Source organism: Orbicella faveolata, unplaced genomic scaffold (assembly GCF_042242905.1).
Source record: "Orbicella faveolata isolate gen_17 unplaced genomic scaffold, um_ofav_v1 contig_25, whole genome shotgun sequence".
NCBI lineage: Eukaryota > Metazoa > Cnidaria > Anthozoa > Scleractinia > Merulinidae > Orbicella > Orbicella faveolata.
Window position 1 is genome coordinate 29079282 of NW_028301553.1, and position 69963 is coordinate 29149244.

At 38.8% G+C, this 69963-nt stretch overlaps 8 protein-coding genes and 1 long non-coding RNA gene across 18 annotated transcripts in view; 4 read left to right on the forward strand and 5 right to left on the reverse strand.

Annotated features, from left to right (window-relative positions):
- LOC110041509 (carbohydrate sulfotransferase 3-like) overlaps positions 1 to 194 on the reverse strand; it is a 5759-nt gene extending 5565 nt beyond the window's left edge. The window contains exon 1 of one of the 2 annotated variants that reach the window (XM_020746798.2): positions 1 to 194. This exon is cut by the window's left edge and continues 4 nt beyond it. The gene's annotated coding sequence lies outside the window, so the exon portion shown is untranslated. The other variant, XM_020746797.2, reaches the window with a different exon arrangement.
- A 4770-nt stretch (positions 195 to 4964) lies between these two features.
- LOC110041456 (uncharacterized) lies at positions 4965 to 11504 on the forward strand. 2 transcript variants are annotated; one of them, XM_020746739.2, is made up of 7 exons: positions 4965 to 5267; positions 7368 to 7459; positions 7974 to 8087; positions 8314 to 8424; positions 8529 to 8630; positions 10073 to 10186; positions 10696 to 11504. In XM_020746739.2, exons 1-7 carry the CDS (start codon positions 5142 to 5144, stop codon positions 11264 to 11266), a joined length of 1230 nt encoding a protein of 409 aa, XP_020602398.2. In that variant the 5' UTR covers positions 4965 to 5141; the 3' UTR covers positions 11267 to 11504. The 2 variants fall into 2 exon arrangements, with proteins under 2 accessions (XP_020602398.2, XP_020602399.2); XM_020746740.2 differs by lacking the exon at positions 8529 to 8630.
- On the reverse strand, positions 11276 to 38808 carry LOC110041455 (uncharacterized). 7 transcript variants are annotated; one of them, XM_089293404.1, is made up of 20 exons: positions 37882 to 38808; positions 36199 to 36294; positions 34702 to 34821; positions 33963 to 34061; positions 29266 to 29382; positions 25331 to 25412; positions 24393 to 24431; positions 23696 to 23804; positions 23476 to 23540; positions 22477 to 22521; positions 21134 to 21261; positions 20405 to 20486; positions 19512 to 19870; positions 18412 to 19054; positions 17738 to 17828; positions 16995 to 17105; positions 16393 to 16463; positions 16043 to 16124; positions 14781 to 14828; positions 11276 to 13071 (listed from the first exon to the last, which is right to left on the reverse strand). In XM_089293404.1, the coding sequence occupies exons 1-19, from the start codon at positions 38197 to 38199 to the stop codon at positions 14795 to 14797; spliced, it is 2691 nt and encodes an 896-aa protein (XP_089149530.1). In that variant the 5' UTR covers positions 38200 to 38808; the 3' UTR covers positions 11276 to 13071; positions 14781 to 14794. The 7 variants fall into 7 exon arrangements, with proteins under 7 accessions (XP_089149530.1, XP_089149529.1, XP_089149528.1 ...); XM_089293403.1 differs by having other exon boundaries at positions 14773 to 14828; XM_089293402.1 differs by lacking the exon at positions 14781 to 14828 and adding an exon at positions 14946 to 15005.
- Positions 38809 to 44472: 5664 nt separating this feature from the next.
- On the reverse strand, positions 44473 to 46375 carry LOC149109786 (uncharacterized). The gene has a single exon (XM_089294890.1). It carries the CDS (start codon positions 46308 to 46310, stop codon positions 44799 to 44801), a length of 1512 nt encoding a protein of 503 aa, XP_089151016.1. The 5' UTR covers positions 46311 to 46375; the 3' UTR covers positions 44473 to 44798.
- Positions 46376 to 50372: 3997 nt separating this feature from the next.
- On the forward strand, positions 50373 to 53845 carry LOC149109787 (uncharacterized). Its single transcript, XM_089294672.1, has one exon. It carries the CDS (start codon positions 50373 to 50375, stop codon positions 52527 to 52529), a length of 2157 nt encoding a protein of 718 aa, XP_089150798.1. The 3' UTR covers positions 52530 to 53845.
- A 6032-nt stretch (positions 53846 to 59877) lies between these two features.
- Positions 59878 to 64046, forward strand: LOC149109788 (uncharacterized). Its single transcript, XM_089293632.1, has 3 exons — positions 59878 to 60196; positions 61923 to 62138; positions 63104 to 64046. The coding sequence occupies exons 1-3, from the start codon at positions 59878 to 59880 to the stop codon at positions 63376 to 63378; spliced, it is 810 nt and encodes a 269-aa protein (XP_089149758.1). The 3' UTR covers positions 63379 to 64046.
- A 92-nt stretch (positions 64047 to 64138) lies between these two features.
- LOC110041437 (uncharacterized) lies at positions 64139 to 66333 on the reverse strand. The gene is made up of 2 exons (XM_020746722.2): positions 65496 to 66333; positions 64139 to 64877 (listed from the first exon to the last, which is right to left on the reverse strand). Exons 1-2 carry the CDS (start codon positions 66116 to 66118, stop codon positions 64544 to 64546), a joined length of 957 nt encoding a protein of 318 aa, XP_020602381.2. The 5' UTR covers positions 66119 to 66333; the 3' UTR covers positions 64139 to 64543.
- Positions 65992 to 69963, forward strand: part of LOC149109789 (uncharacterized) — a 5904-nt gene continuing 1932 nt past the window's right edge. The window contains exon 1 of the long non-coding RNA XR_016208436.1: positions 65992 to 66109. This is a non-coding gene — a long non-coding RNA (uncharacterized LOC149109789). The remainder of the gene's footprint in view (positions 66110 to 69963) is intronic.
- The window catches only part of LOC110041478 (pseudouridylate synthase PUS7L-like), a 10549-nt gene continuing 8074 nt past the window's right edge, over positions 67489 to 69963 (reverse strand). For both annotated transcript variants that reach the window (XM_089293629.1, XM_089293628.1), the window contains 5 exons: positions 69705 to 69775; positions 69159 to 69267; positions 68480 to 68841; positions 68022 to 68069; positions 67489 to 67893 (listed from right to left, as the gene is read on the reverse strand). In XM_089293629.1, coding sequence (XP_089149755.1) covers positions 67563 to 67893; positions 68022 to 68069; positions 68480 to 68841; positions 69159 to 69267; positions 69705 to 69775 — 921 coding nt within the window. In that variant the 3' untranslated portion in view covers positions 67489 to 67562. The remainder of the gene's footprint in view (positions 67894 to 68021; positions 68070 to 68479; positions 68842 to 69158; positions 69268 to 69704; positions 69776 to 69963) is intronic.

Below are 69963 nucleotides of genomic sequence, written 5' to 3' on the forward strand. Positions count from 1 at the left end.
TACGCTGGGGAGTATGAGTTTAGTTGACAGAAAAATTCGAGTGTGTACTCATTGAAACTAAATATGCAAGGACAGCTTGAGCCGGGGGAGCGTATGTATAGGCAAATGACGTCATATCAGAGAATGGTATATCGTGTAATGTCTTGTCTCCCTGGTAACTAGGGGTGTTAGGAAACGTTACATTTCCCTATGGTTTCAAAGTGAACCTCAAATAATCAGTTTTCTTTTCTCTCGACGTGGGTGTTGGGAAGTTGTATCTCGAGTACTGAGTAAAAAAACTTGCTGACGATTGCGGTGAGGGGTAAAGTCGTTTATGATATGATTAAGCAATTGCCGGTTTTCATGTGACGTCATCAATTTCCAAAATAAGAAATTACCAATCCTTGTGAAGTTTTAGTTTCATCAGATGTAAGACCCTCTAATAACTTGACGTTTTGCAACGTTTAATCCCGACAGGGTTCCTCATTATGTAATGGAGCGCTTCGGAATTTCCAAGTTTATGCGTTGCGTGACATTAAAATGGCGGCTCGATAAGGCTGTCGAGTACGTCAAAAGATGAGTTATTGCTCAAGTTTTTACTAACTAAACAGTTCTTGTTCTAGACAAAGTATTAATTTCAATGTATCGGAGCTCTAGAGTAATAACGTTTCGTTTCAATGGCAAAACTCAATGACAGATGTTTCTGTTACTTTATGGCCGCCATGTTTGTGTCCCTCCAAGGGGCACAAACATGGCGACACCATACAAAGCTCTATAAATTTGAGTGAAACACTTTTCCGAATAACGCGCGGATGGAAAACCGTACAGACTTAAAACTTGGCGAGGTTATTTATATATCAATCATCTTTCATATCTCAGCTTCTCGACTTAATTTATTGAATGGTTACAATTTTTATTTTTGATGGCGTGACACTGCAAACCAGCCATAGAGCACTTTTTCCGTGTTTACATAGCCTCATCTAAACACGAGGAGGGTTCGGAGAATTCGAGATAGTTATGCAAACCCGAGACGTAGTCGAGGGTTTGCATAACTTTCGTAAATAGGCCCTTTGCACGATACGGTCACATGGTACAAAATCACACATGCTGGTGAGCAAGTTGCACAGTGGGACTTCCAAAACAATGCAACTCGTACCAGTCCACCTGGACCCGCCTTTGTTTTGGAAGTCCCACTGCGGAACTTGCTCACCAGCATGTGTGATTTTATACCATGTGACCGCATCGTGCAAAGGGCCTATTCACCCAGCCCCCAAGTGTTCAGATGAGGCTATGTAAACACGGAAAAGTGCTCTATTGCTTTTATAAAATATTTCTCAAAAATACGCGCGAATCTGAAACGTCACAATCGTGTTTACATACTCTCATCTAAACACACCTATCGACCAATGAGAGCGCGCGCAGTAGCTTAGTTATTTTATAATCACATTTTATGCATTCCTCAGTGGTGCAAAACGTTATAGCTTAACGGTCTGTATACTTTTAGTCTAGTGCAACACATGAGCTGAGCAACTCCGTTGATAGCATATGAGCATAAAACAGACACTACGAAGTTTTTCAGAGTTAGCCAAAGTGAAGTTGAACACAGGAGATTTTGCGAAATAACACAATGCCAAGATGACAATAAACGTGTCGTTAATGCAGCGTAACTTATCTAATTAAATCTACATTGATGGCGGTTGAAATGATAAGAAACACTGGTAGTGTTAATGATGTTCAAACGCAAGATTGTAACAATGATGTAATGGTTTCTGGCCATGCAAATGAAAGTTGTGGTCGTGTTGTCAATGCTTGCTTGCTGAATAGAACACAATTCTCAGGAGCACCCAACGGTGTAGTGTATGTAAAAAGCATTGGACTATATTGTTGTAAGCCAACACCTGAACTACACTCGGGACGTGATGTTAAATTGTTTGTTTTGTAATTGTTAGATAAATAGATAGATGCTGTTAGTGGACAATTAACGTGTTAGAAATATTTAGGTAACGGAATCTTATACTTGAATTTTTGAGCAAGTGTTGCCTTGAAGACGTTGCGTGATGTTGCCCGTATAAAGAAATCTTTTGTTAGGGAAAAATCACCCCAAGGCACGAACCATTACGTTTATGAGAGGGAGTCAATGGTTGGGGGGGGGGGGGGGGGGGGTTGGGCAATTTTGGGGGGCATGAAAAACCAATCTTTCCCTCTTTCAGCAGCTCCTCTGTAACGGCGCCCACTGTAGAATGTGACACCCTTGAGAACATAACTGGGAGAAATAACACAGGTTGTTTCAATGTAGACGGCGAGAAAACTGGTTGACTTGAAATCTGTCAACTGACATAGGTATTATACATTTACGTCTAATGAAAACACTACTACAATAAAATACATATTTAATAACTTAAGATATAATAAAATGATAATGTTAAAATAATCTCTGCATTAAATAACAAAATATCTCTGTGTTTTAATGCTCTATAAACCCCGTGAAGTACGGTTTATTGTCCACTTTATAGAGTAAATACCTGTTTTAAGAACCTGTTAGGCTAAGTCTACCATCTACACCCACTTTAAAAAAAATTGTTTGAACTTAAAATTTCAAACAGGTTGTTAATTTACAGAATTCTTATTCATTGAAAACATAGAATTTAGAAATCAAACAAAGCAAGCTCTAATGGGCAATGAAAGTGAACCAAGTCCCTTGGAATTTTATTTCACATACATGTACATACTGCAAGGGCGTAACTAGGGGGGTCCTAGGGTGCCCTTGACCCCCCCTTTGTAAGCCTTATTTAAGCAAACAGCCTACAACAGTTGGCGAAAACGCCACGACAATCTGGTGAGTACCCTCACTTTGACACAGTGTGACCCCCCCCCTTTGAAAAATCCTGGCTACGCCCCAGATACTACATATGCAACTGTAACTGCACAAATACGATAGTAGTTGCCTCTTTCAGCGAGCGAGGCAATGATATGCACTACGGTGTAAAGAATATCAACTAAGTCTCGTGTTTCATTACTTTCCATACTGCATGTACAGTCCAGTTTCACTGTATATTAGGTAAAGGTAAAGAATCCGATTCCACTGACTCGTCGGGCAACGTGTGGGCTGACACACTACCGACACACTACCGACACACTACCGACACGCTTCCGACACCGGCTACCGACACACCATACCGACACACTACCGACACACTACCGACACACTACCGACACACTAACGACACACTACCGACACACTACCGACACACTACTGAGCGCGGCGTAGGTTCGGTTATCGATCGGAGGTACCATGAGCCCTTTCTTTGCTTTTTGCCGCAAAACTTTTATTGCAGAAGGCGAGAAGCCGTGTTAACCTAAGATTCATCGGAACACCAAATTGGATGGCTTGTTCCTTTCCAAAATGTGTACGTGTAGTAAGATAGTTCCAGAACCAATCCACGCTGCTTCCTCTCTCTCCGGATTGTTCTAGCTTATAGAGTATACATTCGTGGTCGACTAAGTCAAAAGTTTTTTTCAAGACAATAAACACAGCGCCAGTAATCATTTGCCTATGGATCCATGTGATCCAAAATGTTCTGCTGATGTCTTTCTCTCTTTTATTAAGATGCGGCCAGTCCATTTCTATTTCCTTCGTTTTGTCATTGCTGCTTCATCTTTTTGTCCTGTTTTTGCTCATAGTTCCATGCTCGTGATGACTTTCGGTTAAAGGATGCCAAGTATATCTGGCAGAGTCTTTTCATCAAAATTTTACGTCTGCTTTTTAGAGAGCTTTCAATTGATTAATCGCCAAGTTTTTGACCCGTGTAGAAGTGCTGATTTGACATTTTAGTTGACCATCCTCAACTTCGTCGTGAGACTGAGAGAGCTCTTGCTTTCCAGACCGCTCTGATACATGTAAACGTTTGGCTCCTTCTTGGTACTCTTCCTAGTACTCAGTACTGCTGCAGGATTTGTCAAATCACATCCCGATCCCCTGAGTCCAGTGTTCCATTCCAATAACAATCTAAACTTATAACTACCGGCCCGAGAGAACAGGCTGTCATCGGTCTGAAAATAAGCTCAGAAGCCTGTGTAAACAACATGGCAGAGAGTGTGACCTAACTTCGGAACACCGTCATCATCAAATTTTAATTTACCGAGTTTTTATGGCCAGATAAGGAGATGGGAACTCTTTTTCAAGGCAACGGAGGGGAGGACATTGTGATAAATTTGAGTTGCTGTTTTGTTTGTTTGTTTGTTTTTATTAGGAAAAAGTTAACGATAATCTCAAAGTATTTCGAAGTGACGGTTCCTCTATATCACTATGACGTTTGGGGTTCCGAGCCGTTTTCGCATACAAAACCGACTTTTGACTTGCTGAATACATTTGGTTGTCCTGCGTGAACTCATCCCAAAAGAAAATATGCGTTTAGAAGCCGTGTGATAGACCCTCAAGACGTCAAGCAGGTATTAAGCGGTCATCGGATCAGGATTTGAGAGATAAAAGTATACGGCAAAACTGAGAAATTAAATCTACTTGTGTACAGATGTTTTTCCTGGAATCGCTAAAATTAATTAATACAGTGGTCTGTTTTGACGTAGATATTTTGTAATTTTTATTTTGCTCACCACCAGTTCAGATAAGAACGCGAGGCGCCTCTCCCCCAGACTCAACCCTGCCGGATCGCTTCGCTTTTCGCCGCTCGCGCGTGTGACTCAAACAGGAGCCTGCTCGCAAGCAAAGCAAGAACGAGGACATCGAACAACGTAAATGACATACCAAATAAGAAAAAAAAAAAAAAAAATACCACAAATCTAATATTTTTCGTCTGTTTACTTTTACTTTTCCGCGCGTTACATCCTTGAATCACGCAATTTTTTGTTATTACCATAAACCTATGACACCACTTTGTCTTTTTGCCGAAGAGGTAGCATTACAATGTAATTTATTTGGCTTAGTTTACACTTAGCTTACACTAGCCGTGTTAAACGCGAGAACAATCTGGCCCGGTGATTTGAGTCCTTTGAACACTGTTGAAATATGGATACATTTTGGTATATTACGTAATATTTCACATGACAAATGAGAGATCTCCGACTGATCTTTAGACAGTGTGAAAGTCGAAAGATTGTGCAGTACTTGTAACCTGAGTGTCACACAACACTTCATTTGAACCACAATGGCGTTGAAGAAACTCACCTCCCTTCTTATGGTTTTTGCCTGTCGTTTTATGCTGTTTTTAGTCATTTCACTTTTGTCCAGTATTCTTCAAGGAATACCAAACATCAACAGCTGTTTTCTAACGGTGAGTATTTTTAATTTAAGACGTTCAAGAATCGCTTTTCGATTTTTTGATGGGGATATATGAAACTCTCGTACGACGGTACGATTGCCAAATCTTATTCGGCTATCAGCTGCAAAATCTTTTGGAACTGATCTTTCCAGCTCTATCTGAATGAACCATGAACTGGCCGGAAGGGTTGAAGGGTTGTAGAAATAGTGTAAGATGAATCGTTATTGTGTTACACTGCCGATCTTGAGAGTTTGTTTGGGAAAAAGTAATTTGAGTGCACCTTTCAATTCATAGGACATGACAATCGAAACCATTATAATGCTCCGCTGCAAGACTGTACCGGCCAGTATCTACTCGTTATAAGAATGTTATTTCGTCATTGACGCGAAGACGGTAGTGCTAGTCTGCTGTTCATAATCCAAGAAGACCGTTGCCCAAAGGTCGCGGTTTAAATGATGAATCATTGGTACATGCCTCTCATGATGTCCGCCTGTTTCATGTTTGTCGCCTGTGGGGGGTTACAACTCAGTGTTTTCGGATTTGCTCGCGGCGTAAAATGATATTCGTGTGGACTGAGTACATGCTCGTGCGCTGTGCATGTGAATGCAGGCAGATTGCTATAATGTGATAACAGAATTGGTTTCCATTCATGTAGCTTCTGATCCCATACCAAGCCGTTAGTCTGTTCGTCACGCAAGGTTTTAGGAGCGTTGCGTGACGAACCAGATCACTACATATAGAGGGGGACATGCGGATTTGCGGTGTTGCGGTGTTGATGTTTTTTAATGCGGTGATGCGGTGAATAAAATCTCAACTTGCGGTGTTGTGATGATCTCAAACCCTACGGTGTGCGATGTTTGTGTTTTTCACGCTGCGGTGTTCGGTGAAATGAAATTGTTTGCGGTGCTGGGGTTTTTGATTTACCTTTCTTAACCTAAATTTGACCTAAATTTAGCATGTAAACTTCGTTAATTCATGCTAATTTATGACAAACACGTACCATTGATGTTAATAATTTGTAACAAAACACAGACCATCACTGTCTAGTCAATCTTCAATATGCTTCGGCTGCCAATCCGAAGCTGTTTTTATTTATACGTAACTTGACAAGTAACTCGACCTCTGCCACCCGGAGCTCAGTGTTCGGTAGACACGTGGAGGAGCGAGGACAGAAACAATCCTGGAAATTCTGGAAACGCCGAGGCCGAAATGAAATGTATTATTAACTGCGCAGTTTTTTTCTACGAAAAAAGGAAAAGGTGGCGAAAACTACTGGCCACAAAGTATACTCAGATGTCGCGTCGGCAGGGAAGAAAGAAGGCTTTCTAAGCTAAGGAACTGTATAAAATTACACATGTTTACTATTTTTTTCGTTTTGCCATTCGGCTTCGTCTAGAGGTCATTCTGATACCAGTCTATTCTCGCTCCAAGTTCCTGCAACTTTCTTGACCTTCTACTTCAGTTTTCAAACGATTATCGATATCGAACGCAAACTCAGCTGGCTCCGGAAAGCAATACTTTCAGTCAAGATAGGGCTTCGGTCGGTGGGTAAGTGAGAAAAGTAAAAGAAGAGAGGGATCTGAGGTAAAGGCCATCTCTCGAGGCTCCTCTCTTTTTTCTTCGTCAGCTTCCTAGCTTCGCGCAAGGTTTCTTCACAAGAGCAAGAAAACTGATTTACAGATATCAGCAGTATCGACGTATGCGCAATGAAAAGCGTTGTGATGTGTTTATTTTGTGGAAAATTGTTGAGGTGCAAAAGTATTATTTTAAGTGTAGATGAACGAATCATGGCGCTAAAAATACGTGTTGTGGTGACGGTGTTTCGTTGACTTTTCTTGCGGTGATGCGGTGTTCGTTTTTTTTTTTTTTTTTGCGTTGTTGCGGTGTTCAGAACCCCCCATGTCCCCCTCCGTATACGCAGACGCATGTGTGATGGGCCCATAGAGTGTAGTCAGGGTATCGCCTTGGAAAAATGGTGTGAAAAGACTAGAACTCACGTCCGTACATAATAATCTGAGCCTATGGTGATTAAATTTAATAAAAGTTAAACAGGAAGAATGGACCGCGGGACAAAAACAGCTCTTTACTTTCCTATGCTTTTTTTCGCTTCAGGTGTTTTTGTCATGTATGATTCCTTTACCGCCAGCCTCGCTTTTACTACATCCATTCGACAAGTTCTTCTCCAAAGTGTTCCAGGTTGTGAGGTTAGTTTCCAATAACACAATAATCTGGATTTCCAGATTGTCACAGAACATTTGAAGTTAATGCTGTGTTTGGTCGTCACGTAACGTGTTTCGTGACTTCACAGGAAAATCGCTGAGATAAAATAGAGACCTAAGCACGGTCATGTGCTTTAATTGAACAGCGGGGTGTAAACTCCCTAGGGGGGGGGGGCTCATATGAAAAGAAAGGGGCGCTTGTCGTACCTTGTAGAGGTTAAAACGCCGTTCTGGTACCTAAAAAAGGTACACAGCAGGAACTTCTACGGTATTGAGCCAAAAAATATGATAATGTGTTGTTTTGGAATTAGAGGTGAAAGAAATTTCGGACGAGCACCCCTCCCCTCCTCCCCCCTTCCCCCTCCCCCTCAGGATAAAACCTTCCAATTTTGCACTAGAGTGAGCTAGTTCAGGGTGAAGAAGCTTAACTTAGGAATGCAGAAGTTTTACTCGATTTTGAGCTTGACAATTTTCTTAATATTGTTTCTTGATGTGACAGAGCTTACACCACGCTTGTTACGAAAGCAGTCACCTTTCCTTATCATGTAGTAATGCACGTTGTTTTGTTTGGCTTGCTGGAAAATATTCTACGCTACTTCATCAACCATGTAAGGTAAGATTCTTTACTTTGTTTGAGTAGTTCTTAGGCCGCATTTATTTTGCTGCGCCGCTCGATCCATCCTCCGTAAGGAAAAAAGATGGCGACTAGCATATTTACGCATAATTCTTAGCACGCCGTTTATATGAAATGGAAAACGTTATTAAGGTCCTCTGGTTGCAATCCCACTTTAGAAGGAGAAAGAGTCAAGGCTTACGGTGCTATTTGTTTCTCCCTTTAGATTTACCATTCCCAAGATAACAACCACAGTAAAATCGAAGGTGTATGTTCAACTTTTACCCTGGATGAAAGCATTACAATACATAATTAGGATGAGCTACTTGACAACAAGGTTTGTATTTCACCGTTTACTTGAAAACTCCCGGACTAGGACTTTAGAAAAACAACTTAGGGATTTTAGGGTGTTGACATTTATTTATAATGATTTCTTGCTAGGTTTGTTTCAAGGCTTACGTTGCGGCTTTGGAAGATTGCACTCACAGCGACTTTTGGTTTCTTTACCAAACTGATTCGCTTACCAATGTTCTTCTTTATTAGGTAATTATTATATTTAATTAAATTCCGAACCCAATTAATCTGCTTTTCTTTAAAACCTCTGTTTTCATTCGTTCTTGTTTTACACCTCTGTAGGGCTAAGGGCGTTGTCTGTGTCCTTTATCTATTCATTCCCGTGGCCGATTATAAATAACATTGAAAAATGGTTCAGGTCGCCCCTATTACCATGGATAATTCATTTCTAGCTTTCTGATTGGTTAACCGAATCTCGCACAAAATGTCACAGTTGCTTACGTAATACACAGAGTCTGTTTGATGCGAAAGATTCAATTAAGGCTTGTAAAATGCACAACAAAAGCGACTGAACGAAGAAGAAAAGTGGAAAAGAAGCTCACAGTGAGATCCAAAAACCGACGCAATAGACATTTTCTTCTTTCATGGTTTTTGAGCCATCTAATTTGGGGGGCAAACACGGCAATAATTACAGTAAATGTACGGGGAAAATGGAGAATCTAATGTATAACAACTCATGGAAAATTCGAGTTCTGAAGCATTTATGAATTAAACACTTACGATACTGGGTAAAAGAATTAACTGATCTGGTTTGAGGGAAATAGCCTCTCTAGAAAAGCCACAGTTAAGGTTTTCATTTTTCCATATACATTTGCCTGTAAAACCGAGTCGCAATTCGCGGGAAAATTTAGAGACGTTTGAATGAAAAATTAAAATCTTCAAATTTGACCAAAAACGCATTCTACTGGGTATCTTTTCCTTGTAACTCATAACATACTCAGAAGGTCGATCACTCTCAACTTATTGGGCATCCGCGAACTTTTACCTTTTCCATGGATACATTTACTGCAATTTTTGCTGTGTTTGCCCCCCAAGCAAGATGGCGTCGCTCAAAAATGATATAAAATATGGCTTAGCAGTTCAGTAAGGTTTGTTTGTTTGTTTTCTTGTCCTTTACTTAATTCAACGAGCCTTGTCTCTGAGTTTGAGCTTGACAAATGGTCACACATGATGCGGCATCATGGCAGCCACGGAACCGTAACGAGAAAATTAAATCCTTGCTTTGTTTGACTTGCCAAAGGAGCATTTTAAAAATTTCCAGCAACGCATTATTTTCAGGTCTCCCCGTAAACATTTACCATTTTTGGTCGCAATTTTTCAGGTTATAGACGACTTCAGAAGAGATTGTACAAAGAATATCGCGGAAGAAAATTCTGTCTTGCTCGCTTTTCCTCGCATGTTTCATGTTTCATTCAACTCAAAATGTTTCCCGCCTTTTCAGACGATCGTTTAGATCACACTGAAAAGTCCACATCATCAAGACGCGCCTCACCAGTTATGTATTGCCTCCTTGTATCCGACAAGGGCGAATGGAATATAACAATGAAATTGTTAGGTAGTTTCTTGTTGTTGTTGGTTTCTTCAGCGAGTGCTCTCTTCACTCAAGTTTTGTTTATATTTTTCTTTCCTAGGAAAGTTCTTGTTCTGCAATTTGTTATTGGTGTAGCTCTTGTGTGTGCTCCTGGCTTGGAGCCACTCTTTAATCTACTGGCTACTGGAAGCTTGTACCCTGGATCTCTTATAAGGTGCGTTTTAGGTCTAATGGCCCGCAAATATGGGTTATAAAGACACCCTCCTATTTGAACAAGAAAATGGGAGATGGGGTCGAGGTTCGTTTTTCAGATGGGATTAAGCAATGAATTTTCACAAGGCCAGTGCACAAACACAATGCTATCAATTTGTTGTCCCCTCTGACGTCACTTGTCTGTTTGCTCAGGAACAATAGGCCATGTGCCTCTGTTTCAGAACGAGTCTTCGTACTAAACCTTTCATGTGAAATTTAGGTTGATTTACATGAAAATGAACCTGTAGGCGGAAACATTTTCATATGAATGATTTCGCACGAAGACTCAGAGGCGCAAGGAAACTCGGAAATGGCCTATTGCGTGACAAGCTTAACAGGTAGTCAAGTCACGCAACGTCTTGGACAATCACCCAATGTTGTGACAGACAAAGATATGGGTGAATGATTACCTTTCGACAGACAACCGTCTGAAAAGTTTAATATCAAATGTCAACTGTTGTTTTTTTAAAGGTTTCAGCGTTGTGCAAAATATGATGACGGAACCGCCTGTCACGCAGTGTTCTTGGAGTTCTCATACAGTGTGTGGAATTTGACAAGAACGGGGATTTTCATTATGTTGTGCTGGACTGTTAACCGTCCATCGTGGAAACCCCCCAAGCAAGACTTCAGTATGATCATGGAAAGATGTCTGGCACTTAACAAGAAAGCTTATTCACAGCTGTTGCTATGCGCAGCAGGGCTGCCACTCCTAATGAACGGTCACTGCTTGTCTCAAACTGTTCACAACATAACGTGCACAGCAAACCTGCTGTTGTTTCTGGTCACGCTGAACGGCTACCATAGTCGTACAATTTTGATGTTGTATCACGCGTTATGCACCATTACCATGAATGCTCAGAGCGTGCTGGTGGCAGTTTATAACATGTACAGGAACTTACAGACGGAGCGGAATGACTACGTAGCGACTCTTCTCTACATCACAGAGCTTTATTTGATGCTTCTTGTGCTAGCAGACAGCAGCACTCGAGTGATAAACAAAGTTAAGAATCCAGAGCTGGATATCATGTCAAAAGACAGATGACCACACTGATTCCATTCTCTAGTTTATTTGCTGTTTCAGTTGTACAAACTTTCTACTGTAATCTGCCTTTCTATGGTCGTCACGCAACACCTAGTCACGCACTGTTAAGTCACTGATTGCCACTCAACTTTGTCACAAAGCAAGAGTTGCCTGACGACCCGAGAAACGAAGACGATGCCCGCCTTACATAATGGTCAATGCGATTTCAAGAAAAATAAATAAACTGTTTGATCGATCATTCTGTTTGTTCCTTAACGGATTTGCGCTCTATCAACACAAGACAATTTAAATTCAAAGTACCAGTGTTAAAGGCTAGTCACGAAATCTCTCCATGGTCACACAATCTTTCCATGGTCACGCACACACTCTTTCAATTCTTACGTACACACGTCAATAATCAAGAGAAACTACATTACGTACTGGTCTATGTAAGAGGCTAAACAAGCGCGGGAGAACATCACAACGTAAAAATATCACTAACATTTGCCTACACCAGGAGCACATCACTGTGATGAACTCCTGCCTATACTACAAGCAGTCTCTTTCATCCCTACAGCATCGTAGACAGATTACACAGCGCGCATGTCTTGCTTGCTCCTTACTCGACAATCCCAGGGAAAGAATTTTATTTAATTCGACGTTGCGACGCAGGCTTACAGTTAAAGACTCATCATCTATTCAACATTTTTTCAGATTTAATAATTTAACCCTCCTTCCCCCCCCGCCCCCCCCTCCTAGCATAAATGGTATTGATTTACTTTTTAGTTACATCCTTTCAATGAAGATTGTTAATGGCTCTTTTCTACTCTAAGTATACATTGATATTGGACTTTTTGTCCTCATGGAGTTGCGATTTTCGGCTACTTCGAGCAATAAATATGGGCACAATGATGATAACAGTTTGTAATGACAATAAACCCGAAACTCTAAGACATCCTCACCCCACCCACACAAAAAGACCTGAGTGCAAAAGAAGCGAACCCTGACGGCTTCAATACTTGGTTCTAACTCCTGAACTCTCTTTCCCCATCCCAAGAAGAGTCCGATTATCAACCTACATGAAGAGTTATCACTTTGGCACGAAAGCATATTTAGAGGTCAACTTAGTCAACTTAAGCATCTTTAGAGGTCACCTTTGGGTGATAAGATGCTTATGGTCACGTCCTCATTTTATCAAACACGCAATTATGACACAACAACTTTCTAAGGTGCCTTTTCTAACCGGTTTCCAATGGTGTAACCGTAACAAAGCGAAACAACATAATTAAGAAAACGCCGAGAACGCGCGGGCGCTTGAAAGACTGTTTTTGGGTTTGAAGCTGGATGGTTTCTACATTTACGTTGTGGCCAAACGAGGAGAACTGGGGCGAGTCAAAAAGTTGGCCCAACTGGTGATTGCTAACACTAAGGGAAGGGACAGCGGGTCGAGTGACAATTAGAGTTTTGTTTTTCAATTTTACTGTTTCTTTCATCATCCTCCACTCCCCACTAAAACAAAACTAGCCCCATAATACTCGTACACGCGCACTCACTCTCGTCTCAGGCCCTCTATTTTTCTGTAATGAGCTCTTCTGCACTATTTGGTACAACACTTTCAGTTCATAAAGTCAGTCATTATTAGCACAGAGCATCTACTCTTACCTTTGTTTACATATAGTTTCACTTTTAAGTTTAATTTGAAGGCATTAATTTCTATCTACGAACGATATGAAAGAAGGAATTGAGTGGTTAGGTCGTTTCCGTGAGAGAATCTGTAACAAGTCGTTGTTCTTCTTTGTCAGACCTCGGTGTCTCCAACATATTCTCTGTTAAGATAAACAAACAGCACATTAGGTCGTCTTCGCATGGGCCGGCCGAGCCCGGCCAGAGGCTATTGAGTGGGTAACCTGTGGTACAAGCTGCTATTATCTCACGAACGTTATGTCATTACTTTTGAAACTCAAATTAAAAAAAAATCTTTCAAACTGCCTCAACATGTTTTTTTATAGGTAAATGTCTTATGTGCTAATGAAAAGCTAAGCTTTATCTCACGCATATCAAATGATTAGTTTTAAAAGTCATATTTACAAAACAAAACAAAACAAAATTTCAAACTGCTTCGACATACTTATAGGCGCATGTGAACTGTGCCAGTGAAAAGGGATTGACGTATTTTTGTTACCCCTGCAAAGTCCCCACTAAAACGACGCGTACGACTTGAAAAAAGGGATTTCCTCGTAAAAGAAATCTCGCAAATGAGGGAATCAAATTTGTTTTACAAATTAAGTTTCTTTCAACATTGATGATCCTAGCAGTACGCAGGATGGATGACCTAGCTCGACATTAGTCTCCCTGTAGCTCGCACGGGAAGTCATAGGTTCCACTTCCATCGGACTCTCTAACTTTTTCTTTGTCCCACGCTCGTAGCAAACGAGTTTACATCTTTCTCATCTAATTTCTTGTAAATAAAATGCTGGTAACATGTAAAACGAGTATCCTTTGGTGGCATCATGCAAAATGAAAAAAAGCCCGGCACAGCTGACAAGAACCTACATGAATGTTTTTAAAGAAAATTTCGCATCTTATCTTAATTTAAGTTAGGTTAGAGTCGAGTTAATTTATCAGTTTTGTTTAAGTTTAATTTTATATCTTAATTTAGGCAACTTGCATATTTCAATAAAATACCATAGTTTACTTTTTAACAAAAAATCGTTGATTTATCTGACTATTGTGATAAAACACTTGGACATGAAACATGTGATTATTTAAAATAATATACTGGTATACAGTTGAACCCCGCGATAGCGAACTCAGGGAAACAACAACAAAAAAATACTTTGAGACAGCCGAGAATAAATGACTGAAAAAGCATATCCAAGGTTGGGGCGGACACGGTATTTTCAAAAAGGGGGTTCGAGACACGGACCGCCAAAGCCGGTCCCCTGAGAGGGGGTCCAGCAGCATCATACCACAGGAAATTTTTAAAATTGAGGTCCTTGGAAATGGGATTTCTGGCATTCTGAGGCCAAGTAAGCGTGTTATAATGTCTTATTTCTTTTTCTAGTTTAGGGGGTTCCACCGAACCCCCCCCCCCCCCCCCCAAACCCCCCTATATCCACCCCAGCAAGGGAAAATGATTTGGGTTCGAAATAGCGGGGAGTTCGAGATAGAGGTTCAACTATACATAGAAATGTTATCTTTTTTTTATTTAAACTCTAAGTTAAGTAATGTTAAAGGTGATCCCCTGGTTCAAAACTTTCTGCTTTCAATCATTACATAATTTAAGTTACTTCACAGCAGGAAACGTTTGCCCTGTGAAGGGTTTCCTTAAAAATTCATTGAAGCATTGACTAGCCTCGTCCAGGCGTTCAGTTAGTTGCCCCAACTAACTGAACTCCTGGAAGAGGCTTGACGTAAAGCAGAACATTTTGACCAGGAAATAGGCGGGTTAATTCATTGTTAGCTATGCAAAAGCTTAGAAAAGTGTTAAAAGTTGTTAGTTTACAAGGATATTAAGGCAAGCCTACCTCTGTACCTTATACCTTCACCTCATTTATGGCCAACAAATTGCGGCATTTTTTGACTGGATTATGGAAGAGCAGAAAAAGACATTAGTTCTAAGTTCAAAGCGTTTAGATCAGTTCTAGGACGCGCAGCAGTGCAAGGAGCCTGGTAATCAGTCAGTCCTATCACGTGATACCTTTGTCGTATGTCACCAGTTAGTCATGTGCTGGTCATGTGCTCACTGCGGACTCTGGAACTGAGTGGTATTGGTTTAGTATCGCTTTGAAGTTTTTACAACTTAGTTTACGTTTAGGTAGCCTGCAGAACAGGCGGATTAGCGGGGAAGAGAGCGAAACGCGATACACGAGCATGTATCACGTTTAGCTCTCTGCTCCGCTAATCCGCCTGTTCTGCAGGCTAACTTTTAGGTCATAAACAGTCTTTCGATTCATAAACTCTTAAGGACAAAGTGACGGGGGAGGGGAGGGGAGAGGGGAGGACAAGAGACGAAAATGTAGAGGTGGTGAGAAGGAAGGGGAGGAGAGGGTAGAGGAGAACAAGGGATGGGAGAGAAAGGAAGACATAGACGGCTGGATAAACGATCAAAAGACTGTTTTCAAGTTGCATGCTTTACTTAGAGCTGCATTTAGATATTTAACCTAGACGTCAACCGTTCACTTCAGTGATGGTAAAACTAAACTCACGTAAATTCAACTACTCAAAATAATTATTGGGACTTTTTGGTAAATTTAAAAATGTTTAGGAGAGGATAGCTATATAAAGCTTCCGTTAAATTATCCATTCATTTAATTGTTTATACACCTAACAAATTCGAAAGAAAATTTAGTGAAAGTTCTTGTTAGTGTCACTTTTCAACTTCCAAAAAGCCCTGGATATTAAGCAGGAATGTTTTTTTTTGTTTACAAAATAACACACAATAAATCAAATTCTGGGAAGTACTGTTTGCCACAGGAAGTATGAAAAGCATGTCTGGAATTTGGGGCATTAAGTACAATCAGTGTGATATTTAATGACCAATTTAACACAATTATATGACACTAGCTCAAGTTTACTCCTCGATACACTTAAATGTGACAAACTCGTAGTGAGAAAAAAACAAGCAAAAAGCAATACTGATGCTTAGTGCAATAAAATAGACTTAACTCAGCCGTGACACAGTTCATTCAAGTATGGGGAAGATAAACTCGAATTAAGAAGACGTCCTCGCAAAAAAAAATTGGCTTAATTTTCAAACTGCGTCATGTGACCTAGTAGCTTATACAATGTACTTACATGTCAAGGTGTTTAACTGCATCACTTGTGCACATGGCTGTGGTCTCGTAATGGCAATTCCTGTGTGTCACCAATTTACATTCTGAAAGAAAGATTAACACAAAAGGACTGAAGCGTGTTTTCGTGACGGATTAGTGTGGACGGTAGGCGTAACCGTAGAAATAAAGCTGCGTTTTCAAATTTCTCCGGCGTAGTGTGGACGTGGCCAGAAAGAATGAACTTACATTCTTTTTCGTTTTCTACCAATTTACTTTCCCTTCTTTTTTGAAAACGTATACGTGACTTAGGTATAGGTTAGGAAGTCTACCTGACGAATGGCTGTCCAGTGGATAGCGTTGACTATTTATTACCTCTACACTGATAGCCTTGTTTTCCGATTTTTCCTTTGATTGCTTTCCCGCATACACCGCATTCTGGAGGGCTATTCGAAGAAACAAAGAGGAATACAATTAAAACAAGCAGTAAAGGAAAGGATAAATACTTCAATCCCTGTTCAAGGTGGTTCTAGCTTTTCTGTCTGTGGATGAAACCCTAGTGTAAGACCATTCAAATGAAAGCAATTGAGCAGTACTTTCGTGTGGTACTGTTTATTATGCTGTGCAAGGTGGGTCTAACTTTTACGTCTGTGGATGAAACCCTAGTGTGTGACCATTCAAATGAAAGCACATATGGTAGTGCTTATTTTGCTATACAACGTTTCTCTAACTTTTAAGTCTCTGGACGAAATCCAAATTCAAATGAGAGTTACTCATACTTATTTTTGAAATATTCCTGTAAGAAAATTGGTAGTTTTCGACATTTCAAATTTTAGTAGTATCAATGAAACAAATGCCATCCTGTGTATCAATTTCACAGGTTCAAACACCCAACCTGTTAACACTGTTGATTTGGAGATGAAATGTTTTCCAGTACAGGATTGTACTCCAAAAAAAAAAGGAAAATTAATATTTACCTTCCAGAGAAGTGGACTGCTGTGAAAATGTGATCATTGTAGATGTGCAGCTTGTTGCCTCCTTTCTCGTAAGCTTGTCTTTTGGCCATGACAGGTGGAATGTGTGAATATCTACGAACAAAAGTGTTATATGTCTAGAAGAGTTTCACGGAATGAAGAAGAATTAGATCCACGTTAAGCCACTTGATGAGTGTGATAAAACGTGTCTGTATTTGACTTAAACAATTTGAAAACAGTCTGTTCTCAGCCCGTTTTTGGAGGACCAAGGAAGCACTTTCGTTCCTCAAGTTTCAATTTGAAACTTTCTGTCCTCCATTGTCCATAATCCTAAGAAATGAACGAACGAACAGACCAGCAAGTCATTAATTGACCGAGAGACAAGTACAAATGAACGAACAGAAGAGAAAACGAACGAACGAACGAACGAACGAATGAACGAGCGTGCGTGAGCGCGAACCAAAGAACCACCCACCGACCAACCAAATGAACGAACGAACAAGCGTGCGATTAAACTAACGACAAACGCACAAGCGAACGAACGAACGAACGAACTAACGAACGAACTAACAAACGAAAAAACGAAAGAACGAACAAGCCTACGAGTGACCTAACAACAAACGCACGAGCAAACGAACGAAAGCTCGGACACAGGAACAAAAGATTTCTGTCTAGATTTCCTAGGAAAGCCTTACAACTCATGGCAAACAAGGAGAAACTAAAAACGGATAAGGTTGTGTTCTTACTTCTTCTTGCCGTTGTGCACTGACTCAATAACCAATGTAGAGTACGGATTGGGTGAGTAGCTGAGAAGTGAAGACTGACTGGTTGATTTACCTGCACAAAAAAAAAAAGAAAAATGTTACATCCTTTCTCGTTATGGAAGAAAAAGTGAGTTAATACTGCCGATCAGGATGGTCAATTAGATCCCCGTTAACATGGTTGCCAGAGGCCTTGAGCACTATTTAAAATTCCCTACCTTTTTCCGGACTTTTCCCTGGTAAAAATCAAATTTTCCTGACTAAATAAATACAAAATGTCAGATCCAGTAGCAGCTTCTGGTCTCAACTTAAAGCCGTCCTTTTCGCCCATTCATGAAGACTCATAAGTTTTCGACACATTTTCCTTATTCATTAAGGAAAAATATCGCTGAGATCAACGTGAACCCAAATGTTTCGCTCAGCCCTAAATGGTATTAAATCAGCAGTGTTAAGCTATTTCAATTTTCCCTGACTCAAAATAAAATTCTCTGACTTTTCCCTGATCTTGAACAACTTTGTCCCTGACTATTTCCTGACCTGTGGCAACCATGTTTAACCCTGTTCCCCCCAAAATGCACTACTTCCTCCCCTCCCCCCCCCCCCTAAACTGATCAGCTATGAATACGACCACACCCAAAACATCGTATAAGGATACGTACGCAAGTTGGAGGGGTCTGGGACGGGCAGATCCCCTGCATGATAAGAGTGTCTGATTGGATCATCCCTAGACAGGACATTTTCTTCGTCCTTGTCTGTCCCGCTCCTATCTGCTGCGCTCATGCTTACTGGTCTTTTCCTAAAAAGATTAAACGATCTACGCAGCTTAGGTTTTGTGTTCAGTTCTGAAGCTTGCTCCAGCATCTCTTCCTGTTCTTGTGTTTTCTCAGTTTCTGGTTCGTTTGTGACTTCCTGTTCTTGTGTATCTTCTTTCTCATCCTCGTTTACTCTTTCTTTCTTGTCTTCTTCTTCTGCAATTTCCTCTTTCTCAACTTCTTCTTGCGTTTCTTTGTTTTCTCCTTCTGGTTCTTCACTTGCCACAACTTTCTCTTCATCCTTAATAGCTTTCTTATCAGTTTGTTTTCTTTTAAATAACCTAAAAGACCTTCGCGTCTTAGGCTTCGTTTCAGCGACTTCTTCTTGTTCTTTTGTTCTCTCACTTTCGTCTTCTTTTTCTTCTTGATTCTCTTCCTCTTTCTTATCTTCCTCTTGAGGTTCCTCTTGGGGTTCTTCTCGAGTTTCCTCTCGAGGTTCCTCTTCTGTTTCTTTCTTCTCAATCTCCACCTCAGTAACATCAGGTGTTTCCTGTCAAAACCATAAAACTAACAATGTACTGTATGTATGTACATATTTTATTACTCCCGCCTGCCCACATAAAGTTTTCTATCATTAAGTGCATAATTAAATAAACACATTAAACACAACAAATATATATTATCGCAGTACGCAATTGTTTGGCCACAAGTCATTTTTCAAATCTATGGGCTGGTTCCTCAGAGCGGGATTAATGATTAATTTTGTATAGTGATCCACTTGTGTTTCCAAAACTCCGTAGAAACACGTACATGTAACACGTTTTCCTTTTCTTGAATTCAGTAGAGTCGAGCCTCTCTTTACGGATATCTCAACAATACTGACACCCCTATATTACGAACAGTTCACTCTGCCTCAGAGAATCAAGTGTTCAAAGATTCTCTATCTCTATCACATGGACACCCAGCTCTGTCCCTCTGTTATCCTTATTTTAAGGGTTCGACTGTACCTCGATAGGCATTTTAACCGGTTCCTCAACAGGTTCTTCTATCTCCACCTTCTCGTGAGATGGCCCAGCTTCTGGTGTTGCTATGACAGCAATTGGTGCAGGCGGTTCCTTGGGTGATTCAGGCTCGGCATGTTGTTCATCAGTGCTATCTCCATTGTGATGATATTCAGCAGGCTTAGGTCTTTCTTCGTTTGCTTCGTAAGCTTCGATCTCCATGGCCAGTTCATCCAGACTTGACTCTATGTAGCGCTTACGAACTGGAATGTGTCCGTTTAACTCCACACCAGGTTCCTCACCGTTCATGAAAACCGAGGCTGCCTCTTCTGATGGGGTGCTCTGGGCACTAGGTCCCTCAGGATCTGATACACAAGTAATAAGACATATTTTGTTCATGTTCTTTGACAACTCCTTATCATCTTATTGACGTTTTTTTTTTTATAAATGGGTACAAGTGCGCCATTAGTGCAAGTTGACAAATTGATGGGGAGGACTGAGGATTGAGATGGGGGGAGGGGTGGGCGGGTGGACGATGTAACCTACGATGGGCTTGTATTTAAACCCAAAAAGAGCACAGATCCACGCAAGCAAGTAAAACTGATTGTACTGTATTAGAACTAATGAGATATTAGGTTTTGTTCGTAGAGTCAATACCTAAAAACCTTGTGCTGTAACTGAACTATGGAAAGTATACATTACCTCCAAAATATTTACAGTACAGTATAAAACTTTGAAGTAGCTCCAAAGCTCTTACTTTTTTTCATGCCAGGCTTTATGCGGCGAACTCTTATTGAGACCCTGCTTGAGATAAGTTAAGAAAGTCCAAAACTTCTAATTTACTTGAACATTTAAAAAGGTCCGAAAAGATTTCAAGTAAAGACGAGAAGGGCACCTACCACTCGACAGTCTTTTTCGCTCAAACCCGCTAACAAGAGGCAGTGTGGCATCAATAACTTTTCCATCCTTATCAAAAGTGAACTGCAAAAGAGAAGGATAACAATACATGCATTGTTTTAGCTGGATTCAACAAACTGGGCAGGAAAAAAAAAAGCAAGCCAGATCAAGATTAGTTCATAAACGCACACCAACCGTCGTACATAGTCTGGAAAATTTGCGTAAAAAAAAAACAAAAAAACATTTACCCTTTGTAAGCCATTTTTTTTTCTTTTTTTGCTTCGACGAAGGGTTAACGCTGGAAACACTAGTTAATTTAACTCTATGAAATTCACCTTTTTCTTAATTTTGTAATCTAGTTATTAATAAAAATGTTTAATTAGATCTTGACAGCCTGGCCCGCCTAGACTAGCACTAACTATCCGCTGGCCAGTCTAACTGTAAAAATGTAAAATGGACGAAAATAAAGATGTTGTTGTTGTTGTTGATAAAAATCAGCTTAGTGATTCATTTTCCCATCGATGCGCTGCCCGGTAAGCTGGTTAGAAATAGAGCAAAAATAGACGCTCTAAAATTCACAGCCACCTTCTGTGACCCTCTTTAGAGAATGATTTACAAGAAAACTACGAATGGTAAAACAAATAACGACTGCTTGATCCTCGAGGCAAATATTAGAAAACTCTACGTGTTGTAGACAAGAACATTATATAATTAACATGAATTGTCCTAACCTCTAAGGTGATGTCTCCTTTAGAATGTTCACTCTTTGATGACTTGGGCAGAACAGGGAGGATCAGACGGCAGGTCTGGTCTCTGTTTACAGTTGACAGAGGCACAATCACCTGACCAAGGTAGTCATCTATGAAGAGAATGTTTTAAACACTCAATTGAATATACAAAGCGTTTTCACAAGGTCATTCTATGTCAAGTACTGAGCTCATCACTAAAAAGATCATATTAAGGACATAGAATCATAGGTTTGCAATGCGTGCAGAGAGGGCCATGCATGCATGAAGGGAAGGTACAATGTACTGGAACGTAACTGTTTCCGGATTACACAGTTCAAACGGGGGGTAGAGGTTAAATCATTTTCAGATAGCTACGCGGTTTTATGCGGACATTTGAGAAAGTCTTTTAATCGTAAATCATTGTCAAACGAAGTAAATTTTCTTTATTACACGTCAAATATATTTGTCAAAGTGTGCTGACGTTTTCACACCGTTTCACCGGTCATACGTTGTGTGAAACCCAAATCCCTTGTACCCCACAGGGTTTCTTATTTCCCCTCTTTGGCGGTGCTTATGGAAAAGACCTTTTCACGGTTTTCGACGCCATCTTGATGGGTAGGCAAAGCGGTCAGAAATTACAGTGTTTGTATGGGAAATAAGCCAACTAACCTTTTCAAAAAATTGAATTTTACACAATTTGTGAATCCCAACGTTAAAATACTACGAAGAAGATTGAATTCACCACGTTTCAAGGATGTAGCTTGGCTAGAAGACGCTCAGTTAATTTTTCTAATTTTCCATACATTTGTCTGTATATTTGGCTGGGTAGACGCGGTTCGCGGGAAATGAAAAGAAATACAGACAAATGTATGGGAAATTAAAAATTAACTGAGCGTCTTCTGGCCAAGCTACATCTTTCAAACATGGTGAATACAACCTGCTACCTGGTCTGGCAAAGTTGCGATTCATAAGCTGTGCAAAATAAATATTTAAAAAAAGTTATTTGCCATCCGATTCCTTTACAAACACTGTAATTTCTGACTACTTTGCCTACCCGGCAAGATGGCGTCGAAAACCGTGATAAGGCCTTTTACGGCTACCAGATGTGTGAAAACATTATCCCTTTGTGTTTCAGGGACGCACCTTGACAGATATTTTTGGTAGTGTTTTCAAGGAAATTTAATGTTTGTACTCAGGCTTGATTAGTCTAGTGACATTTTCTAAAAGATTTTAATTATGCTACTCAGTAAGTTTACAGTCATTTCAAACAGTATTTTATCTGAATGTTTAGCCTTACTTATAAGTTTGTACAAGTTGTAGAAAAAGTTTAAGTGCTTTTTATTCACCTTGCTCTTCTGTAAGCTCATTGTCGCCCATATGACAGTTAGAATCTGTTTAAAGACATTTAATATCATAAAACACCCTAAAATATTTTAAAAAAAATATTTTAAAAGGTTTATTTTGAACAAAGGTTGTAACCAAATTTAAAAAAGAAAATTTTTAAAAAAAGGCCTACATGAAAAATTGTTTAGCAGGTGAGCTTTAGTGAAAGGTTTAATGCAAATGATGTTTATGAAAAATGTTCTTTAATGATTAAAAAAAAGACTTTAAATGTTTATAAATAAAAACAAAAGGAAATAATGCACTTAATGAATGCACTGGTTTTATGATTATGTCTAATTTTATGTTAAAGATTTTTTTTACTTACTGAAAAATGTGCATAACTGATGATTGAAATGTGACAGGCATGAAAATAATTGCGATGTTTACTTTACTCCAGACTTTTTAAATGGTAATTTAACATAGAATACAATGTTTTAATGTTAAAAATGTTGTCAGTTACATGCATCTTTAATGAAACAGGCAAGTTAAAACTATTTTCAAGGCGCAGTGCACAAGTTAAAACTATTTACAAGTGCACAAACCATGAGGTCACCACGCCTCCCATAAATTATTCTTAAACATACTGATAATCCAGCCTGTACACCTAACCATTACTACACTAGCTATACCAATCAACCACATAAATCAAGAAAAAATAAAATTCAGGTAATGGCCCGTTCCTTCCATGAGATGTGCCTGCAGAGGACCATGGTATACATCTAGTTGTAATCATCACCTTGGAATGGATATTTGCTTTGATGAATACAACTACCATGATTCCCTGCAGGCCCATCTCGTAGAGGGAGTTGGCCATTTATCAAGCTTAAAGTAATAAATTTATAAGTATAGAAGTTTTAAAATTACAAAGTTAACTAATTTATCCATCAAAAGCAACATACATTCATGACAAAATTGAAAGTTACATTTCACACAACTCACAGAACTCCAAAATGTTAACTCACCTTTCTCAGTTTTTTCATAGTTGTATATGTCAATTGTGATGTCTTTGGTTTTTGGATTGATATCACTGAAGAGAACACAAAAACATTATTGTCAGCAAAAGTTGATGATTTGTAAAAAATCACAAATTTGAATTATAATTACAGTGGTACATGTACACATTAATAAATTCTTCAGTCAGTAGTTAACACCAGTTTAATGATTCAAGAGCGACAGACTTACAAAGTGAAGTATTCATTCCAAAATGGACTGTCATTATCTCGCACCATGCTGGTTCTCTTGCGCTGTAATGGACTTCTGGTTGATACAATACAGTATGGACTGATGGGCCCTGGAAGATATCAAACATGGCATGTAAGCAGGGGTTTCATGAAGGGTTTGGCACCAGGCAAATTTACCACCTGTGAGGACAATTTTGCCCAGCTGGGTTGACCATCTGGGGGAAAGTTTTTCTTGCAAAGAAGTTCAGATCAAATAGTTTTGCCTGCCTGTGAAAACCAGCTGACAATGCTTAATGAAACCCCCTGTGTAAGAATTATTTTTAAAGAGGCAAGTAGAACAATAAATTACAAGTATCTTAAAAGTAGGATAAATTCTCTGAAGAATGCTAGCTAAGTCTAAAGAATGTGATGATACAATGGAGGCCAAATGGTTTAAGCATGTTGGACTAGTGATCACATGGTCCAAATTTGGAGGTGCTTAAGCCAAGACCATCACTGTGTTTTGTTCTTGGGCAACACAAATTTTTTCTCACATTGCCTCCCTCTATACTCATAGCTTTAACCTTGTTTCTCATTTACACTTTGCATCATGAAACATCTCAAGAGTTGCCAACACGACCAGGACTACATGTTGTTGGTTGCTGGCACTTACAGTGAACCTTAATTATAGAGAAAAAACTAAACATCAATTCTCATACCATTTTTTTCTTTTCCACAAAGACCAGTTGCTTTTATGACTGCAAAAGAGAGAGAGAGAGAAAAAAAGCTACAATAATTATGGTACCTTAGACAAATACTTTCTTCACTTATACAGTAGAACAGATGTACAGCACAGCACCCTGAAGGTAGAAAAAACCTCCATCTCATTTCTTCCCACTTCTACATTCCACCTCTAGGTTTGACTCCAGACCCTCTATTGCAATATTATTCATTTTCTTCACTTGCATCCTTTCCTCAGAGAGCCTTGACTGCATATAACTCTTTAAAGTCCAAGCTAGATGTCTTAATTCTTCTCATAGATTGTGGTACATTTGTTTTGATCTCAGTTACGAGAATTAAGGGATACATCAAGACAGTATAAACAGTGTAGTCAGCCAGCTGTGGATGATTTTCTTTAATATCATAACTGCTGCCTGATGATAAGAAAATTAATCACTAGATAATTATTATCTAAAAGTAAACTTTTGTCATATCAACAGTCATGCATCAAAGCTATCAACGTTCATGTAAATTATATGCACAACTCAGTACAACAAAGGGGTGCGAGGTGATCAAAATTTCATGGCTAATCTATCAGACTCTGCATGGAGTGGTCTGAGTTCTGGCCATTCCAAGGGTGATCATGTTCTGTTGCTGCTCAAGACACTTATTTGTCTCAACACTTGTACCTGAGTGTAACCTTGTGATTAGACTCAATTAGCAGCCATGGTTTTGGGAGAACAGCCCAGCCTGAGAGAGCAGCTAAAATGTCAAAAATAGTGCCTACATTGTGATGGGTTAGCACCTGGCTGGCCCAAAGCCATCTCTGAGTCTCCAACAGGAGCAAGACTTGACTTGGGAATAGTGATAGCAGAGCTCCGGCGGCCCAAAGGTCCGCCACGCAGAGCCCCAAACTGGCAGCTGTTTGATAACTCACCCTTGACAAGGAGTTTTCCCTCTTCTCCTACACATGACACTGATGACAAAGAATCTAGTCTTTCTTTGGAATTAGCAGAACTCTGAAAAATTAAATTGCAGGAAAATGACTTTCACTAATAAATGTTCACTACTGGGAAGTCAAATATAAGGTGGCACTTTACAAAGGCTGCCCATGTAGATGAAACAATTTAAATTCACAAAATGACCCTTTAGCTAAAAAATGTTGACTGATGTAGCACAGAACAATGGAAATTGTTGTCAGTAGCAAGAGAAACCCAACACAGCTTGTGAGGGTGAATCCACGACTCTAAAGAATCCATCTACATGACGTTGTATGGGCAGCCTGGTGGCCCCATGGCTTACCGAAGGTACCTCAAAACCCAACTTACATAAATTATGTAATTAAAAAAAAAAACTGTTAAATAAATCAAAATAACTTTTGATTACCAAATGTTTATGGCCTTTAAATGTAATATTCAATTTCAATTATGGCACGCTTTAACATTTTTATCGTTATTGCTGTAAATCCCATGACTTTGGAATGTTATCTTGATTAAGTATAGTGATAACATTTAACGCCCTATACTGGTGTGACAATTGTTATGCTTCCAGAATGAATTTACAGAGACAACTTCAGTTGACATTGATTCATTTAAAAGTTAGAAAGCCATCAGCTAAACGTTAAGGAAAGAAAAATAAATATTAAAAATAAATAAATTTTAAAAAGTTAAACTTTAAGGAATCTACATAGTGCCAAGACTTGAAACAACAGAGATTGAGGTATAATTTTTGTGAGAGACATTTAAGTAAATCACTTGTAGAAGTGGCATAGTGTGTATATGAAATTCAATTACTGGTAAATTCAATCCTTTTAAAGATATAATCAGCTCAATGCATGGGGCAGTAAACATCAAACAACAAATTAAGTTCAGTTTTATTGTCACATGTATCTCCATTCAATATACTGCGAAATTGAGCTTCTCATGACAGCATTCACAAAACTATTAACTCGCAGACTTTTCAGCTTATTCTAAATTTATGTAAGGTTAACATTGGGATGTAACCATAATTAATTTCTATCTGCTAAACATCACACTGCTAAACTTCTTCTTGTTGTATACAAAATGTCTCTATGGAGAGGTTAAGACTAAGAAACAATTTAATATTCAAGAAGGTAAATATGAAGTCAACACCTTTAAATAATAAATAAAAATAATTGGGAAAAACTGTGAAATTTGACAAACTTAATGGTTAAAATCTGAATTTCTCACTCAAAAAATATCTTTGTCCATTTTGAGATTGCATACATGTACCTACTAACTGATATTGAATTTTAAATTTTACTGTCAGTAATAGACAGGACTGAATAAAATATTTAACCTGAAGATGATTAGGTTTATATCAAGTCTAGCACTCATATACATTGTAGCTAGTCAATGCTTGAAGACTATTTCACTGTACATTTAAACAACATGAAGAGAACTTCATACAATAAGTAAGATAAAAGAACACAGTGTGAGCACAGAGAGAAACTTATCTTACCTTTGCACGCTGCCGTCCATTCATAAACACATAAACATAGACATTGACAAAGTAGTTGTTTTCAATCTGTACATGTGAACTCTTCATTTTGAAATGTTTTTCCTCTTAAACGTTACGGTCCAAAAGACAGTTCTTGAACGAGGAGGAATATTTTGAAGCGAAAAGGTTCTCTTAAACATTACAGAGCTCTCAGAGTGAAGCTCTACAGGAAACACAAGAGTCAAAGTTATTATTGTTGTGAGCCTGAATTCAGCTGGCTACAAGACATTATTATTCAAAATCATGATGAAACTCTAAGCTTGAATTAAATATTGCGAGTTTAAAAGTAAGTCGATGAATATTTATGACATTAAAAACAGAATGCCAGCTACTTGTGTCTTTTTCTCTGAGTAATGTACAAATCTCCCTCCATTTTAAGTACAATATACAAAGCCACACTCCAGCCTAGTCAACCATTGAAGAAGACAGTTCCTTAAATTAATTATTTATGTGAAAAGAATTTGCATGACAACACTTCAGCAGGTGTCAGTTTTATTGAATTCAAAGAAGAAATAAATTTCTCAAAGATTAAATTCAACATAAGTTCCAGTTTTGATTAATACTCCAAGTCAACCCAAGTCAACCTAAGTAAACCATAGTCAAGAAAACATTAAAGAAATTGTTACTTCTTTTTCAACAAAAAAAGAGTCCGCTGAATGCTATAATTTAAATATAAACTAAGACAGGAGTTTTCACCGTCAGAGAACATCTGCTTTTTATATACTTAATTTGAAAGCTTCAAGCCTAGGGTATCATAAATTATGCCTGAAAATCAACACAATACTTTCTTCAATGGATGTTTACAAATATGCATATTTTATTGTCTGTTTGATGATTTGAGTTAAAATATTAGGGTTGGCTGTTCATGAAGAAGGAAAAAACTTGTCTTTTTGACCAACCAGCTTATCAAGTGCATAGTTGGTTTTCTACAATGCAGTGTGAAGTGAGAGGAGTATAATACTACAAAGCTGTAAATTTCATTAACTGCAAAATTGCCAGTCCATTGCAGGTTAACCTGCAGCCTTTTGTCAGGTGGTCCTATACTACATGTAAGCCTTTGGCTTCACTTGAATGTTGTTTATGTCGGAAGGAGGCACTGCAGAAAACAAAATGTGTTGTGCCCAAGAATACCCGTTTAAACTTGGCCATAGTGGAATCATGCTTGTATTAAACAAAAGGCCATTGTGCCTCTCTCAAAAAAAAACTGAACTGTCCCATTGCATTAATATAAATGAAGAGAAAGACCATATTCTGCACAAGGTCTACACCTGCATACATGTAGATACTATTAAAAACTCTTTGAGTGACAATAAACAACTAAATTCTTCAGAGTTCCATTTAGGGCCGGGTACCGGACAAATTGACAGGCTGTGGGGACAATTATGCCTGCCTAGTTTGACCATCTAGAGGAACGCTTTTCTTGTAAAGATGTTCACCTCAAAAACTTTTGCACACCTGTGGAAGCCAGTTGTCCTCCTGCTGAAAACGTCAATGAAAACCGATTCTCATCCACTTTGTTTCTTACATTTTCCGTAATTTGGGTTTTCTAAAATGATCAAATTTTTGATTCTCTTTACTTGCATAATTGAAAATGTGATACACTGTACTTGTGGTAAGGAGAAATAAGGGAGTGAGTCACTTTTGGAGATTACCACAACAAAGTGCTTGACTAAATTAATTATGTTTAAACAAATTTCTAGTCAGAATTTTTAAAATAATAATTATTATAATAAACTTTTACTATAATTTATGATAAGATACCCTTTTACATCTAATAGTAATAATTAATTTATAGCATGTTCTCAGCCGATTTTGGCACCACCTATTGTACTTAGCTCAGTCCAGCTGTACTACATGTATGCTTGTGGCCCAAATACATTGTTAGTAATAACAACCCTTTCATTCATAAGCTCAAAAAATCAAAATCTCCGCGTCCTCTATCCTGGTTGAATTGGAATTTAGAGATGCTGGTTTTTGTGGAGGAACGAAAACCAGAGAACCCGGAGAAAAACCCTCAGAGCACCAACAACAAACTCAACCTACCTAATATGGCACCCTGCCAGCATAGAACCACTGCGCCATCCCTGTTCTTCCCAGGATAAGCAGAGGTTTGCCTAATTATCAAATTAACACAATAGTACGCTGGGGTTTCATTAGGGGCTGGGTACTGGGCAAATTGACCAGCTGTGAAGACAATTTTGTCCCCCTCTGGTTTGACCATCTAGAGGAAAGTTTTTCTTATAAAGAAGTTCAGTTCAAAAAGTTTTTGCCGCCTTCTGAAAACATTTATTTAATGAAACCCCTGCGAATTGAATTTTTTAATTGCTGACAGAAATAAAAATGTCAACTTACTGCATCTGAATTTAGCCGGTCCCTGGATGAGGCTTCTGACAGAGGTATATTAGTGATGGTTTTACAAATTACTTCCTTGACTTTCTCTTGAACCTCACCAGCATCTACTTGACTCTCCTTAAAGCAAAAATTTACAAAACTTTTCTCACTTATTCCTTACTAACCATAAATAACAACACGAATGAACATGTGAAAGAAAGACAGCTATTTTGTTCTACAGAAAAAAAAAATATGTCTGCTTATTGAAGCTAATATCTTTAAATCTTTTTGTAAAAAAAAGCTTAATTTAATACCAATTGTAACTGACCCCTCTGTAATAGTGATAAAATAATTATTGCAAGTTGCATGAAATCAGATTGGGGCTGGAGCCGGCTGGAGCAAGACAACCTACATGAGAGCTTTAGGTGGGACCATTCCCTTTTTCAAAGGGGGGGGGGGGGGGGGAAGGGGGTTTGGGCAATTTTCTGGTGCAGGAAATGTTTTCCTCACCTTTCAGTTGTGCATGATTTTTTTGGGTAGGTGATAACTAGTCAGAGCAAGATTTGTTTCAACATTAAAAATAGGACCTGGATAATAGACAGCACTTGCTTGAATTTTTTTTTTCCATGGCCCCCATTGCACGGTTTCACTGTGCAGGAAGTTTTTTTTTTTTTTTTTTTTTCAGAAATTGTCCAGCCCCCCCCCCCCCCCCCCTCCCTCAAGAAGTAATGGTCCATCCCTTTCATTTATCCTTATGTTCATATGTAAGACAACGCTCGCTCACTCACTCACTCACTCACTCATGCCCATTATGCCTTGGTAGCATGTAGGACAGCATCTAAGAAAACACTGGGGGAAATATAGGGCAGGTTTTTTTTATGAATTGAACACTACCTATAAAATTTAAAGCACACAAACAAACACCCCCTCCCCACCCCACCTCCCCCAAGCAGTCATCCAAGATCTTGGAGTTGACATGGGTTTTCAATGACTGCATGTAACTCAGACATCAGCTGTCAATGTTCCCTGGACAACCAGGTAAAGGAAGGTAAAGGAACAAAGCCCATATGGCTTGCACCACAATTAGGGGTTTCATTAAGGGCCGGACACTGGGCTAATTGACTGGCCGTGAGAATGATTTTGCCCAGCTGGTTTGACCATCTACATATAGGCACAGTCTTGCAGCGAGTTTGATCCTTTCTTACATCCACCTGGTCAATAACAACCACCTCATCCTTACAGTTATTATCCGCATCTTGTTTTTAAACTATTGTAATTAATTAGATTTAACTATAATTTTTAACTATAAGTAATTATTAGATTTTATTGTAATTTTTATCAAATTTAAGATTTTCTGTCACCATTCTTACTAGCTTCTAGGGTTGCGCCTTGCATGGGTAACTTTATTTTCCCCTTCGCGCAATTCCTATTGGTCCTTTTCTTCTTTTAATTGTATTGTAATTTTGTGACAGTTACTCGTTCACCACACAAGTGATATTTTCCCCACCAAAAAAATGAATTATCTTCAAAATAGATTTAAGCCAACATGCTCATAGTACTGATTAGTACAGATTTTATTAACACTCCCCAAGGGGGCTTTCCAGACCTGATACTTCTCAGTACTAATACTACTACTAGTACTAATACTACCCATGATAACTAGACAGTAATTTTTGCTGTTTGCTGGAGCTTACGGAGAACCCTGGCAGAGGAAAGTTTTTCTCATAAAGGAGTTCAGTTCAAAATGTTTTGCCCAACTGTTGAAACCAGTTGCTCTCCTGCTGAAAACAGTAATGAAACCCCAGCCTGCTAGCTATGCATGGTGTACTTGAAGATGAGAGGACTAATAACACATGATTTAAGGTGCGTCTGAAGGTAAGAGACAACCAGTGACTGTCACTAGGCAAACGACCCTGCCAACCAAAGCTGCTGGCTCTCAGCAGTGGTGATGTGGACAATCAAGACCCTCACGTTCTGCTTAAGTACACACCTACTGCTAACTCTCAGGCTAACCGCTTGGAGAAAAACACTCACCACAAACTCCCGATGTGTTATCCAATGCTTTCTCCTCAGTTAACTCATGATGCCAAATTGTACTTATAAAAAAACTTTGTTTTACCTCTAGCCCAAAGGACAAACTCTAAATTCCATTCCTTGTGAACCTAAGTAATGCCTGAGAGTATCAACTTGAGCACTTCCACCTAAGACTGTGCTTTGTCTTGTGTACTGTACATACACATAACTGTCATGTTGTGAATCCATTAGCATGGTTTACTTCATGGCCTCGCAGTTTAACAAGATAATTTTTGTTCACAGCCACTACCAGCACAGTCAACCATGTTTCAAAATATATACAGTCACGTAATTTTTACAATTTTTATCAGCAATGTGGTATACACTGTAGTTTGAGGTATAATTTGAGTGTACATAGCACAGACAAATTGATACCACACGATAATACATGTATGCTGACAAGAAAAGTAACGAAACGTAGAAAACGATGACCATTTAATAGTGCTACAGTATAATACCAAACTCAACAATGTTGTTAAGCTCACTTTCAAGCTTTGAATGTCAATGTACAACAATAACATGTACATGTAGATCACAAAATAGCAAAAATTTTAAAAGTGTGAATGTCTGATCAGTTAGCTTAGCATGGCAACAAAGCTAGCTTTATCTGTAATCAAGGTGTAAAGAAATTGCTACAAGTACCTGCTGCAGGCAAGAATGGGGTGTGTGTGAGTAGTGCTGGACACAACATATTAACTACTTACCCCATTCAAATCTGAAGGATCTGCCGATGTTTTAATGACACACTGAAGTTTTGATTCCTCACTTTGTTCTAAAACATCATTTGCAATCCCTGATTCAAACCACAACACAGTCATTTAACAACTGACCCCTTCATAACCAGCCACAGCAACCAGTAAATTGATGTACAACACAAACCCTTCATCTCAACCGCAGGATTTTTTTACCTTGCTTTGAAGAATCTTGTCCCATGTTGGGATAAGAAAAACTTGCTGTTAAGCCCACACTATTGCAAGGAATCCAGGATGATAAATATCTCTTGTGGTTCAAATGAAACTGGCAGTTTTTGTCAAAGTTGAATAATTAATTAACTACTACATGTAGCTTTCCAACTCTCTCAAGGATGACTAGTGTAATGTCAGAACAATGTTTACTGGAATGAAGACAAGAGGCAAGGGCCTGGGGAACAGTTGGCATTCCAAGATAATAACATCACCATGCATTTTATAACAAGGTCGATAAATTGAGAGTCTTGTCGAGGGCAACAGAAGTAGGTGAAGACAGTACACACTTGTGTCATCTGTCTATATCACTCCATTTTGTACCAATATGGACCTTGTAAAAGAACGTCACCAAAGGATAAAATACGACTGTTTTTTTCCTTGTTAATACGTCCTGACATCTAAAATTAATATTTGGTGAAAACCTCTTTCAGTTGGTCCCTCAAGAAAAATTATTGATAGCTTTAAAACATATCATTTCCAGAAGTGACTGAAACCTAATTTCTCCACACAAAGTTAATACAGTGTCATGCACACAGGTGAGGAGAAGAAAGAAATTTGTCAACTAAAGAATGTTGCTCTGATCTACCACCAAACTCCCTAAACTATCACTATAAAGAAATGTATGCCAAAACATTAGGGAGAATGGTTCTTTTAAACAGACACAGGTTTAAACTATGCCACGTTTTAAGACAATATTGATGGTGGAAAATAGACAGAGAAGAATAGATTCTACAGGTGGATGGCAGGTACTTGTAGCCCAGCCAAAAATAGACAAACAGCTGGTTAGCATGCAAGGGATATATTTTAGAGATATAAGTTCTTTTGGAAAAAAGTTTACCTGTATTTCAGTGATAATGACGTAAATAAAACAATAATTGTAATATATAATTGACTAATCTTGTCGTAAGTATAGTAACTGGCAAAGACACCATTTAACAATTTTGAAAAGAAATGGAATACATACAACTGTACGAAAACTCCATATTAAGTAGAGGTATTTAATATTAATAAAACAATGCATAATGAAAAGTTGACTTTGAAAATAACATGAGATTCTCAGATAGAAAGCAACTCCAGAATTTAATGATACATGTGCATGTAGTTTATTATGTAGGCCACACATATAACATGCAATTCAAAAAAATAATTTTTTACAGTTGGTGTTAGCCTTGAGATTTTCCACTAATTTCAAAATTTTACAAAGTTGTTTTCAGTACAGTTAATTAATATGCAATTACTGTAACACAAGTTATGTACAATCAAGTAAATAGAGAAATGAAGCATTGTATGGTAGTGCTTGTGGTTTTGAAAGCCAACAACATGTAAATTATATATTGATTCCCTAAAAATATTTTCTTTTAACTTAAAATCAGCACAAGGTCTACATAAACGTACATGTATGCTACATCTGGATATGCATAATGTAGTATTGGTGCACATGAACATGCAAATGTTCTGGTTTAATTTTGTATTTTTGTATTTTTGTATTTATAATAAGTTTTTTTAAGTCTCCTTCCAGATTATGATAATGAATATAATTATTGCATGAGTCAAAGAAATCAACCTTTCCATCCAGTATAATTCAAAATTGCCAGCGTGATAATTGAATAAGATGTAAACCACAACATTTACAGGTACAGGTACAGGTTCACATCTAATGTGTTCAAATATTGTTGTTACCTCTGCAAGACATTTAGTCGACAAGGCAATCTCTGGAACACCAATGAACTGAACGCTTACTTCCAGTCTTGAAGGAGAAGTGCTTAACTTGAGAGCTACCTTGAATAAGAACCAGAACACAACTTGATTAGCAACCGATGAAAACCACTGCATTAGCCTCTTCTAGGGGTCCAGTTGTAAGTTGAAGTGTAGTGTGAAAAATGGCAGACAAAAAATAAGGGGAAGTGCAGCGCACCAAGCATCTTGTACCAAGACTCTCGCCATTTTTTTGCTCTGCCTTTTTTTCATGCTGCACTTCAACTAACTGAATACCTGGAGGAAGCTACAAATTCACAGGAAAAGGAGGCCTGGCTCTCGGTGAGATTGCCTTGTAGAGAAAAAAATATATTTATTTGCCAAAATTATTCAAAATATTCATAGAAACTTTGCACAGAAATTTTGACGATTAACAACTCATGTACAGGGGTCCCTTAGACATTTTCAGCAAAAAGGCAGCTGGTTTTCACAGACAGGCAAAACTGTTCAAGAAAAACTATAGCAGAAAAACTTTCCTCAAACCTGTTAATTTATCCAACCCTTACCAAAACCTCTGTTAGTGAAAATTAGTTCTATTTTCTAGTTCTACCATTCTACCAAGTGCTAAATTCTCAAACCTTACATTAACAGATCTTTACACATACATGTACTACTATAATGACAATTGGCAAAAGAGTATTTAAATTTTAGTCTGTGTTGTTACCTCTCCAGTTAGTCTGACCACGCGCACTTCCATGTTAGTAGTTTTTGATCCATTACCAGTCAGATTAAGAACACGAACTAAGAAACCAAGATCTGCTGACTCCACATGAAAAGTGATGCACTGTTGTTATATTGAAATAAATGAATTTAATAATCACATAATTATGAGCGGTTTTCAATTGAGTGTCAAAAGTATTATTAGACAATTACTTTGACATGGGTTTTACTATTATTTGATATTGGCTGACGAGTAGTCTAATTGGTAAGTAATTGGTTTGGTTTGGTTTTACGATACTCAATTGAAAACCGCTGTCTTGCAAGACATACACACTGTACATTAAAATTAATAATGTGTTGCCCAATAAATAAGGCTGCATAATATTTCTTCACATTAAACATGTACATGTACATGTACTGCAGATCTGAGACTAGAAACCAGACAATATTAGCTATTGGTTAGTCAGTAATAATCAATTGATGAAAATTTAAAATACTGCATGGTACATTATTTCATCAAACTTTGTTTTTTTTAAATTTTTGTTTCATTTTAATTGTTGTTGTTGTTGTTGTTTGTTGTTTTTTTGCATTTTACAATTTTAAAAATAATAAATTAAGTGATCTGGTGAATGAAAAAGCATAGTAACATAGCTAGAAAATATGCATGGCTGTGGGTATTTCTTTTATAAGAGTCGTAACTAATGAAGAACACTCAAATGAGTTCTGATTGGCTCAGAGTTAAGTGGTTCAAGATGTACAGTAGACCATATTGTTTTCCAAACGATTTGTAAAAGTGTTGTTTCATGATTAAATGTTGCTTTATTTAAACAGTTTTGTTCTTCATTAATATTCATATTTTCGATTATCCAGACCCTCGATTATCCGGACTATTTTGTCTAGTTTCAATGGATAATCGAGGTTTGACTGTACTGGTATTCTAATGCAAATGCTGTAATCTGATTGGCTGAGCCACTGCACATGATCAGCCATTAGTGTGCAGACTGGCTTGGTGTGGTCGACAGAATTGCAATGTTTCCTCATTTCTCCAAAGTTTTGAAAGGACATTTAGAAACAAATGAATAAACAAAATTCCTTAGAAGACTAAAAGGGGGGCATTTACGGTTTCTTGAATTAAAAAAGCTTGAAACTGGTTAGCACATGTACACAACTGCAAATGTAAAACTGAAAATTAATTCAGTCCACATGATCGCAAATTCTCTTAAGCATGAAGTTTAATACTAAGACTAGAAAAATTGGAGTTGTTATTTGAAGGAAATTTCAGTTAGAATTCTACTAAAACAATTAAATTATTCGCTCTCAATCTTGATCATTCGGCCTCATCAACTATCACCTCACTGAAATCATCAGCTCATAATCTAATTGTTACATAGGCTCAAAAATACAACAATCCCCCTGTTATTCTAATATGGCAGTTTTTGCACCCTGGGGATGCACAGCTGCTTACATAGCTGTGGATACCAGCAGCTTGTCATTGACTCACCTGCATGTTGCCGCTAACACACAAACAGTAGATGCTTGTGAGTTTAGGTGGTAGGCAGCCTGGACTAAGACCATCTATTATAATCCTCTGATCTTTCTAAACCAGAAAACAAAAAACAGCATAATAATTTCAACAAACAGCGATGAGCTTAAAATTTACTTGTATATTAGTTGATACCAGCTTGAGCTAACAAAAGTGAGTTGTCTTGATATCCATGTACTAGTTATTGACTTAGCGGCATATTAACATTTTTGGGCAGTTTTTGATGTTGAATGCTTTTTCAAATTTTTGGTTTATTGTTTTCCATGGAAATATCAAATGAATAAATTACATATATACAACCTTCAACCTATAATGTATTTCCAAAACAGGTGTAAATATTTTCATTTCAATCAGATTAAGGGAGACTGGTGAAAAGGTAATTTAAATTGCTTGGTATGATCCAGAAAAAAACTATATTGAGACACCTTAATTTGTATAAAGTACTGTTAACTTTATTGTGATTTCATGCTCTTCACTATGATCCCTTGCCCAGGAGGACAATACCGTCACCTTTTTACTGATTTTACTCTTCTCCAATTTTTCCATTTAAACAAAACATACATGTAAGCCACACCACTCAATTTGTTGTGCCAAATTTAGTAAACGTGTGAGGTTTCACAAGAATCTGCAGACTCATTAAAGCATGGCACCCCAAACTTGCTAAGTTTTACAAAGAAATATATGCCAGGGGTTATATTCACTGAATTTGGCATGATAAATTGATCTATGGAGCTGTTGTTTTTGTTTGTATGAAAGATACGAAAAATTGTTGATATTGCATGACATCAGTAAAAAGGTCCATTTCTTAACTTAATATGTGTGACCCTACCCAAGAGGAAATTTGGCAGCACCCCTACCAGGAGATTGCCAATCGTCAAGTGCACATCCACAGTATTCAGCTACTGTAAATAGGTGATTGACTTGGCCTTCATTAGTGCTATCAATCTTGTAACCACCTAGAGCCTGTTCAATAACATTTTGTGTCGAAAACCATGATAAGGTCTATTTACATTTATCTCCACCTATTTATATTTGCATAGGTAATTGTATAAATGCGAGTGCAATTATGTATTTACACTACGAGTGATATTTGCAAATTCTCTCAAAATTGCACAAGCCTTTAGGCAAGAGCAATTTGACAGAATTTTCAAATATCTCAAGTAGTGTAAGTCCTTATTATTATTGCTCAAGCCTTCATATGATTACTCATTATATGACTGAGAAAGTCACGAAAGCACACATCAATTTGCACAGCAGTACAAAATAAAAATTAAAGATAAATTTGCCTGCTTTCAGCCAATCACAATAAAGTAATTTTTTCAGTTCTATAATAATTATATTTAATCATAAATTAATTAATTTCCCTCTCTTTTGTTTAGCTGTTTTAAGGAGAAGAACATTAATTATTCATTATACTTGTAGGTTGCATTGCATATATATTTAGACAGAAGTTACAAGTAGTTGAAATGATTGCAATCAAGTCTATTCACATCAAAAACATAATATGTTAACTCATAAATATTACGGCTAGACAATTTGCGTGTTCAAGCGTGTAGGGAAAATAATATTAGGAGTGAATATAGGCTTACCTTTAAAATTGCAGGATATTAAAAAATAAACAACACCACTATCGAACCTTACCTTTCTATCTTTTTGAAGTTGTTTGTTTAATGCTCTTATCCATAACTTCACAATGTTCGGAGTGCGATCTTTGCCTTCAGCATGAAGATAAAACCAAGCTAGTGTTGAATTCACCCATTCGCATGGTTCGATTGTCACAGCTCTATTATCCTTCGTAAACGTTCTACTCTTTCGGCCGGACTGATCATCTTCGTCGCTATCTTTACTCTTAAAAGGCCTTCGAAGAAACAGAACCACTAAGAACAGAAGTAAGAGATGAAGAAGACCAACGTATACCTTAACAGGCCAGGACAAGTCCTGTACGACCATCACCGCCATCACAAAAAAGTTTAAATTTAGACAGTTATAAATACATGTATTTTTGACAGTGAAGATCAAGACAGTCGTGAAGGTAATCCAACACGCAGCTACCCATGGAAATCGAGACAGCTAATTCGACTAATCCTGTCAAATAGCCACGGAAACTAAAGACGCCATGAAAATACTTTCGAGAGCGAAGGTCGCGTCGCGAAGGTGTCTGTCTGCTGGCTTGGCGGGAAGGTGAATGGCGGAAACAACTGACGAACTCTGTTTCACGTGCAGTCTGCCACGAGATATTTTGTAATTTAAATCCTTTGCAGTCTTTTGTTCATGCACTGTTTGATTCAAATGCTAATGTGCCATGATCTTTCATGAATATTCCAGAAAATTATCCTGAAACACAGACAGTCGACCTCCAGAAGGTCAATTTTAACTGTCCTAATCGCTCTTTACAGCTCCACACTTAATGCGTGAGTCATCAATACGTGATGCTTTAGAAGGAACTTTTCTTCTTTTGCCTACGTATTTCAAGCACAGTTTGGATGGACTGAATTCGAGAATTCAAGAGGAAAACATAAATCGAAAGAACTTTCGAACGCCGGTTTCGAACTCTCTCTCACCTTTGCAATTACAAAATGAAAGTGAGGAGATTGGACACTAATGTGTCAACTTGAAATAATTAGAGCGGAATGGACTTCAGAACAGAAAGGACTTTGTTCTGTAAAGTTTTCATGTGTGAATCAGTCTCCAAACACTTAGAAAGCGCTTGAAGGGTAAAATAAATCAGAAAGTACAAAGCTGGTATTAATTTATTAGGAGGAGTGTTTTAACCTGGATTTCCGGTCTTAACTTTTATGATTTGCTACATTCCTAGACCAAGTTGTAATTCAACGATTATTACCAAGGCGTTTTCATGGATAAACGATCAACTTGATCACTTTCGGAATTTTAAACTAAGGCCCCGCCTACAATACGCCTGAGCAAACGTTTCCGAAAAGCTCAGTTTTCAAAAAGTTTTTCGTCCACACTAAAAGCTACTAACTGATGCAAGGCCGGAGTTTTCAAATTCCTCCGGTTTAAAGAGAGTGTCAATGAGGTTTAACCCGATCAGTATAAAATAAGGCCAGAGAGGCCAGAGAAATCACATTGCTATCGTGACGTCATCGTTTTCGAAAAACTCCATTTTCGAAACGCTTTTCATCCACTCTACAAGCTGCTAAAATGCAAAGTTTCAAGAGCGTTTTCAAAAACCTCCGTTTTCGTGACGGGTTACTAGGGACAAAAGACCTAACCGTAGAAATAAAGTTGCGTTTCAACCTCCGGCGTAGCTCAGGACGGGGCCTCAGGCAGCGTCCACACTAAACTGGAGAAATTTGAAAACGCAGCTTTATTTCTACGGTTAGGCCTACTGTACACGTTAATCCGTCACGAAAACGGAGCTTTTCGAAAACGCTCTTGAGACCAGAGGAATTTGAAAACGCCGGGTTTTCGTTTTCGTGTGTACGGAAACATTTTGCGAGGGGAGCTTTTCGAAGATGGTGGCGTCACGATAATCATGTGATTTAACTATTCGAGCCAGCTTCCTCAAACACAAACTGAATACAGAATGACCGGTGATTGTTGCGTTCTTAAAATTCCTCCGGCCAAGTGTGGACGGAATAGAGTTGATGCGTTTACTGTGTAGAATCTCCGTTTTCAACCTCCTCCGGTGTATTGTGGACGGGGTCTCAGACACAACTATGTCAGGTTATTTTCAAAATGAAACACAGAATTTAAAGCACATATATCTTATCAGATGTTTTGTTGTGTAGTATCGCTTTATATTTTTACGAGTCATTGCCGTATCAGTTTGACGAGCCGATAGGGCGAGTCGCTGGTGTCAACAACGAGTACAAATATAAAGCGATACTACACACCAAAACATCTAATAAGAGATTTATTATCCAACTGCTGTAGTCAATATATTTCTCGATGAAAGAGGGAGAGTGTGACAGTTTTGCACGCGCGCGCCGATGTACCGCTCTGTAATCGGGATACCTGTAATTGGATACTATACCTTAAGCTTAACCTTACAACTTATTGAAAACACTACTAGCCTGTTTGAGACTCTCGATCAGTGGGAACGATCGAAAAAACGGGCGAGCAACAAGCGGATCTCTTTTTCTCTCCCAGACCCCCCTCGTCGCCCGCCCGCTTTTTCGATCGTCCCCACTAACCGAGAGCCAAGAACAAGCTAAAACAGCTCTGACTTTTTCGCTCAAAGGAAGTTTCAAAAGACTTTTCATTCTCGAAATTTCTCATTGATACGATTAATCAGTACCGCGCGAGGCCGATTTGAAATTACGAGCATGATTTTCTCCCTGAATAGGTTACATTCGATGTATCAATATTCTTACATGGCTCCGAGGCTTTCAGGAGTTCTATATTTGGTGTTTTCTTCTTTGTATCCAAGTCTCTTTTGGGAATTGAGAGACAAAAGAAACTTTAAAAATTTACAATTTTGACCCGAAAGCCTCGGAGCTATGTTAAAAAATTGATATATCGAACGTGGCCTATTGTGCTCCACTCGGTCCAATTACCATTACAAATAGGACCATCGTGTTATCAAAGGGATCATCATGCATAATTGATAAGCTTTAGACTTGAGCGGACACTAGACAGCAGATCTTTTTTTGCTGCAATAGAAACTCTAGAATAAACACATTAGGTTAAAACAAAAGACTCTGCTCGGTCGGGGTCCTGTCGAAACGTTTTGGAGGTTTTCCAAACTATTCCTTCTATCACATATCAACTGTGCTAAAACCATCTTTTCCGAGCAAAGCCTTACTTAAACTTTATTTCCCAGTTATTCAAAAAGTAGGCTGCAGTGCACTCTCTTGTGCACAAATTCTGTTCTGAAAACTGAAAACTAATTACTCGATGTTGGAGTTGATATTTGTAGGTGTTCGGGGAATGATACATCGGTGCTATGGAAATATGCGTAAGAAACAAAATAATTCGAAAGTTGAGGAAAAGGTTGTTGTTATTCATCGTGGTAGATGCAATAATAAAGTGTATTATCGTTTGTCTCACGATGTAGTCACTTGAGATGTAGATCGCGACGTTTCGACTGCTTACTGCTAGTCTTCTTCAGGCGATAAGGTCGACTGATTGCACGGTATCATTTATATCACAAAGGTCGGCTGTGATTGGTGCATTTCGATCCTCCTATTGTTCCATTATTCCGGCGAGTAGCTGTTCCCTCAGTGGTCCGCTGTTGTACCGTTCTCCTGTTGTTGTGTTTCTTGATCGTGGGTATCCATGCTTCAGGAATTTCAATTCCACTATCCCGAACCCAGACCTCCGCCGTTTCTGAACACACCCACGAGACCGGCCACTATCCTATCTGGAATGAGGTCAAGTTTATTGATCGAGATCCTCACTGGTACACACGTAGGGTCAAGGAAGCTATTCACATAAGACTTCACCCTAACAACATCAACAGGGATAGTGGAATTGAAATTCCTGAAGCATTGAATTAAAAATTCATAGCTTACACAACCCTGATTTAGCTTCTCCAACTATATCAAAGGTTTTTTCAATGGAATTTCGTTGTACAATGTTTCCTTTCCTTTTTGTGCTTTATTGCCTTTGCCAGGCAACAGGAGCTCTCTCCCAGTCGCTTACAGACAAAGTTGAGTCCTCGAATTCGGATCTGTTTGGCAAACGCGTGGCACGATGCAACTGGAAATGTGTTGTTGTTCAGTCTGCGGACTTCGTACCAAAAATGAAATTACTTATTAGTAACTACAGGATTGTGTCGCTACACCTTACACCGAGGAAATACGTCCGTGACAGTTGTCTAAACCAAACGGAGTTTTTGAGGCCCCAGGTGACCTGCACCTCTTTAAAACTTCTATTTTGATTCGTTCTTGTTAATCTGCACCTCTTTTGTTTTTAGGGCTAGGGGCATTGTTTGTGTTGTATACCTATTGTTTCGTTTATCCAATCATGAAGACCCTTGTTAACGGTACAGGTCGGCCCTGAGGTCATCAAGACTTGCGAAGGCTTGGATATGGTCCACAGTCAGCACTAGTGTGAAAAACGTATTTTACCTACCTTATAGCGACGAAAAGGGCCCCCTTAGCGACGACTCGCCGAGATCGCGGTCGGATCCCGCCAAGATCCCGGTCCTTATATTACAAGGGAAGTTACTTGGTGTTAATCTTGTTAATGGCTTAAGGTGGTCACACACAGATGCCTGGTGATTAAAATGCTTGTATCCCCTCCAGGAATCCCCTTCCCCCTCCCCCCTTCCCGATCTAGAATTTTCATTTATGACTTCCTTCCTTGTGGGAGGGACTGTTTCTGGTAACTACACAGTACCCACAGTTTTGTTAGAAGAATCTCTGATTTGTTTGTAGGATCCTGTTTGAATCAGAACCAAGAAAATGTTTGATGAAAAGGCTGCAGAAGCCAGGGGACTCATGAACTCTGGCATGCTTTATTAACTGTAGGGAATCATGACAAGATAGTGATGGAATGTTTGTAAGGAAAGTGGGAGTCAGAAGTGGTTGGTTAGATCAATTATTTTAATTGAAGACGTCTTGAATTTTTTAACCATGATATTCTTATTTATCAATTAAACATCAATCATACCGTAGAATTATGGGGAATATAAGAATGTGTAATTAGTTAGGGTTGTTATCTATCTTTTCTTGCTTTCCTGTTTCTGAATATATAGACATTACAGTTGAAGCGCCCAGGCAAGAAAGTCCTCCTGGTTTTTTTGAAACAATGAAATTTTATTGCTCCAAAAAACCAGAAGCATGTTTTAAAACCCCGAGGCCTTCAATTTTAGGGAAGAAATGATTTCTGATTATTTCTGATTTATGTTATGAAAACTACTGGTATTTTAGTATTTGACACGGCTGTGGTTTACCTTAACTTCACGGTACTTGAAACGTGTTAGTTTGACAATTAACTCATCTAATATTTTCATGTTAGCGAAAGCATCTTTATTCAGCGCTGTTGATGAAAAGGGAAGTGAGTTTGTTCGAGACCATAACAAATTAAGTTAATTTCATTTCATTTCATCAATTGGCTGGCCCTAATTGCAAGTGCCCATTACGAAAATTTATAGCGGAGCTCCTGCGCGCCAATTAAGGCGCGCGAACGGCGCCCCATACTATAGAAAATTTGGTAACCCATCGATCTCAAAAATTTTGGCTGTCATGTGACTGTCTGCACGTCCGCACGTCCGTAAGTCCATACTCCAAGTCCCATACCTTTAAAAATAAGAGAGTAGCACCATTATCACAGGTGCATCAATGATATTGGACATCCGTGTTATGATCAATTGACAGCTGTCAAAGCAAGGTATCCACTGACCAGTATCACGTGACCATATCGCAGGCTCAGGTCAAGAGCTCATTGAGATCGCGTGTCTTTTTGAAGTTGAGCACTGACCAAGCAATGGGTTTTCAATTGGATCGTGGGCTCAAGCCAGGTTAGTATTCTAGGGCATGCTAGGGGAGAGTGAGGGAGAATGCGCAAAGGCAAAATTTCCATGAAAATTAAACCCTGACGCTTTGTTGACTTTTCTTTCAACATATTCCTTGCACAATCGTATCTTGGAAAGTCCTTGATATATTGCATACGTAATTTTTACAATCTTGGGTACACTCATTAGGTATGGTTTGTTAAAATGTAACTAGAAAAAAAAAATTGTGAAACCACACGCTGAACAATCACATGCTCACAATTGATAATTTTTTCAGTTTCTGATCCAGGGAAAAGAATCCTCTTTTCATTTATGGTTAATTATTGTAATCAGGAGCTCCACTTTTGGGCTTGGCTAAATCTATATAGCAACATGTAATTTGAACATGAGCTCAATGGTTTAGTGGTATCTACAACTTTCAAGTACTTTATCAGTATCTTTTCTGGAACAATTTATCTTTCTCACCTACTGTGATGTATGGAATACTGAATGTGAATATTTTTATATGTTGCTGTAAATTAAGTTATTAAGTAACTGAATAGAGTCAAACTTCTATTTTGAATTTGTAACTATTTACATCATTAGGATTTAGTGCCCAAATACTATACAAATTAATCAGATTTTACAAATTCAGACATGCACCAATCATTATAGCAGATTGTACATTAACTAATTTTATTTCATCTTTTGAGTTTAATAACTGAGCAAGAAAAGATGGTTGATAAGAAAGTTTTCATTTCTAATTGTCCCTTGTTTTGCTTAGAAATGACACCAAAAGAATAATTAACAACATCAACAAACAACAAAAGTGGTGTTGAATGAAACGTTTTTTTAATTTTTTTTCACTTCCTGCTTACAATTTCTCTTTCACATGACTTCAGGTCACACTTCTAACAGTACCTGCACATATATAACACTCTAATTTTATTCTCTCTATGCATCAGTAACCCTACAGGAATCTATAACGAATCAAAAAAATTTTTACTTTTTGTCTCAGGAATGAATGTATATCTTAACGGTCTTGAGTTACAAATGTGTGACCTGACATGTAGGTAGTAAATATATAAGATCAGAGTTTTGACTCTTCTCAAAAAAACAAACTTGGTGCTTTTTGCTACCATTTAAGATGATTTTGTTAGAAGACTAATTCATTAAGGGTATTGAGAAAATTGATTAAATCCAACAACAGTTGTCTTGAGTTCCATGGCTTGCTATTTAACTTTTCAAACCACTCCTTTAGTAGACTGTCAGCCTCAGCATTTCCGGTTAAGAGGTGCTGTTCAAAAACTGGTGATGAGCTTAATTCATACATAGGCTTATGAGAATCAGGGGAGAAAAAGAATTTGCCTCCTTGTTGAGATTTATATGTTGAACTTAAATTTGTCACATTTTCTATATAAAGAGTTCCTGGAAAGCAGCACGTAGAAACAGCAGCATCATAACTTGATTCATCATCAATAATCATGCATTGCCTCAAAATAAAAAAGATTTCTAACACTCGTACTGGAATCATCTTGTCAGTCCAATGTGTGTCCTCCTTGTAGTTCTTGAACATAAACAAGATTATGTTCTTTATGTGGTAAGACCTGACAAGCTTGTGACAGCATCTTTTGCATCCAAAGATTTTACTTAGTGCTGGAAGGAAAGCTGATAGAATGCATTTTGCCGTGCAGTACACTTTAATGCGCCCATCTCCTGGTGGGAGAGACTTAAAGTAAGAAAGCTCTTGCTGTGGGGCAGTGATTCTTGTTGTAATAGCTTGACGAGAAGCATCTGTGTTACCAAGAATTGCGAACAATTCTAGTGGTAACTTCTCCATGACGTCAGATATGTAACTAAACAACAAAGCTTGAATAGTGAGATAGTCTTTCAAATTTGGATGTGCGTCATCTGGAATGGACAGAGCCCCCTTAAAATCATCAGCGCCTATTGGTAAACACAGGCATATGTCAACGTCTACGTCTAAATCGAACTTGTCGTGCGTCAAATGCAGTGTTGAAGCTATACTAGAAGCACATGGTCTTTTTTCCTCAGTAGTGACTCGCGATCGATGCCACCCGGGTAACAGGCGAGAATCAAATGTGTTGATAAACAACTCCATAAATTTTGAACGCAGTGCAATATCGAGAAAATCAGTGGTCTCTGCATGAACCTCGCATTCAAACGGTAAGAGATCCACAACTGACGGGTCCTTCACGTAAATCCTAACTGCATCTTTTCTGACAACCGTTTGAAAGTATTCTCTGTTGGCAAAATACTCCATGATAACCAGGAAGTCAAATTCGTCTGGGGCCTCTATTTTCGTTTTCTCAGCCACACTTCCGGCTTGAACTAGTTGACATTTTTCGAAGCATTTGTAAGACTTTCCAAGCTCGTCTAGGCTATCTTGTAACATGGTTGTTATTTCATGCAGTATTTGGCAACTGTTTTGATTATTATGAATGTCCAGTTGGTTAGAAAAACTTTGGAGAAATGAATCAAACACCGGACCAACTGAAACTGGGATTTCGTGCATTGGAGAAGCTTTGATATTTGTTAGTCCTTCGGTGTTGTCTGTTAATTCCCATTTTTCATACGGCCAGGCAGGGATCCTCACTTTCAAGCAACCGCCCTCGTGTTGCAAAACAGGCTCCTTTTTTGACGCCATTTTCCAAACAAACCAAGGAGGAAAGAAACCGATCTTCGGTTTTGTTTCGACACGTCACGCAAATGTCCCCGATTACCAAGTGAGCGTTGCGTGACCGAGAGGTAAAGAAAAGCAGAAGTACAGAAGAAGTCACATTAGTCGTCGCCTCCAAACCAATTTTCACGCATTTAGTTTATTCAATTATGCATCGCTGAGCCCTCACCTATCGTTTATTAAAAAGAGGAACTATTAGCGTTTCAGTCTTCACCTGTATATATTTGTTGACATAGTCGTGTCAGTCGTGCCCGGAGGGGGGTACTTCCAGAAAAGTTGGGTAGGAGTGTGCGGCCCACTTCCCAAAACCCTGACCCTATTTATGACCAATTATTTCCCATTATTCTGGAAATTATGAAGGGCTTTTGTTGACGGTTTTATCGATAAAGATGAAAAGGTAGCTTCCTCTAAGAAACATACCCAGTTCAAGACTAGAGTGCTAAAACCATACCCTATTTATAATCAAAATGGCCAAAATCGATACCCTTACCCTATTTATCACCAAAACGGCTGAAAAAAGGCCTACCCTTTGGGGCCGCACATACCTTTTGGCCCATATAAGGGAGTACCCCCCCCCCCCCCCCTCGGGCAGTCGTGGAAGTATCAATCTGAAACGTGCATGCAAATGATGGCTGTTCATCTGTGGCTTCGAGCAGAGAAGAAACCCAACGAAAGACCGGTGTTTAGATAATTGCTAATTTCCCATTAAATTTTCCCTATAGTTATAAAACACTTTGAGCCAATTGCAAAAACTTGCTTTATATATTATTCTTATCCAATTTTCGCCGTTAAGTAACGGCTAAAATCGAATTTGCGACCACCTCTCGTAAGCGACCACCTCTCCTCAGCGACCAGTTTTCCAAAATATTAAACGTTTCCCAGTCAAATCTCTATCTTTGGAACCTCTTGCAAAAGACCACCTCTCGTGAACGACCGCGACCACTTTTAGAGCCAAAAGTTTGAAAATTTCTGTTGTTTTCAACCTCCCGTAAGCGACCACTTGACAAATAATAGAGCCAAAATTGGATAACAAGGTGTTGCAACAATAGCGCAATACTCGATAGTACAAGAGACTGATATTTCTCAATGGCAAGCACAGTATTGTTTCTCGAAATTGACTTTTGACATCAATAAAACATTTAAAACATTGGGTAAGTCTCTGCAGTAACATATGCTAATGAGGCAAAACTTTCACCCAATATGGTCTTAGCTCTCGTAAGCGACCACCTCCCGTAAGCGACCACCTTGGCTTGACACTTTGGGTGGTCGCTTACGGGAGGTTCGACTGTATATGCTTGAACAATTTTCTCCGTTAAGTAACGGCCAAAATTATATTAATAACCCATATCATATTACAGGTGACACTAGTATCTTTGCTATGATTTTGCACGGAACGAACATGTTGACGAATATCTCAACTTTGGGACAACGCACGCACCTTAAACTCGAGAACTGTCTTCTTTATTTATCGTTTATAATATCACAATTTCTTAACTTAATCCACGGAATGGTTTTTGATTTCATTTTTTATTGCGTGACAACGAACACACTGTATTATTATAAGTGACTTACATAATGAGTACCCTTCAGGTTTACCGCCAGAAGTGTTACCACGCATCATCGTGATTGGTGCCTTGGGCCGCTGTGGTTTAACCCGGTCAGAATAAAATAAGGCTTGTGGTCTGCGGACTGTGGACTACGGACTACGGACTGCGGACTGCGAGCAACGGACTGGGTATAAAAAACGGACTGACGTATAAAACGCGGACTAATTAAGCATTACGGACTGGGTATAAAACACGGACTCAGGTATAAAACGCGGACTGCGGACTAAATACCGCCTACCGACTGCTGAGTGGGTATAAAACATATTGACAACGACACATGGCACAACATAGCGCAACATAGCACAAAATAAAAATTTAACCGTTAGCCGTAAGAACCACTACCCCATTGAGACCCTCTTTAAAGAGTTTTTTCAAAATTTAAAGCTCCGTTTTCGTGACGGATTAGTGTGGACGGTAGATCTAACTCGACCAGGGAAATCACATTGTTATCGTGACGTCATTGTTTTTGAAAAGATCCATTTTCAAAACGTTTTTCGTCCACTCTTAAAGCTGCTAAAATGCTAAAGGTTCAAGAGCGTTTTCAAAAACCTCCGTTTTCGTGACGGGTTACTAGGGACAATAGACCTAACCGTAGAAATAAAGCTGCGTTTCAACCTCCGGCGTAGCGTCAGGACGGGGCCTCAGGCAGCGTCCACACTAAACTGGAGAAATTTGAAAACGCAGCTTTATTTCTACGGTTAAGCCTACTGTACACGCTAATCCGTCACGAAAATGGAGCTTTTCGAAAACGCTCTTGAGACCAGGGGAATTTGAAAACGCCGGCTTTTCGTTTTCGTCGAACTATTCGAGCCAGCTTCCTCAAACACAAATAATACAGAATGACCGGTGATTGTAGCGTTTTTAAAATTCCTCCGGCCAAGTGTGGACGGAAAACAGTTGATGCGTTTACGGTGTAAAATCTCCGTTTTCAAACTCCTCCAGTGTAGTGTGGGCGGAGCCTCAGACACAACTATGTCAGGTTATTTTCAAAATGAAACACAGAATTTAAAACACATATATCTTATCAGATGTTTTGTTGTGTAGTATCGCTTTATATTTTTACGAGTTGTGCCGTATCAGTTTGACGAGCCCGTAGGGCGAGTCACTGGAGTCAAAATACAAACAGCGAGTACAAATATAAAGCGATACTACACACCAAAACATCTAATAAGGGATTTATTATCCAACTGCTGTAATCAATAAATTTGTCAATGAAAGAGGGAGAGTGTGACAGTTTTGCAAGCGCGCCGAAGTACGGCTTATAATTCGGGATTCCTATAATTGGATACTATACCTTAAGCTTCGCCATTCGCACGTCAATTACATGAGCTTTAATGGCTTTCTTCTAAATGTTCCCTACAGTTTTTACAACTTATTGAAAACACTACTAGCCTGTTTGAGGCTCTCGGTCAGTGGGAACGATCGAAAAAACGGTCAAGCAACAAGCGGCCGTCTTTTTCTCTTCCAGACCCCGCTCGTCGCCCGCCCGCTTTTTCGATCGTCCCGGGCCCCTGGATCGTCCCCACTGACCGAGAGCCAAGAACAAGCTAAAACGACACTGACTTTTTCGCTCAAAGGAAGTTTCAAAAGACTTGTCAATCTCGAAACTTGTCATTGATACGATTAATCAGTACCGTGTGAGGCCGATTTGAAATTACGAGCATGATTTCTCCCTGAATATATAGTAGGCCACGTTCGATATATCATTATTCTAACATGGCTCCGAGGCTTTCAGGAGTTCTATATTTGGTGTACTGCTGTCTTCTTTGTATCCAAGTCTCATTTGGGAATTGAGGGACAAAAGAAACTTTAAAAATTTACAATTTTGACCCGAAAGCCTCGGAGCTATGTTAAAAAATTGATATATCGAACGTGGCCTATTGCGCTCCACTCGGTCCAATTACCATTACAAATAGGACCATCGTGTTATCAAAGGGATCATCATACATAATTGATAAGCTTTAGACTTGAGCGGACACTAGACAACAGATCTTTTTTCGCTGAAATAGAAACTCTAGAATAAACACATTAGGTCAAAACAAAAGACTCTGCTCGGTCGGGGTCCTGTTGAAACTGCTCCTTCTATCAAATATCAACTGTGCGAAGACCATCTTTTCCGAGCAAAGTCTTCCTGGCCTTAAACTTTATTTCCCAGTTATTCAAAAAGTAGGCTGCAGTGCACTCTCTTGTGTACAAATTCTGCTCTGAAAACTGAACACTAATTACTCGATGTCGGACTTAAAATTTGCAGGTGTTCGGGAAATGATTATATGGGTGCTATGGAAATATGCGTAAGAAACAAAATAATTCTCAGTAAAAAAAAAAACAACTCATCATTGAATTAAAAATTCATAGCTTACACAACCCTGATATAGCTTCCCCAACTATATAAAAGGTTTTTTCAAGGTAATTTCGTTGTACAATGTTTCCTTTCCTTTTTGTGCTTTACTGCCTTTGCCAGGCAACAGGAGGTCTGTCCCAGTCGCCTACAGACAAAGTTGAGTCCGCGAATTTGGATCTGTTTGGCAAACTCATGGTACGATGCAACTGGAAATGTGTTGTTGTTGATTCTGTGGACTTCGTACCAAAAATGAAGGCACTTGTCAGCAACCACAGGATTGTGTCGCTACACCTTACGCTGAGGAAATACGTCGGTGACAGTTGTCTAAACCAAACGGAGTTTTTGAGGTCATCAAGACTTGCGAAGGCTTGGATATGGTCCACAATCAGCACTCGTGTGAAAAACGTATTTTACCTACCTGATAGCGATGACTCGTCAGGAATCTTGTTCAGCAAATCAGTCGAGGGACAAATAGAAGGTAAAGTTGCATGCACCTTTAATCTTTCCACGGATCAACCACACTCGTCCTTAAATGATGTAATTGCAAAAGTTCTGATGGAAGAAGTTGAAGAATCAGACGAAGTCCGTGGGCAGTTTGGAGCGGCCTTGTGCTACAAGGAGAGAGAACTGACTGGTTTATATGCGTGTCTAACTATTGATAAGAGCGCCAAAGACACAACTGGCACGCCACCACCAAGTAGAACCCTAGAGTGGCCAGTTCGAGTTAAGCCGGGTTTTATTATCTTAATGTTAGTTTTTTCTATACTGTTCTTCCCTGCGGTACTTTGCTTATTTTCTCCGACATGTGTTAGTACTCAAAATCCAGCAGAGGATTTGATTGTTCTTGATGGACCGAGTCATACAAGCATTCGAGGTTGGATAGCAAATACTGTGTCGATACTGTCTTTGAAGCTAGGTATTGGTACGTTTTTTCTCATTTTGATTGTTAGTTGGATTGTGATTTTAAGTTTACTGTTAGTATTGCATTTTTCATCCGTATATCCAGATCTTGATATACATGCAGAGGAATTCACACTTAAAACTGTTTATGTGCTGTTAATTTTGTGTACGTTGTGGAGTACACGGGGTTTTTGCAGGGTATTTTTGACCCGCTTGTCCTTCCTAGATCAGCCGTGCTTTGTTTGTGATTATGTTAAAAAGGAGAAGACTTTTCATCGCGCTTTAGGACTGGAGGAAGAGATTAAGCAGCATTTACAGGTACAACCAATGATCATAAGAAAATGTGGTAAATTTTTTGTGTGTTTTTTTCAAAGAGTTCTGGCTAAATTAGAATGCAGATGGCAAGCTGTCAAAGTTATCGGCCGGTTTTTTTTACTTGTATTTGTATTGGTGATTTCGCTGATTTTATGTCTCGTTTTATATCTTGTTTTAGTCTTCTACGCGTGTCCCATGACATCCATTTTTGATTTTTATGCCCAGTTATTTATCAAAATCAGTGAAACCAAATGCATGACGATTACACGTATTTTTTTATTGTCGTTTTTCCTCATTTTTCCGTGTGGGACTGCAGTGAGTCTCTTGCTGTTGATGTCAGCCTCTGTATTCGTCAAAGCCAGCACAATAATTCTGAGTACTGAAAATATCGCGTCTTTTACGCTAATTGTCCTCGGTATATCTTACTGCTCGCGTTGCTATAATTCTTTTACCAGCAAATATGACGATCTCGCAGCAAAACTATACAGCTTTTTAAAAAAAGGAGTGCAGGCGAACAATCAACTTGCCCTTTACCTTAAGCATAACAAAAAGAAAGCGATTCCTAAAGACCTTTTTGATAATCTGTGCCAAGAAAATATGCCCCTCGGAGGAAACATCTGCAAATTGTTGTTCAGAATTTTTGTAATCTGTGCTTTTTTCTCATTGGTTTATAAAATTGTCACAGGAACACCGGGTGTTCCCGAAAGAATTCGAATAACGACAACGTTTTTGGTCGCTGTTAGCCCAATGATTGTAGAAATCGTGGTGCTAAAGAAAAGCGATAAGATGGAAGAGCTAAAGCAGGAAGAAATAGATGAAAAGATACGGATTAAAGTGGATGACTATATTGAAGCAACCCGCCCAAATCAACATGGGCTGCATGATGAAAGAGAAGGTGGGCGTTTAGCCGCGGATAGCCGTATCGGCATAAGGAGCGGGAGAATAGAAACGCCAACAACAGCTTTGCCGTCCGGCCACGATTCAGGTACCGCTCGAGGTGCTCAGTTCGTTACCTCAATTTAAGACTATGACGAGAAAAAGACTCTTAATGGACAGCTAGCTGAATTTATAACAATTCAGCACTCAGCTGGCTTAAATTACCTGCAAGAAACAGTTTAATTATTTTAAAAGCTTCTTTTTGATCTAAATTTCTAAATTTTAATTTTTAGCTACACAGGACTAATTTCATTTTCGTTGAATATTGTCCTTCAATAGCATTTTACTTTACATTTGTATGTAAGCTTTACGTGAAATATTTTTCTTATCCCTGATTTTATAGTAGTTTCAGGCCTCGCCTGAACTTTTGCCAGTTGTTATAACTTTATTTTGTTTTGTTTTACTCCACATCCTTTTATCTTGTTATATAGTAAAACTAGTTGTAGTCTTATTAATTACGTTTGTAGCTTTTATTACTATTTTGTATTTTAAACATTTAAGATATACTTTAGACTTTTATTTTTTAGAGGACCTTCTTGAAAACCACGTCTGGGTGATTGGAGCCTCCTCTTAAAATATTAAAATGTATTATTATTACATTTTAATATAGCTAACGTTAACGCTAAAAAATACTGAGCAACCCTGTAGAACTTACAGTACAGGAAAGGCTGACTTAGCTGAAGTAATGATTGAATGTAATTGTATTCTGTTTGTATGGGCTCGTTACGTAGCAGATGTTCTGATTTGTAGTTGTCAATGCAAGGAGACAGATCTAAGTCCAAAATGGGATCGATTTGGTTTTCTTTATTGCAAATCTAGTTATCAAGGTTTTCAACCTTACTAAACCAAATGTAACCTATTGTATTTTCCCTTATGAAATTATGTGTTTAATTTAGCCCCTGAAAATACTTTTAGATCACTTTTTGTTGCTCGGTATATATTGAAGCTGATGGTATCGATTCATATTTCTTGTATACATTTGTTTTTGGTGCAACCTCGTTTATAGTTTTTGGCAAGTTTGTAAGCTGTGCAGGGGCAGATCTAGGGAGAGGGTGCAGGGGGTGGGCACCTTCCCCACCCCCCAGAGATGAAGCCTTCTTCGTCATCGCTTTTAAAATTTGTTTACCTCAACTGTCAGTTACACCATCCCTTAGTGGTGCTCCCCTCCTAAGAAAAATCCTGGATCCGCCCCTGCTGTGTACAATGACACTGTATTCTTTGTAATTCTCAGTGGTAGTTGAATTGCAAAAAAATTTGTATTTCGAGTCGCTGAGTACAAATTAAGTTGTTGTTGTAGTTAAATTATTGAGGCACGATATTTTTCCTTGTTGTAAACTCAGGGGTTTAAGTTTTCCCTCATATTCTTGTTATTTAGGTCTGATTTTATGCAATAAAATGATCTTTGTAATATACATTGCTCTCATTGTTTCATTGTGAATAAAAAAGTTTGAAATAATCGTTAATGTCTTGCCTTTTACTATTTACCTGGTGGAATGAAAATTGTTGAAAGTCCAAAACCTACCGTATAAACTATGATGAAATTTTCGCAGTTGATTTGTAGGGGTAAATCGTGTTTAGAGTCAAAGTTAAAAATCTGTGAGACAGATTAGGAGCTATTTGTGAAATAGTTTGCGAAAAAAACACTGCCTTTCAGATTTTTATTTTTCTTTGCATGAATGCTTAATAAATCAGTGCCAATTTCTAATTCCTGAAATTTTCATGTAGGTCATACGGGTGATTTTGAGAAAAATATCATTAAACCTACTAGTGCCCAGTCTCTCCTGAGATACTCGTCCATTCATTTTGGCCATTTTTTACATACATACATACATATACTTTATTTAACTTCGAATTTACAGAGTAGCTTGTTAGCTAATATCTTCGAGAGAAATAAATAGTAGAAAGAAAAAGTAATTAGATAAAATAAAATGAAATACAATTACAATTCTATATCATTTATACACTATATATATTTACACTGTGGAAAGGCCTCATATTTAAGGATCTTTTGCTTGAATTGAAGAAAATCAGATGTCCTGTAAGTGTCCGGGAGAGAGTTCCATATTTTACTAGCTAAGTATGAAAAAGAGTGCAGACCATAAGTAGTTGTTTTTGCTTTGGGAAGGTCCAGAATATAATTACCACGCAGATTATAGGATGAGGTATGTACAGTTAACATATCCCTTAAATGAACTGGATAATAAGTAAAAAACAGACCCTTATATAATATAATCATGAAATTCTGTAGGCGTCTAATAAATAGCGATTTTAAGTTAACTTTGCTGAGTAAAATGGCATATGGACAACTGTAGTCTTGTAGTAAAAACCTAAGAATAAGCTTGTTTTTTTTTTTGACATTTAAATTGTTCAAGTTTCACCTAGAATGGTAAAGACTTAAGCAAACAGTAAATAGAGAAAGGAAGAACATCTTGGAACATTTTTCAGGAGAGTTAAAAGTTGGGCTGTTATAATCGATCAAAACTGTAGTAAGCCACCTTTAAAAAAAACTTGCGCCACTTTGTCATTCAATCAGAATTGAAACCAAAACCAATCGTGCTTCGCTCGCGCACGTTTTCCCGCGCTTCACCTCAGCTTCATGTATTTACTTGGGTTTTGATTGTTAGTGTCTTTTGTGATTAGCCAGAGTGACTGCTTTGGTTTTGGTTTTACGATTCTTAGTTGAAACCCGCTTTATAAAACTAACACTGGACTCTAATTGTCAGTCCTCAGTTGCAGTTGTAAGTGGGCGGTGCAACTGTGTATTAAACAGTGGGGACTGTTCAGAGAAAACACTTTGCTTAGATTTTGCTTGAAGCGTTTTGGACCTGTGTAGAGAGCCGTAGCCGCCAGAAAAAATATGGCCGAGGCAATATTCGTGGTTAATTCTTTTCCCAGGTATAAGGGTGTTTATAATTACTGTAAACAACAAAAGAGAAAAAAATGACTGAGGCAACTGAGTGCCTCGGTTTGCCTGTTACTAGCTACACCTCTGGTCTAAATGAGAATTTTTTTATTTAATTGCTACTTACACCGCTTACAATACAATATTAATGTAGTTACTTACACTACTCACAAAAAAAAAAAACTTATTACTTACGCCACTTACGATATAACACTTACTCTATACAATACGCATACTCACGCTACTAACAATACCAATACTTACACTGCTTACAATACAGCATAATTAGATTACTTGCGCTACTTACAATTCTAGCACAGCAAGATCATACCAGTTTGCTCCTGTCAGTGATGTAAATTCGGAATTGCGAATTAAAGAAAATATGCATGGTATATATGCGCCTCGTTTCTTTTCCTTTCATTTTTATTTTTGTTTTCAGGGGACTAGGGTCAAGCTGTCAAGAGATTACAAAAGAAGCAACAGAGGCTCCTACTTTTTTAAAACGATTGTAGTTGTATTTTTTTTTTCCATTTCATAGGTATGTTTTAAATACAGAAAGAAACATTTAGTTTTGGAGAACATTTTTTCTGTCTACATAGCCAAATGTAATATTTAGCATTTAAGCAGCAGAAGTTAATTTGGAGTTTATGTTCACAGCTATCCGGCCTTAGACCCAGTGCTGTATCAGACTCTATGGGTGTCTCTTTGGCAATGACTTGGCAAGACTGTAGCCATACTTAAAAATTGGTCCAAAAATATTGAGTGTTTAGGCAAGCCCAAAATAAATGTGCAAGTTTTTCTGTTTCTCTTTCGCAGAAAGTGCATTTCTCGCTATCGACGAGACCAATTTTTTTTTCAAGAAGTTGTTTGTTGATATTCTTCTATGAAGAAATTTAGAATTGAAAGTTATAAGTTTTGTGCTCTTTGAACATTGAAAAGCCATTTTGTTGTGAGAGTGACGTCTTCCTGCCACTTTTGTTGACTTTGGTCGGGTGGTCTAAATGAGAATTGCGAAGCAGCCAAGCTGAGTTTGACATTTTACTATCGAGTTATATACGTACGCGGGAGGCTGCTAGCACGAGAGAAGTGTAAGAGTGGCGCGATTCGATAGCCGAGTGCGACTCTAGCTTCTTGAGTGCTTAGCAAACCTCCCAAGTGCATATATAACTCGATGGTTGCACACTGCACGCTTACCATTTCTTTTATAACATTGAGACTTTTGAGATAGTATGTATTGAATATCGTCCGGCTTACATGAAGTCAAAAGCGCGATAAACTGCGCGATAAACCGCGCGAAAATGTTCATTCAAAGATATGACAAAGCGACACGTCAAAGTTTTCCTTGGATCGCCGCGAGTTTATAGTTTGCATTTTCTCGATCTCGGGTAAATAAACAACTTCAAACTGCTCCTTAACCTAAATATCAAGCTGACAAATGCAAATGCAATGAGATATTTTTATTGTTAGTTACAAAGGTAACTTGATACTTTTGTTTTTCACAAGGAGTAAATTCAATTAGAGGTCACGAATCGTCGCTTCTAGTTCTTGGGACATGTTTTAGAGGAGACGAGACTATTTACATTTGAAACAGTTCTAACGTTTACAATAGTAAGTGCAGGTAACGATTGTTTTGTTCTTGTTGCATGCAAATATAACGAGATATTTTTATTTTTTAGTTACAAAGGGTAATTTGACACTCTTGTTTTTCACAAGGGAGTAAATTCAATTAGAGCTGACGAATCGTCACCACTCTTTCCCACGAGATGTTTGCTATCTTCAGTTACAAATGGTAACTTAACACTTTTGTTTTTTTATATGGGAGTAAATTCAATTAGAGCTGACAAGTTATCGGCTATTGTTCCCAGGATATTTAACAAAAAAAGCTTTCATTCCTGGACGGTTTTTATGTCTCTGCAGTAGCAGTTTATTTTTATTTGATGGGCATTTTATGACATTCTTTTCAGTCCGATATTTTTAAAGGTAAAAAGTATCAAAACTGCTTAAATGTTCTTTGAGGACTGCGTGGCACCAAGTTAAAGTGCAATTTAATTAAATCAGACTTTCAATGTGTCAGAGAGGCTTTTTTTCTCTTTCTTTCTATTTTCGGTGAAGTAGTGTTTTTGTGTTGTTTTGTGTAAAAAGGGTTAACTTAGGACTCGTATAAAATGGGAAAAGGTCTCTTAACTTGAGTATTTTTGAGCAAAAATTCCTCTTGGGAGCTGGAAGGGCTATGTGATCGGTGAGTGAGGGAGTTAAGCATGTGCACGTGTCACACCAATCACAGTGTGGGTTGTATCAAAGAACGAATCAAAGAAAAAATAAGATGGTATCTACATTAATCTGGAGATGTGTCAGATTACTGTAGTTTGTTCAGTCAAACATTTTATGGCTTACCATTTAGCTATCTTACCACTACCGATGTAACATCGTATGTACATCACAAATTCCCAGTTTCTTTCTTGCTGTACATCGCAACCCAAAAAACTTGTCAAATTAACCAAATCATTACTGTAAACAGCTCGATGAATGCTCCCATCTCCGAGACTTCAGAAAAAAAAAAAAAACTCTTGCACGCCTTGCGTGCCTATGTTTAGTGCAGAGCGCACTATTGGGAAGGTTTAGGAGGCTGATGTTCTCTGGGAAATTAACGCCATAAGGTGTGAACTTTAGTATTTGATTAATTAATTAATTCGACTTAATCAATTAGCCTTGCGGGGAGGGGAGTTCGGTGGGGTAGGTACCCGACTGCATTACGCAAAACCTGTCATATTTACGTTGCTTCTTTAGAAACATGACAAAAATATATATATGGTTTTTCAAATCTCCTGCTATCCTTGTGGGTGCCATTCTCTTAAGAACAAAAACAATTTGCTCCAAACGCATGCGCAGATTGGTTCGCGTCAAAGTCGACGATATGTTACGTGAAAAATACATTTCATTTGGGACTACCTGCGAACGTTGAGTGCTTTCCCTTGTGGTAGAACATTACATGTAAGACGCATGCGTTCTAGCATTGCTAGTGTGATAAACTCCGTTCTCGAGTTCAAATGCACGCTTTTTTTTAATTTTTTGTAAATGAGTGATATCACACTCTCGTTTTGGCTGGGGATAGTTCCTTGTTTATCCTTGAATTGGAAATTTGCGTTTTGAATAAAACAAAATCGTTCCTCTTCGACTTTTCAGCAGATATTTAACTTTTATTTTCCATTTATCTCCAGCAGTGAGTAAAACAAATACACATCTTTCTTATATTTTCTTGGAACAAAGGTACCTTGTGGCACACATTGGCGAGGAAAACAAAAGTATCAAGTTACAAACGTTGGCGTGTAAAGTACAGTTGTCACATTTGCTGCCATGACTTTCAAAACCGTCTTGACAAACGGTAATTGTAAGTTATTTTTAGACCTTGAAAGAAAACACAAACATGAAACATACACACCGCTGAGATTGTCTTATCAAGTTTTTGTCCGCTCATATTCCGTTCATATTAGTAGACTACCAAGGGACAGAACGGCATGGGTGAGGACCTATGTGACTACTGTATCAGAGCCGTAAATTACACTCTGCACTATCTGAGATTGTCTCGTTATAAATTGAAGAGTTGCGCGTCTAAGGCTGAACTTGAACACATGAATGGCTTTCTTTCTTTCGTTATTTGGTAAAATAAGCTTAAATGAACTGAAGACTGAGGCTCAAAGGAAATTGTCAGAAATGTAAGCTTATATTTGCGCACGATCGATGCAGTCGCTCCTTCCAGCGGCTGTTTCTTCAAATTTCAAGAGTTCAATTCACGAGCGAACGAGTCGAGCGATCGAACAAAACTGAAACCAGGAACTTAAGTTAAATAATTCATCAGAGGCTACCAATATTTGGTCAAACTTCCTTTATTAAAGCTCAGAAAAAAACTATTATCTTTAAAGTTTTTGGAACAGAAGGATTTCGCATGCAAGATTTATAACAGAAATTTGTTAAAACTCTCATGTACAAGTTTTGCTCCCCGCCCGAAAGCATTTAAATGACTTTCGACGCCAGAAAAGTATTACAACGAAAGCTTGTGCTGAATTTTATTGTCGCCGAATCGCTGAAAAATTCTCTCTAAAATACCCGCTATGCATAACTAACCTCGAAAGGTTGATACAGACCAGTTTGTTGTTTTTTTGGTCCGTCTCCGAGTGCCGAGTGCGTTTGTTCAACCAGCTGATTCAACTCCTCGCTTAAATTAGCAAATCTCTTAGGTCGAGGCCCGTCGATAAACTTGAGCACGAAATTTCGTAGCTCAAAGGAATAATCTTCCTCATATCCGGAAGAATGATTGAATTATGGTTTAAGAAGTGTCAACATCAATGAAAAAAATTGCCAAGAAAAAGTACAAATAAACAAACTGACGTGAGCGTGCAACCCACGGGCAAATGGATCGAGCGTGTTAGCCAATCAGAACGCGCGCTTCGCTAAGGCTATGTAAAGCAAATTGTTGCGTCACCTCCATGGCAAACTATAGAGCGCGAAGTTTCGGCCTAGAGTCTTTGTACAACAATGGGACAAAGTATGTGTTGTTTGCGCTGTAGAAGTTATAACACGAAGGTTGTTCCATTAGGCACTTTGCCTAATACAAAATGTTCGAATGCCTCGCTCCTCGCGAGGAATAGGAGCTTTCATCGTCCAGTGCAGATAGAGTTAAAATCGCGCTCTTCGTGGGAGAATCTCTCAACAGAAATCTCGAATCATTCATCACTAGCAACAATTTCTTTAGGATCAGTTCAGACGTTGGTCTCTTCAAAAGGCGAAACAGCCAATTGCGATTTAGTGACAGAAGATAACCAGGGGAGTTCGCCATCAAGCAAAAGGCATCCAGGTAAATTTTTTATCTCAAAACACTTTATTCCAGAACTAACGGAAGTGAAACACTTCAGTTAACTTTTAGTGGTTCGCGTTCGACCTAATTGAGAGGTAGTCAGATATTAAGGGTCAAGCTGTCATTGTTGAAACATTATTATCTAACTCTAAGGTAACCCAAAAATAAGCTAACACTAAAACTCGCTCTTAAAGCGAGGGTCAACCTTAAAAAACGCCATTTTTTCAAGCATTTTTCATGGTTTAGATTTAATTCCAAACCATGGAAAAGTAACATTTTTAAAAAGCTGAAAGACCAAAAATTATGATTTTTTTTTTGTATTTTAGAACTGTATTGTAACCTGACACCGGCTGATTAAATCTGCCACCTGTAGGGGAATGTTAGGGCTTACTTGAGAAAAGATAACTCCTACAAGAACTGATCAAAATAAATAATTTTCACATTTTTTAAAGGACGACAAATAGCGTACTGTTTTAAGCATAGAGATTTTTGAAAAGTTAAAAACACGTGAAAAAGTGAACAGTGAAATCTGATACAGAAAATCCAGCACAGACCAGCATACGTTTCAATGTATAACTTCGACAAAGTGTACTGGATGGAAAAGTTCCTAGCTTAAAACAAAACACTTACTTCGAACAAAAAATACTGAAAATTTCAGCTCATTTGAACTAATCGCTCATTTGAACAAAATAGCTCATTTGAACAAAATAACTCGTTCTGAGAAAACGAGCTTTGAACTTACAGTAACAGAAATGTTTCTCAAAATAAAATTTTTAAAACCTCAAGATTCAAATTTCGGTAAAAACACAAATTCGATCTCTAACTTATAGAACTGTTAGATGTACCTCCGCCTTAAACTACCCATGGCTAACATAATTTTTGAACTTGAATCCACCCCCAAAGTGGGAACTAATTCATTTATGACTCGATCCTTAGTCAGTTTATAATCATTGACTGCAGAAGTACCCTGAAGATTTTCAAAACTTTCCCTTGGGAAACATGACTGAAAAACAATTGGACATGGGTTGCGAAATGGTCAAGTGTACGGTTATGAAACAGCAGGAATGATAACCTTATAAACATAGAACATCTCTTTATAACGCTTGATGTTGGTTTTATTCTACGCTTATAATCCCCCCACCTTCCACACCCCCCCCCCCGGTTTCTAAGCCCGCCGAAAACCCCTTATGAAGTCGACGATTAAGCCCAGGGGTCCATTTCTCGAAGGGGTCCAGAAAAGTTTTCGCACCCGGAAAATCGCAGCAAAATCTCAAACCCTATGATTACAGAGCTGTTTTATTCACATGTTCTTAATATAAACAGAGGTTCTCTTCATACAAGAAGTTCCAGGCGTATACACCTCTTTATGTCCTATTAACTAAGAAAGGCTTTTCGGGTCCGAAAAGTTTCCGAGGCTTTCACGAGAAACGGGTCCTAGGGCTTATAACCGGAACGTCATGGTATTCTCCGATCATGTCCCTTCTTAGGCCTTTCCGCGTACTTCATGTAAAATCGCCTACATATCTTTCCGGAAACTCTTAAAAAATCCTCTAAATATCACAAAGCATTTTCTAAATATCTCGAAGAACCCTCTATATATCTCTTATTATTGTCGTAAAAATACATCGGTTTTGAATCACTTAGGCCAAGATTTTCAAAAATTTCTAAATATCTTAATATTTTCTAAATGTCTCGGAAATGTCACCGTCATATTTTCCTTGCAAAGGACTCCTTACACCTGAACCAGAGGAAGGTCTTGTGAATCCTTCAAGATTGTCAACTATATGTGAGGCACCTCAAGGGTACAGTTCGCCTGGACCTCAAAGGATTCGCGCAAGTCAGTCACGTTCGGAGCAACCACTGCGTATCACATCATTCCTGACTCGAGCTTCCACTCCGAGACCTGACAGGGCAAGTGCCATAGTGGTGAAACCTTGTAAAGGTGAGAGATAGTCCTACACTGGAAAAACAGTCTTTAAAGATGGGGATGCAATAGATAACACTTACAATTAACTACGACACATAATGACCAAGGAATAACGTTTGCACCGATGTTACATTTCCCAATCACACCAATTGGCCATCTCCGAGTTGCCTTTTGCCTCTGGGTCAAAACAAGTCTTCGTGCGAAACCATTCGCATGAAAATGTGTTCCCTCTTGCGGGTTCATTTTCATGCAAATCAAAGTTATTTTTATATGAAAGGTTTTTCACGAAGATTCGTTGACAGAGGCACAAGGCAGCTCGGACATGGCTTATTGGTTCGACTGGAAAACCTCACCTACATTCATCTAACATATCTGAGAAGGCACATTTTTTAACCAAACCGAAAAAACAGTACACAAAGTAGCTTTGAAGTCGATTACGCGAGGTTTCTCGCGCTGCACACCTCATGGAGACGCCGCGTTTCACCCAGTTATTTCCCACGGTTTAGTATTTTGCCGCGCTCGGCGCGGGTTGCATATTTTTTGCTTCGAGCTCTGATTGGTTCATTCAAACAAAAGATTAGGAGAAGAAGTGCGTATACTATTTAATTTTGGAACGTTTTGATGGTTTTCGAATGGCTGTCTTAATGTCTTTATCAAGCCCGCGAAAGCGGGAGGCGAAAGTGTGGGCCGCAAGCTTTTAAATTTCACTCCTCATTGGTTGAAAATCAAAGCAGCGGACTAAGCGATCACGAAAAGGATTCAACCAATAAGAGTTGAGCAAACCGGCTCTAATCGTTCGATGGCTAATACAAAAAGGCTCCAAGGACAGTGAGATGTATGTATCCAATCACATCCCGGTTTTGCTTTCCGCTGTCGGCAAACATACCTATTTCATGGTTTGCTTTATCAGTGCGGTGTTTAGGTGCCTTTCTAAACGATTTACTTAAAAGTATTTCTAACGGTTTGGATTCTTTTTCAAGCTTCCACCGCTAACATTCCTGAGGACACTGAGCCCGAGTGTGTATGTCCACATGGAATACCGCTGGCTGGTGTGAACGGTGATCCACATGCGGTGAATTGTGCGTTATGCGAGAGGCCTGGCTCTAGAGGGGGACGGGCACTAGCAGGCATGATAGCTTTCCGTAGGGCGCAGTCAAAGATGCAACGACTAAAAGGCTTCAGTAAGAGAACCGCAGAAGGTTATGCTGACGCTCTGCATCAGTTCGCTGAGAGACATCAGAACGACGACTTATAATCTTGTGATTATTGATCGGCAAATTTGTTCTTACTCTGGATCGATAATCAGATCTAGAACAGAGCAGAACATGTGTTGAGATGACCGAGAGGGGCTGAAACAAGAACGTTTTAGTAACTGCTGGAACACTATAACAAGGGCCCGAGACGGAGGTCCTTTAAGTGTTTGTGGAGTCTGAAGCCCAATAATTTTGCACCTTTGGAGTCCAGAGTTATTAAAATGAATTTGGAACGACAAAGACCTGTAAGAATATGACGGAACAATGGAACTCTGTTCGGCTACAAGCCCGAAGGTCTGGTGTAAAAGCTGTTTCAATAATGAACCTTGTACTGCTCAGAAAAAAGCAAAAAAGGCTTTGTGTCATGGCGAGACACACTGTCTTCTGAAGGTTGAACGATAACAAACCTTCAAACAGATGTTAGACATAATCCACAATATAGAAATAAAAAAGTGGTGTAAGTTTCAAGAGCAGCTAGTCACACAATAAGATAGTTAAAGAGTCCGTGGAACTCAGCTTGAGCCAAAGAAATGCAATAATCTTATAATAAGTGATTTTATTTACATGTCTTCAAGCGCTGAGTCAGCGTATTGTGTACCGGATCGAAAGATAAAAAGATTTACACTCATGTGTGGTAAATTAATAAATAACCCGTTATTGTTTGTTTACAGCCGCTGACTGATTTCTTGAAATCGTGATTGAACCGTGAGCTAGCGGTATCGGAGGAGATCATCATTCCTCCCTCGGTCTCCTTCTCAGCTCTTTTTCTTTTTAGCTTCGATTTTAGTCTTTTGCAATTTTTACCGAGGTCCACAAGACTTTTATTTGAGAAGGCCTCTGGATTTGGGTGAGAAGTTGAAAATGACATAGAAAATAGAAAGGGAAACGAGGTATCTTAAGTGCTCTCGTCAGATGGACTCTCGATGGAAAAATATTACAGGCGTAGCTTTTGAGTCTAAATTTCAGGCTAGATTCTGAGCGAGACTTAACATAATTTACCAATCGTTGCCGCTGCCGACCCAGAAATGTATGTAACAAATTAATTAATTTTCAGAATCAAAATATTTTCAACATTGACTAGGATTGTGCTTTCTACAAACTCAATCTTGGGTTTAGAAATTGGTTGTAGATGTGAAATCCTAATGGGCGAAATTTCGTTATAAAAAGCTATGATTGTAAGTTCTCTCTATTTCTAAACAACCAAAGGGTTGATAATAACGAGATCACTAACAACTGCTTATCACTTGTAACTCTAGAAAATCCATTAGTTTCTAATTTTTCTGATAGTTTTGTATCGTGAGCGCCTTTTCCTATGACAGCGGTTTCAGTCTCATTGTCTTTGGCTCCTCCCACCTTGTTACACTCGTGCCCAGTGCAACATCGGACGCAGACTCGTCTCTTCCCAGACCCCACGATTTCTACCTCTCGCCGACATCCGTCGTGGCATGAGTAACCACGCAGTCCATCGTCACTGGAGCAACCAAGCATGATTGGCAGAATGCTAAAAAAATTAATGAAAAAGACCCTGTAAGTATTAATGGGATAAAGTAAGTCGGAAAGCTCTGGGGGCAGTTGGGTGGGAAATTGAGAAGGAGGGGAGCCAAGGCTCGTAAAAGGCAACTGCCATTTCAAAAGGTCGTGTGATTCTACTCAATTACACTTCTCAGCTAAATTGACTGGTATGGAAGACATGGAATAGTTTCCGGAATTTCATGTTCCTTAGCAAACCAGTACTTGATTGATATTAAAGGGTCTCCCGCGGGTTTTTAACGAATTGAAAGGGAACATTTTTAAAACTTTCGTGACTGGCTGGCGGTTACTTTATTCTCCCAGTTTTTGACACTCGAAATACACCATGGGTACCAAAGATTGCCATGCACACATGTTGTGCTGTAAAACAAATCCAATTTATCTGTAAGAAACAGAGGGGGGAAAGGTTCATGTTATCAGTGTGGGGAATGATTTTGAGCTTTGATGAGATCAGGAACAAAGAAATCCCCGTTACAAAAAACAAGGACCTTCTCTCCCGCTTCCACCCCGCCCCGTGCGTCCCGTGTGATAGCGCCTTACCATAATTTGAGTACAGGTTTAGTCAACGCTAGAGCAAGACTCTACTCACCTTGAGTTTGTTCCTGCCGAGCCGCCCTCTTTGTTCAACGTAATGGCAAAGCATCTATCTCCGGGGGGACACTGCGTGGTTGTCACGCGATCTTGTAGGCACATCCTACCCTGGCATTTAAGGCAGCGAGGGCCCGCGGTCATTAGGCTCAGCTGCAAAAAAGTATCCCGTCTCCACACGCAACATCCGCGCCCAGGCCACAAACGACCACCAGAGGAAGAGTTGGTGACCAGATTCACGCGGTCTCCAAGGCCCAGGCAAACGCGTTCACATGAATATTGTCTAGTTTCCCCGGATCCTTTTTCGTTTACGACCGTTTCTTTCTCTGTTGAGACGCATAAATCCCTTCCACGAAACTTTGCCTTGAGCTTGTAGTCAAAGAAATGTATTTTCCCGTCATTTGGTATTGTGTGATGCACAGCTGACAACAGACGAGGTTTGCTCCGACGAAAATTGACGGAGATGTTCTGGAAGCGTTTAACGCTCAGAATAACTGAGGTAACGCTACCGCTCGATCCGTCACGCGGTTGGCACGGAATGATGTAACTGTCCGCCGTGGGGAAGCAGAACCCAAGAAGTCCACATTGAACGAGAAAATTAACAAACAGAGATTGGTAAGCCATCTTTCTGTGTTGCGTTTGCTCTGATTTCTAACTGAAAAATTTGCTCGCCCGCGAATACTTAAGGGTTCCAAAAACATGGCAACACCTTTCCTCATGCTAGTCAAGTGACGGACGCGATAAGGGTGAATCACTTCCGGTTGTGTTTGTTTTGGGTGTAGGTTCCACTTGACTGAACATTACGCCAAAAAAGTCGAAAAATTCGGTCCGAGATTTGTTTATGAACACGTGGACTGTCAATCAAACTGAGACCAAATAAAGACCAGGTATAAAATGGGGACCTAATCATAAGCTTGTGTTAATTTATACGATTTTTGCTTCAGTGCTCTCTATATTTAGAAAAGACGTCTTCAATTAATCCACCCCTCGTTCACTTTAAAACATACATGTTCAGTTTTCTCGTCGATGAAACATTTATGTTAGTTCTGAGAATTTGATGGTAAACTACACTGGCCCTTGCTGATGATTATCTGAAAACTCATCATATGTCTGAATATCAATGTGTTAACAACGTAAGGAGAAACAAGAGATTGATCTCTCAGAAATGGAGTTGAATCTGTGACAAACATGAATCTATTCAAGCGAATTATTCCAAAGAGCCGTGTTTGTGATCAAATAGACAATACAATGCCTTCAAGCGGCCGTTTGGCCTGGGGTTGCTGAATAAATAATTCCTCAAAGTAATTAGGTCATCGTTCACAATTCTTCGCAGGGGAAATCAAGAGTAACGTGATTTTAATGCGAAAGAAAGGTTGCTTTGCGAAATTGGCTTCCCTATCAAGTAACGTTATTTTTTATCACCATATTTGTTCATGTTACGTGACATCCGGTAGTGACGTGTGCCTTAGAGACGACTGAAACAAGCTTGATCACGAGCTTAGGGTCAGCTTAGCCCACAGTTCTTCTAAAATAGGAAGCGTGATACAACAAAGTTTACTCAAGCACTTAGCAAGCCATAACTAATCTGACAAATGTTTGTTAATACGTGGATGGTGAAGGGACAGGGAAAGACAACCTGACCTTGCGGGTACTTTTTATTCGCGTCGATTGTGTTCACTGGATTGGTATAGCGTCAAAACGAAATGACCCGAGGCAAGCTACCGAAGCGAGGAACTTGTGCGTTACTATTATCAACCTGGGAAGCAGCTCTAGATGAACCAAAATACGACCAAAATGTAGGGTACATTTTATAGAGGGGTGTTCCGGGACTATTCGCACGAAAGGGGTGCCTTTTTGGCCCTTGTTCGAAAAAAGAAATTTCATTGGCTTTTTGAACTATCGTCTCGACGGAATCGAACTTTCTGGCGATTTAGGAGCTGCAAAAATTAACCATACGGCAACAATAACATTAAAACTAGAGTAAAAAAAATCAATGCAGTGAAAGAAATTTAATTTTTCTTTACTCCATTACTATTTATGATGATATTATCTTGTTTTGGCCTGTATTTCAGTTTTTCATGAGTTCTCTAATGCATGACGTGGCGTAACACGAAGGTTCCAAACTAAACGAAATTTCGATGTTGTTGCAGAAGTTGTCAAGGCTTCGAGGTAACTCGGTCTGCTCTGTCGCGTCGGTGCATATTGTTTCGTTCTCGCCGAGTCTCGGTCTTTTTACGAAATCATTTTTTGGATTTGAGCCCGTGCTCGCTGCAGAATCGCCAGCGGAGAAATTTCCAGTGCACGCATGTTCGTCTTGCACACATTTCCACGTCAAATCCCCTGGGAATGCCACAAGTTTTCTATAAGCCCCAGGCAAGTTCATTCCCAAAGCTCTAAGCCTGCAACAGAATGGTCGAAAGTATTAATTAGAGCGACAGAAAGAAAGCGACTACAATAACCGTGCTAGAACAGTATTCATTATAAGTGTCAGTAACTCTAAGAACATATTTAAGGGTAGAAATCCAACCTGAAGCTTTTTACGGTCAGCCCGTCTCTTTCCAGCGTTTCCTTGTACCTGAAAACATTATAGGAGGCAATAATTGAAAGTCAAATATTGAAATCTTCAAGCGCCTCGAACACTAAATCAAACCACAGTGGTAGAACCACAACTAAAACCTGTGTTTTTTTTTTATCGTCAAGCTCGTAAGACCGATGGCTACATGCAGTTATTAAAAACTGGATCATTGTATATTGCAATTCGAGAGTTTTCATTGGTTTAGCCATCATGGTTTACAAATATGGTAAGCGTACGCGTGATTTTTTGGGGGCGTTTTTATTTCTTCTCTATTTTACAATTAGTTTTCCATATTTTGAGGACGTTCGCACTCGTTGGATATATATCCAACGTGCGGTCGTGGAACAATTTTTAATTAGATTTTTTAATCGATTGTCTGAGGTGTGTACGTAAATTCACGAAGCACTTACTTTTCTCCTACTTCATTTTCGGGGTATTGGACGCTGTATCCAGGTAGCGGCAAAACCACGTCTTTGAGAAGATATTTTCCTTCGTCATGATCCGATGCGCACCTGACGTGGTCCCTTCCGACGCCACAGGTTTCATCTGCGCATAAACTCCTATCACTGTCGTGACTGTCAGCGGTATTCATATTTAACTCATACGCATTAACAGTTTTATCTACGATCAAGTCTCCTTGAACAGCCGCTGTCCGACCGTACCGTCGTATCCTGTAGGATGCCATATGATTCCAGACAAGGCTACAGTAACTGTGAATGTACAACAGCCGCATGGAGTATGGGATGTTAAGCAACGCTTTACGGCAACCATCCTGTACAAGGAAAAAAGTTGTGTTGTTAACCTTGTCCTATTCAAAACAGGCTTTCGTAAGAGTCGCCAACTTCGGATAAAATTCAGCACGAAATTTTGCGGGCTGGCGATTTTTTGAATTTTGAGAAATCACAGTAGTTTTTGGCAGTTCAATGCGTCTTCCCAAAAGTCATAGCTGGTCTTAAGAAATCGGAAGAATAAAAGGACCAAAACTATGCTCATTTAGATCAGGTATCCAAACCTGCGCTGCTAATCTTTTAATGAATTAATTTGGCAAGGCTATGGTAAGAAAAATATGTAAAGGCCCTATTTACAAACCATGTCAGTGCCATGTCTGTGAAGAGCTTTGAGTACCAGTGTTTCACGGACCTTATAAGAGGGCATTTTACCCAGCGTACCTTGCACGTCGCCTGTCTCGCAGTAATACCTGGGGAAGGAGAAAATTGTGGCAACACATAAAGATTTAGATTTCAATCAATTCAAATCAAATAAAAAAAGCAGCGGAATGATTAATCATTTAAGGCGAAAGAGGAATGTCTTTCCAGTTCTTCTCTCGCGAGTTCTGCGTTTCATAGCGGGAAACCTTTATGTCATTGGCCGAACTTAACAAGATTGGACACTTTGTGACGTTTTATAAGCGGTACACAATAAACCAAAGAAAGTTTGAGTACGATTAGGACTGACTTTATGAACTAGACTTCATGTAAAACGAATTTCAAATTCCCATGCAAAGTCAACAGCTGATGAGATCATAGGAGAAGTAAAAACCAGCTGATATGTCTTGATGAACTGCAAAATTCTCAAAACTAAAATTAAAAGAAATCTAAGGCATTTGGTAAGGAGAATTTATAGAAGAAGACTTACCTTTTAGCAGAGTTGACAGGACTGTCTGGGTTTTGCTCTGATGGAGTCAGAAGAAGCTTGACTGCACGAACCTGAGGACAAAACGAAAATAACAAGAAGATTAGGTGAGTTATATGCGAGTTTTTTACACCAATCTCTAAGCGCAGACTGGGCGGTTTTCACTTAAGTGTCCAAAAGTATTTTGTTTGCATCACTACGCTACACGATTGGCTTAAAAACTCGCGCCACTTTTTTGATCCAATGAGAAGTAAAACCAAAA

Bases quoted from the DNA above. Each gene is read 5' to 3' on its own strand.
- LOC149109786 (XM_089294890.1), bottom strand. From the start codon at position 46,310: ATGGCGTCAAAAAAGGAGCCTGTTTTGCAACACGAGGGCGGTTGCTTG.
- LOC149109788 (XM_089293632.1), top strand. From the start codon at position 59,878: ATGGGACAAAGTATGTGTTGTTTGCGCTGTAGAAGTTATAACACGAAG. The intron at 60,197-61,922 runs GTAAATTTTTTA...TTCCTTGCAAAG, and splicing joins ATCAAGCAAAAGGCATCCAG to GACTCCTTACACCTGAACCA. The intron at 62,139-63,103 runs GTGAGAGATAGT...TTCTTTTTCAAG, and splicing joins AGTGGTGAAACCTTGTAAAG to CTTCCACCGCTAACATTCCT.
- LOC110041437 (XM_020746722.2), bottom strand. From the start codon at position 66,118: ATGGCTTACCAATCTCTGTTTGTTAATTTTCTCGTTCAATGTGGACTT. The intron at 64,878-65,495 runs GTGAGTAGAGTC...TAATTTTTTTAG, and splicing joins TCGGCAGGAACAAACTCAAG to CATTCTGCCAATCATGCTTG.
- LOC110041455 (XM_089293402.1), bottom strand. From the start codon at position 38,199: ATGGCGGTGATGGTCGTACAGGACTTGTCCTGGCCTGTTAAGGTATAC. The intron at 17,106-17,737 runs GTAAGAACACAA...TTTTGTTCGTAG, and splicing joins GTGCACAACGGCAAGAAGAA to ATATTCACACATTCCACCTG. The intron at 16,464-16,994 runs GTAAATATTAAT...TTCTTCGAATAG, and splicing joins GCAGTCCACTTCTCTGGAAG to CCCTCCAGAATGCGGTGTAT.
- LOC110041456 (XM_020746739.2), top strand. From the start codon at position 5,142: ATGGCGTTGAAGAAACTCACCTCCCTTCTTATGGTTTTTGCCTGTCGT. The intron at 8,088-8,313 runs GTAAGATTCTTT...TTCTCCCTTTAG, and splicing joins TACTTCATCAACCATGTAAG to ATTTACCATTCCCAAGATAA. The intron at 10,187-10,695 runs GTGCGTTTTAGG...GTTTTTTTAAAG, and splicing joins TACCCTGGATCTCTTATAAG to GTTTCAGCGTTGTGCAAAAT.
- LOC149109787 (XM_089294672.1), top strand. From the start codon at position 50,373: ATGTTTCCTTTCCTTTTTGTGCTTTACTGCCTTTGCCAGGCAACAGGA.